Source organism: Argopecten irradians, chromosome 1 (assembly GCF_041381155.1).
Source record: "Argopecten irradians isolate NY chromosome 1, Ai_NY, whole genome shotgun sequence".
In the NCBI taxonomy this organism is placed as follows: domain Eukaryota; kingdom Metazoa; phylum Mollusca; class Bivalvia; order Pectinida; family Pectinidae; genus Argopecten; species Argopecten irradians.
In genome coordinates this window covers 56,894,824-56,966,912 of record NC_091134.1, presented here as the reverse complement: position 1 = coordinate 56,966,912, position 72,089 = coordinate 56,894,824, and the positions used below count along the sequence as shown (strand labels likewise).

Sequence of the window (72,089 nt, the reverse complement as noted above, 5' to 3'; positions counted from 1 at the left end):
GAGGTAAATCCTATGAATCACTACTAGTCATAGAGTTCTACATGGATTGTAACCAAGGGACTAGATATGATAATGGCTCTTTTTGGCCCCTAAATCTACCAAATTTTAAATTAAGTATTTAGAAATTAAGTTGCCGCGTTTGAAATATTGAATACACCCCTGATACAAGAGGCCCAGAGGGCCTGTATCGCTCACCTGGTTTGCAATGCCAAGTAATGTTCTGAATACAGGTTCATTGTTTCTTTTCTGAAGGAATTTTAATATTAACCTCTAAATCCCCTATTGGGCCCCACCCCTCCTGCCCCTGGGGTATCAGAGCCAAACTTTATACAAGTTCTGTTCCCCTTCCCCCAAGGATGTTTGTGGCCAAATTTGGTTACAATCCATGCAGAACTCTAGGACAAGTAGCGATTTATAGAATTTACCTCTATTTCCCCTATTGGGCCCCGCCCATCCTGCCCCTGAGGGACCAGAGCCAAAATTTATACAAGTTCTGTTCCTCTTCCCCCAAGGATGTTTGTGGCCAAATTTGGTTACATTCCATTCAGAACTCTATGACTAGTAGCGATTTAAATGATTTACCTCTATTTCCCCTATTGGGCCCCGCCCCTCCTGCCCCTGGGGGGTCAGAGCCAAAATTTATACAAGTTCTGTTCCCCTTTCCCCAAGGATGTTTGTGGCCAAATTTGGTTACAATCCATGTAGAACTCGAGGACAAGTAGCGATTTATAGAATTTACCTCTATTTCCCCTATTGGGCCCCGCCCCTCCTGCCCCCGAGGGACCAGAGCAAAACTTTATACAAGTTCTGTTCCCCTTCCTCCAAGGATGTTTGTGGCCAAATTTGGTTACAATCCATGTAGAACTCTATGACTAGTAGCGATTTAAAGGATTTACCTCTATTTCCCCTTTTGGGCCCCGCCCCTCCTGCCCCCGAGGGACCAGAGCCAAAATTTATACAAGTTCTGTTCCCATCCCCCCAAGGATGTTTGTGGCCAAATTTGGTTACATTCCATTCAGAACTCTATGACTAGTAGCGATTTAAAGGATTTACCTCTATTTCCCCTATTGGGCCCCGCCCCTCCTGCCCTCGAGGGACCAGAGCAAAACTTTATACAAGTTCTGTTCCCCTTCCTCCAAGGATGTTTGTGGCCAAATTTGGTTACAATCCATGTAGAACTCTATGACTAATAGCGATTTAAAGGATTTACCTCTATATCCCCATTGGGCCCCGCCCCTCCTGCCCCTGGGGGGTCAGAGCCAAAATTTATACAAGTTCTGTTCCCCCTCCCCCAAGGATGTTTCTGGCCAAATTTGGTTATAATCCATTCAGAACTCTATGACTAGTAGCGATTTAAAGGAAATGTTGACGGACAGACGGACGCCGACGGACGCCGACGGACGACGGACGACGGACGCCGCGCCATGACATAAGCTCACTGGCCCTTCGGGCCAGGTGAGCTAAAAAACTTAATGATGTTTTTGTTGACAGAAAGTATGTTTTTGCTATATAACCATGGTAACTTTGCATAAATTATGCAAATTTGAAAATTTTGTCAATTTTGGCATATATTTTGATAGTTTTTCTTTTAAAAGTAATAAAGCGCATTCTAGAACAAACTTTATATTTTAAGAGAATTAGCAGACTCGAAAAATACATCATTTTGAGAAATATAAAGTTTGTTCTAGATTGCGCTCTATGTTAACTAGATGAAAAACTGCATAAAAAATGCCAATTTTGATGAAATTTTCACATTTTGCATAATTTATGCATAATAAAATGGTTGCCATGGCAACTAGAACTGCTATATTACCTTTTAGCACTATCAAATATGTGCGGTATGTAGTTAATATTTGAAATGCAAGAATAACATTTTAAAATAACAGACTTTGAAAAATAGCGGATTTGGGGGCCATAGATGACCCTTACCATATCTAGTCCTTTGGCCACAAACATCCTTGGAGGAAGGGGAACAGAACTTGTTTGAATTTTAGCTCTGACATCCCGGGGGTAGGAGGGGCGGGGCCCAAAAGGGGAAATAGAGGTAAATCCTATAAATCGCTACTTGTCATAGAGTTCTGCATGGAATGTAACCAAATTTGGCCACAAACATCCTTGGAGGAAGGGGAATCACAGAACTTGTATAAAATTTTATGGCTCTGACCCCCCAGGGAGGGAGGTATAATTTTGGCTCGACCCCCCGGGGCAGGAGGGGCGGGGCCAATAGGGGAAATAGAGGTAAATCGTATGAATCGCTACTTGTCATTGAGTTCTGCATGGATTGTAACCAAATTTGGCCACAAACATCCTTGGACGAAGGGGAACAGAACTTGTATCAATTTTGGCTCTGACCCCCCGGGGGCAAGAGGGGCGGGGCCCAAAAGGGGAAATAGAGGTAAATCCTATGAATCGCTATTTGTCATAGAGTTCTGCATGGATTGTAACCAAATTTGACCACAAACATCCTTGGAGGAAGGGGAACAGAACTTGCATAAATTTTGGCTCTGACCCCCCAGGGGCAGGAGGGGCGGGGCCCAAAAGGGGAAATAGAGGTAAATCCTATGAATCGCTACTTGTCATAGAGTTCTGCATGGATTGTAACCAAATTTGGCCACAAACATCCTTGGAGGAAGGGGAACAGAACTTGTATAAATTTTGGCTCTGACCCCCCGGGGGCAGGAGGGGCGGGGCCCAAAAGGGGAAATAGAGGTAAATCCTATGAATCGCTACTTGTCATAGAGTTCTGCATGGATTGTAACCAAATTTGGCCACAAACATCCTTGGAGGAAGGGGAACAAAAGTTGTATAAATTTTGGCTCTGACCCCCGGAGGCAGGAGGGGCGGGGCCCAAAAGGGGAAATAGAGGTAAATTCTATGAATTGCTACTTGTCATAGAGTTCTGCATGGATTGAAACCAAATTTGGCCACAAACATCCTTGGAGGAAGGGGAACAGAACTTGTATAAATTTTGGCTCTGACCCCCTGGGGGCAGGAGGTGCAGGAACCAATAGGGGAAATAGAGGTAAATCCTATGAATCACTACTAGTCATAGAGTTCTACATGGATTGTAACCAAGGGACTAGATATGATAATGGCTCTTTTTGGCCCCTAAATCTACCAAATTTTAAATTAAGTATTTAGAAATTAAGTTGCCGCGTTTGAAATATTGAATACACCCCTGATACAAGAGGCCCAGAGGGCCTGTATCGCTCACCTGGTTTGCAATGCCAAGTAATGTTCTGAATACAGGTTCATTGTTTCTTTTCTGAAGGAATTTTAATATTAACCTCTAAATCCCCTATTGGGCCCCACCCCTCCTGCCCCTGGGGTATCAGAGCCAAAATTTATACAAGTTCTGTTCCCCTTCCCCCAAGGATGTTTGTGGCCAAATTTGGTTACAATCCATGCAGAACTCTAGGACAAGTAGCGATTTAAAGGATTTACCTCTATTTCCCCTATTGGGCCCCGCCCCTCCTGCCCCTGGGGGACCAGAGCCAAAATTTATACAAGTTCTGTTCCCCTTCCCCCAAGGATGTTTGTGGCCAAATTTGGTTACATTCCATTCAGAACTCTATGACTAGTAGCGATTTAAATGATTTACCTCTATTTCCCCTATTGGGCCCCGCCCCTCCTGCCCCCGGGGGATCAGAGCCAAAATTTATACAAGTTCTGTTCCCCTTCCCCCAAGGATGTTTGTGGCCAAATTTGGTTACAATCCATGTAGAACTCTAGGACAAGTAGCGATTTATAGAATTTACCTCTATTTCCCCTATTGGGCCCCGCCCCTCCTGCCCCCGAGGGACCAGAGCAAAACTTTATACAAGTTCTGTTCCCCTTCCTCCAAGGATGTTTGTGGCCAAATTTGGTTACAATCCATGTAGAACTCTATGACTAGTAGCGATTTAAAGGATTTACCTCTATTTCCCCTTTTGGGCCCCGCCCCTCCTGCCCCCGAGGGACCAGAGCCAAAATTTATACAAGTTCTGTTCCCATCCCCCCAAGGATGTTTGTGGCCAAATTTGGTTACATTCCATTCAGAACTCTATGACTAGTAGCGATTTAAAGGATTTACCTCTATTTCCCCTATTGGGCCCCGCCCCTCCTGCCCTCGAGGGACCAGAGCAAAACTTTATACAAGTTCTGTTCCCCTTCCTCCAAGGATGTTTGTGGCCAAATTTGGTTACAATCCATGTAGAACTCTATGACTAATAGCGATTTAAAGGATTTACCTCTATATCCCCATTGGGCCCCGCCCCTCCTGCCCCTGGGGGGTCAGAGCCAAAATTTATACAAGTTCTGTTCCCCCTCCCCCAAGGATGTTTCTGGCCAAATTTGGTTATAATCCATTCAGAACTCTATGACTAGTAGCGATTTAAAGGAAATGTTGACGGACAGACGGACGCCGACGGACGCCGACGGACGACGGACGACGGACGCCGCGCCATGACATAAGCTCACTGGCCCTTCGGGCCAGGTGAGCTAAAAAACTTAATGATGTTTTTGTTGACAGAAAGTATGTTTTTGCTATATAACCATGGTAACTTTGCATAAATTATGCAAATTTGAAAATTTTGTCAATTTTGGCATATATTTTGATAGTTTTTCTTTTAAAAGTAATAAAGCGCATTCTAGAACAAACTTTATATTTTAAGAGAATTAGCAGACTCGAAAAATACATCATTTTGAGAAATATAAAGTTTGTTCTAGATTGCGCTCTATGTTAACTAGATGAAAAACTGCATAAAAAATGCCAATTTTGATGAAATTTTCACATTTTGCATAATTTATGCATAATAAAATGGTTGCCATGGCAACTAGAACTGCTATATTACCTTTTAGCACTATCAAATATGTGCGGTATGTAGTTAATATTTGAAATGCAAGAATAACATTTTAAAATAACAGACTTTGAAAAATAGCGGATTTGGGGGCCATAGATGACCCTTACCATATCTAGTCCTTTGGCCACAAACATCCTTGGAGGAAGGGGAACAGAACTTGTTTGAATTTTAGCTCTGACATCCCGGGGGTAGGAGGGGCGGGGCCCAAAAGGGGAAATAGAGGTAAATCCTATAAATCGCTACTTGTCATAGAGTTCTGCATGGAATGTAACCAAATTTGGCCACAAACATCCTTGGAGGAAGGGGAACAGAACTTGTATAAATTTTGGCTCTGACCCCCCGGGGGCAGGAGGGGCGGGACCAATAGGGGAAATAGAGGTAAATCGTATGAATCGCTACTTGTCATTGAGTTCTGCATGGATTGTAACCAAATTTGGCCACAAACATCCTTGGACGAAGGGGAACAGAACTTGTATCAATTTTGGCTCTGACCCCCCGGGGGCAAGAGGGGCGGGGCCCAAAAGGGGAAATAGAGGTAAATCCTATGAATCGCTATTTGTCATAGAGTTCTGCATGGATTGTAACCAAATTTGACCACAAACATCCTTGGAGGAAGGGGAACAGAACTTGCATAAATTTTGGCTCTGACCCCCCAGGGGCAGGAGGGGCGGGGCCCAAAAGGGGAAATAGAGGTAAATCCTATGAATCGCTACTTGTCATAGAGTTCTGCATGGATTGTAACCAAATTTGGCCACAAACATCCTTGGAGGAAGGGGAACAAAAGTTGTATAAATTTTGGCTCTGACCCCCCGGGGGCAGGAGGGGCGGGGCCCAAAAGGGGAAATAGAGGTAAATCGTATGAATCGCTACTTGTCATAGAGTTCTGCATGGATTGTAACCAAATTTGGCCACAAACATCCTTGGACGAAGGGGAACAGAACTTGTATCAATTTTGGCTCTGACCCCCCGGGGCAAGAGGGGCGGGGCCCAAAAGGGGAAATAGAGGTAAATCCTATGAATCGCTATTTGTCATAGAGTTCTGCATGGATTGTAACCAAATTTGACCACAAACATCCTTGGAGGAAGGGGAACAGAACTTGCATAAATTTTGGCTCTGACCCCCCAGGGGCAGGAGGGGCGGGGCCCAAAAGGGGAAATAGAGGTAAATCCTATGAATCGCTACTTGTCATAGAGTTCTGCATGGATTGTAACCAAATTTGGCCACAAACATCCTTGGAGGAAGGGGAACAAAAGTTGTATAAATTTTGGCTCTGACCCCCCGGGGGCAGGAGGGGCGGGGCCCAAAAGGGGAAATAGAGGTAAATCCTATGAATCGCTACTTGTCATAGAGTTCTGCATGGATTGTAACCAAATTTGGCCACAAACATCCTTGGAGGAAGGGGAACAAAAGTTGTATAAATTTTGGCTCTGAACCCCGGAGGCAGGAGGGGCGGGGCCCAAAAGGGGAAATAGAGGTAAATTCTATGAATTGCTACTTGTCATAGAGTTCTGCATGGATTGAAACCAAATTTGGCCACAAACATCCTTGGAGGAAGGGGAACAGAACTTGTATAAAATTTTGGCTCTGACCCCCTGGGGGCAGGAGGTGCAGGAACCAATAGGGGAAATAGAGGTAAATCCTATGAATCACTACTAGTCATAGAGTTCTACATGGATTGTAACCAAGGGACTAGATATGATAATGGCTCTTTTTGGCCCCTAAATCTACCAAATTTTAAATTAAGTATTTAGAAATTAAGTTGCCGCGTTTGAAATATTGAATACACCCCTGATAAAAACTTAATGATGTTTTTGTTGACAGAAAGTATGTTTTTGCTATATAACCATGGTAACTTTGCATAAATTATGCAAATTTGAAAATTTTGTCAATTTTGGCATATATTTTGATAGTTTTTCTTTTAAAAGTAATAAAGCGCATTCTAGAACAAACTTTATATTTTAAGAGAATTAGCAGACTCGAAAAATACATCATTTTGAGAAATATAAAGTTTGTTCTAGATTGCGCTCTATGTTAACTAGATGAAAAACTGCATAAAAAATGCCAATTTTGATGAAATTTTCACATTTTGCATAATTTATGCATAATAAAATGGTTGCCATGGCAACTAGAACTGCTATATTACCTTTTAGCACTATCAAATATGTGCGGTATGTAGTTAATATTTGAAATGCAAGAATAACATTTTAAAATAACAGACTTTGAAAAATAGCGGATTTGGGGGCCATAGATTACCCTTACCATATCTAGTCCTTTGGCCACAAACATCCTTGGAGGAAGGGGAACAGAACTTGTTTGAATTTTAGCTCTGACATCCCGGGGGTAGGAGGGGCGGGGCCCAAACGGGGAAATAGAGGTAAATCCTATAAATCGCTACTTGTCATAGAGTTCTGCATGGAATGTAACCAAATTTGGCCACAAACATCCTTGGAGGAAGGGGAACAGAACTTGTATAAATTTTGGCTCTGACCCCCCGGGGGCAGGAGGGGCGGGACCAATAGGGGAAATAGAGGTAAATCGTATGAATCGCTACTTGTCATTGAGTTCTGCATGGATTGTAACCAAATTTGGCCACAAACATCCTTGGACGAAGGGGAACAGAACTTGTATAAATTTTGGCTCTGACCCCCCGGGGGCAGGAGGGGCGGGGCCCAAAAGGGGAAATAGAGGTAAATCCTATGAATCGCTACTTGTCATAGAGTTCTGCATGGATTGTAACCAAATTTGGCCACAAACATCCTTGGAGGAAGGGGAACAGAACTTGTATAAATTTTGGCTCTGACCCCCCGGGGGCAGGAGGGGCGGGGCCCAAAAGGGGAAATAGAGGTAAATCCTATGAATCGCTACTTGTCATAGAGTTCTGCATGGATTGTAACCAAATTTGGCCACAAACATCCTTGGAGGAAGGGGAACAAAAGTTGTATAAATTTTGGCTCTGACCCCCCGGGGGCAGGAGGGGCGGGGCCCAAAAGGGGAAATAGAGGTAAATCGTATGAATCGCTACTTGTCATAGAGTTCTGCATGGATTGTAACCAAATTTGGCCACAAACATCCTTGGACGAAGGGGAACAGAACTTGTATCAATTTTGGCTCTGACCCCCCGGGGGCAAGAGGGGCGGGGCCCAAAAGGGGAAATAGAGGTAAATCCTATGAATCGCTATTTGTCATAGAGTTCTGCATGGATTGTAACCAAATTTGACCACAAACATCCTTGGAGGAAGGGGAACAGAACTTGCATAAATTTTGGCTCTGACCCCCCAGGGGCAGGAGGGGCGGGGCCCAAAAGGGGAAATAGAGGTAAATCCTATGAATCGCTACTTGTCATAGAGTTCTGCATGGATTGTAACCAAATTTGGCCACAAACATCCTTGGAGGAAGGGGAACAAAAGTTGTATAAATTTTGGCTCTGACCCCCCGGGGGCAGGAGGGGCGGGGCCCAAAAGGGGAAATAGAGGTAAATCCTATGAATCGCTACTTGTCATAGAGTTCTGCATGGATTGTAACCAAATTTGGCCACAAACATCCTTGGAGGAAGGGGAACAAAAGTTGTATAAATTTTGGCTCTGACCCCCCGGAGGCAGGAGGGGCGGGGCCCAAAAGGGGAAATAGAGGTAAATTCTATGAATTGCTACTTGTCATAGAGTTCTGCATGGATTGAAACCAAATTTGGCCACAAACATCCTTGGAGGAAGGGGAACAGAACTTGTATAAATTTTGGCTCTGACCCCCTGGGGGCAGGAGGTGCAGGAACCAATAGGGGAAATAGAGGTAAATCCTATGAATCACTACTAGTCATAGAGTTCTACATGGATTGTAACCAAGGGACTAGATATGATAATGGCTCTTTTTGGCCCCTAAATCTACCAAATTTTAAATTAAGTATTTAGAAATTAAGTTGCCGCGTTTGAAATATTGAATACACCCCTGATAAAAACTTAATGATGTTTTTGTTGACAGAAAGTATGTTTTTGCTATATAACCATGGTAACTTTGCATAAATTATGCAAATTTGAAAATTTTGTCAATTTTGGCATATATTTTGATAGTTTTTCTTTTAAAAGTAATAAAGCGCATTCTAGAACAAACTTTATATTTTAAGAGAATTAGCAGACTCGAAAAATACATCATTTTGAGAAATATAAAGTTTGTTCTAGATTGCGCTCTATGTTAACTAGATGAAAAACTGCATAAAAAATGCCAATTTTGATGAAATTTTCACATTTTGCATAATTTATGCATAATAAAATGGTTGCCATGGCAACTAGAACTGCTATATTACCTTTTAGCACTATCAAATATGTGCGGTATGTAGTTAATATTTGAAATGCAAGAATAACATTTTAAAATAACAGACTTTGAAAAATAGCGGATTTGGGGGCTATAGATGACCCTTACCATATCTAGTCCTTTGGCCACAAACATCCTTGGAGGAAGGGGAACAGAACTTGTTTGAATTTTAGCTCTGACATCCCGGGGGTAGGAGGGGCGGGCCCAAAAGGGGAAATAGAGGTAAATCCTATAAATCGCTACTTGTCATAGAGTTCTGCATGGAATGTAACCAAATTTGGCCACAAACATCCTTGGACGAAGGGGAACAGAACTTGTATCAATTTTGGCTCTGACCCCTCGGGGGCAAGAGGGGCGGGGCCCAAAAGGGGAAATAGAGGTAAATCCTATGAATCGCTACTTGTCATAGAGTTCTGCATGGATTGTAACCAAATTTGGACACAAACATCCTTGGAGGAAGGGGAACAAAAGTTGTATAAATTTTGGCTCTGACCCCCGGAGGCAGGAGGGGCGGGGCCCAAAAGGGGAAATACAGGTAAATTCTATGAATTGCTACTTGTCATAGAGTTCTGCATGGATTGAAACCAAATTTGGCCACAAACATTCTTGGAGGAAGGGGAACAGAACTTGTATAAATTTTGGCTCTGACCCCCCGGGGGCAGGAGGGGCGGGGCCCAATAGGGGAAATAGAGGTAAATCCTATAAATCGCTACTTGTCCTAGAGTTCTGCTTGGAACGTAACCAAATTTGGCCACAAACATTCTTGGGGAAGGGGAATAGAACTTGTATAAATTTTGGCTCTGACCCCCTGGGGGAAGGAGGGGCGGGCCCAAAAGGGGAAATAGAGGTAAATCCTGTAAATCACTACTAGTCATAGAGTTCTGCATGGATTGTAACCAAATTTGGCCACAAACATCCTTGGGGGAAGGGGAATAGAACTTGTATAAATTTTGGCTCTAACCCCCTGGGGACAGGAGGGGTGGGGCCCGATAGGGGATTTAGAGGTAAATATTCAAATTCCTTCAGAAAAGAAACAATGAACCTGTATTCAGAACATTACTTGGCATTACAAACCAGGTGAGCGATACAGGCCCTCTGGGCTTCTTGTTTAAAAGTTACTAAAGACAAGAGATTTAGCGAGTGTCTTCTGTAATTCTTAAAAAATAAATTACAAGTGTAGAATAAATTTCATATCCAACACACGAGTCACGTGATGTGTTTCTTCCACAATTATATCTGCTTTAAGCTGATAGAAATACGACGAGGATAAGGTAACCTGTGTTTGCCGAGATATGCAAATAAGATGTAGTGATGTTTCATACAAGTCATATTTTGAGAAAGAATCCATTCATATTATAGTCTTCTAATTGGGAACAATTTTAGGAAGCCCGAGATACTCTGGCCCTGACACTAGACTCAGACATTATTACAGACAGATGTCTGGTTTAGGGCCAGAGCGTGCTGCTATATCACAACGTGAAATAAGCCGACACCGTTTGGTATGGGGCCAGGTCTTCTGCGATTCAGACTGACCACTGAGAAGCACCACTAACTTTAGTCTATTCAACAAATAAATAATTTATCTACCCAAATATAGCAATCCGTCGAGATTAAGGGTGATTTTCATGCTATGAGAAAATGGCGACGACGATGAGGGACATTTAAAGTTGTGGAAAAGAAACTACTATGTTGACACAATAGAATGTGCATACTTGACTAAATGGATGGCTATGAGTCAGAGTAGATAAATTATTCATTTGTTGAAAAGACCAAGGTAAGTGGCGATTCTCGATGGTAATATTTTGTAAGTAGTCTGAATCTGAGATGACCTGGCCCGATACCAAACGGTGTCAACTCATTCCACGTTTTGATATAGCAGTGCGCTCTGGCCCTAAATCAGACATCTATCCGACATAATGCCAGAGTATATCTCAGGCTAAATTTTAGGATGGAATATTTCTCATTGAAAGTATCATTAAATTTAATTTTACTTCAACAATATAACACTCATTGGCGGACTATATATGAAAGCATGCACGTTTACTTCCCTCAAAATAATCAAGCCTCTGTAATCAAGGTAAAGTCGTTAAATCAACCAAACTCATCAGTAAGATGAATTCCACGGAAGTGGATGTGTCGACTGCACAGCATCACAAAAAACAGTTATTTACAGTTGAAAATATTGTTAATAATTTAGGTGAAGTAATCAAGTTCCATATCTCTTGCAAATATTGATGGATTTTGGAAAGTATCAAACCCATCGAAGATCTCATTGATATAAAGCAATATACCGAATTTGGTTGAAATCGGACAATAAATACTACAGTTTTCACGTGGATGCCATGTTTCGACTATTTTAAGGTCCCGTAACTCTTGCAGATATTGGCAGATTTTGACCAGTATCGAATCCATCTGAGATCTCATTAATATAAAGCAACATACCAAATTTGGTTGAAATCGGACAATAAATATTTAAGTTATTGAGCGGAAACCATGGATTTTTCTGTTTTGATGATTTTAAAGTCCCGTAACTGGCAAATATTGACGGATTTTGACCATTATTGAACTCATTCAAGATCTCATTGATATAAAACAATTTATGAAATTTGGTTGAAATTGGACGATAAATATTTAAGTTATCGAGCGGAAACCATGGATTTTTCTGTTTTGACGAATTTAAAGTCCCGTAACTCTTGCAAATATTGACGGATTTTTACCATTATCGAATTCATCCGCGATCTCATTGATGTAAAGCTATATACAAAATTTGGTTGAAATTGGATAATAAATACTTCAATTATCGCACGGAAACCGTTTCCCGGACGGCGACACCGACGCCGACATAGTGATACCTAAGTGTCGCCCTTGCGTTGCAGGCGACAGAAAAACGAGATACACAGATTATTATGCCACAGGCCCACACATAGAAATGTCACGTTTTTGACACAATGACCACGCTTTCCAGCAACAGTTTTGACATCAAGTGGCAATCACAATAGCATGACATCAATCGATTATTTGACGACGTTGATAATATGATGACGTAGCACTGAGAAATAAGGTTCCTTAGTGTGTCTCCATGTCACTTCTTCCTCAGTCTGTCTCCATTTCACTGATTCCTCGGTCTGTCTCCATGTCACTTCTTCCTCAGTCCGTTTCCATGTCACTGGTTCCTCAGTCTGTCTCCATGTCACTTCTTCCTCAGTCTGTCTCCATTTCACTGATTCCTCAGTCTGTCTCCATGTCACTTTTTCCTCAGTCTGTTTCCATGTCACTGGTTCCTCAGTCTGTTTCCATGTCACTGGTTCCTCAGTCTGTCTCCATGTCACCTCTTCCTCAGTCTGTTTCCATGTCACTTTTTCCTCAGTCTGTTTCCATGTCACTGGTTCCTCAGTCTGTTTCCATGTCACTGGTTCCTCAGTCTGTCTCCATGTCACCTCTTCCTCAGTCTGTTTCCATGTCACTTGTTCCCTAGTCTGTCTCCATGTCACTTCTTCCTCAGTCTGTCTCCATTTCACTGATTCCTCAGTCTGTCTCCATGTCACTTTTTCCTCAGTCTGTTTCCATGTCACTGGTTCCTCAGTCTGTTTCCATGTCACTGTCACCTCTTCCTCAGTCTGTTTCCATGTCACTAGTTCCTCAGTCTGTCTCCATGTCACTGATTCCTCAGTCTGTTTCAATGTCACTGGTTCCTCAGTCTGTTTCCATGTCACTGATTCCTCAGTCTGTCTCCCATGTCACTGATTCCTCAGTCTGTCTCCATGTCACTTTCCCCTCAGTCTGTCTCCATGTCACTTCTTCCTCAGTCTGTCTCCATGTCACTGGTTCCTCAGTCTGTCTCCATGTCACTTTTTCCTCAGTCTGTTTCCATGTCACTGGTTCCCAGTCTGTCTCCATGTCACTGATTCCTCAGTCTGTTTCAATGTCACTGGTTCCTCAGTCTGTCTTCCATGTCACTGATTCCTCAGTCTGTCTCCATATCACTTCTTCTCTCAGTCTGTCTCCATGTCACTTCTTCCTCAGTCTGTCTCCATGTCACTGATTCCTCAGTCTGTCTCCATGTCACTTTTTCCTCAGTCTGTTTCCATGTCACTGGTTCCTCAGTCTGTCTCCATGTCACTGGTTCCCTAGTCTGTCTCCATGTCACTGGTTCCTCAGTCTGTCTCCATGTCACTGGTTCCCTAGTCTGTCTCCATGTCACTGGTTCCTCAGTCTGTCTCCATGTCACTGGTTCCTCAGTCTGTCTCCATGTCACTGGTTCCTCAGTCTGTCTCCATGTCACTGGTTCCCTAGTCTGTCTCCATGTCACTGGTTCCTCAGTCTGTCTCCATGTCACTGGTTCCTCAGTCTGTCTCCATGTCACTGGTTCCTCAGTCTGTCTCCATGTCACTGGTTCCTCAGTCTGTCTCCATGTCACTGGTTCCCTAGTCTGTCTCCATGTTACTGGTTCTCTAGTCTGTCTCCATGTCACTAGTTCCTCAGTCTATCTCCATGTCACTGGTTCCTCAGTCTGTCTCCATGTCACTGGTTCTCTCAGTCTGTCTCCATGTCACTGGTTCCTCAGTCTGTCTCCATGTCACTGGTTCCTCAGTCTGTCTCCATGTCACTGGTTCCCTAGTCTGTCTCCATGTCACTGGTTCCTCAGTCTGTCTCCATGTCACTGGTTCCTCTTGTCTGTTCTCCATGTCAGTTCCTCAGTCTGTCTCCATGTCACTGTTCATCTGTTGTTCCCTATGTCACTGTTCCTCAGTCTCTCATGTCACTGTTTCAGTTTTCCTGGTCTCTCCATGTACTGGTTCCTAGTCTGTCACTCTCCCATGTCTCCATGTACTGGTTCCTCAGTCTGTCTCCATGTCACTGTTCCTCAGTCTGTCTCCATGTCACTGTTCCCTAGTCTGTCTCCATGTACTGGTTCTCTAGTCTGTCTCCATGTCACTAGTTCCTCAGTCTATCTCCATGTCACTGGTTCCTCAGTCTATCTCCATGTCACTGGTTCCTCAGTCTGTCTCCATGTCACTGGTTCCCTAGTCTGTCTCCATGTCACTGGTTCCTCAGTCTGTCTCCATGTCACTGGTTCCTCAGTCTGTCTCCATGTCACTGGTTCCTCTAGTCTGTCTCCATGTCACTGGTTCCCTCAGTCTGTCTCCATGTCACTGGTTCCTCAGTCTGTCTCCATGTCACTGTTCCTCAGTCTGTCTCCATGTCACTGGTTCCTCAGTCTGTTTCCATGTAACTGATTCCTCAGTCTGTCTCCATGTTACTGGTTCTCTAGTCTGTCTCCATGTCACTAGTTCCTCAGTCTGTCTCCATGTCACTGGTTCCTCAGTCTGTCTCCATGTCACTGGTTCCCTAGTCTGTCTCCATGTCACTGGTTCTCTAGTCTGTCTCCATGTCACTAGTTCTCTAGTCCGTCTCCATGTCACTGGTTTTTCAGTATGTCTCCATGTCCCTAGTTCTAGTCTAGTCTCCATGTCTGGTTCATGTCTCCATGTCTGGTTCCTCGCTATGTCTGGTTCTCATCTTCTCCATGTCACTGGTTCCTCAGTCTGTCTCCATGTCACTGGTTCCTCAGTCTGTCTCCATGTCCTGGTTCCTCAGTTCCAGTCTGTCTCCATGTCACTGGTTCCAGTCTGTCTCCATGTCACTGTTCCCTGTCCTGTCTCCATGTTACTGGTTCCTCTAGTCTGTCTCCATGTCACTAGTTCCTCAGTCCGTCTCATGTCACTAGTTCCTCAGTCTGTCTCATGTCACTGGTTCCTCAGTCTGTCTCCATGTCGCTGGTTCCTCAGTCTGTCTCCATGTCACTGGTTCCCTAGTGTGTCTCCATGTCACTGGTTCCTCAGTCTGTTTCCATGTCACTGATTCCTCAGTCTGTCTCCATGTCACTGGTTCTCAGTCTGTCTCATGTCACTGGTTCCTCAGTATGTCTCCATGTCCCTGGTTCCCTCAGTCTGTCTCCATGTCACTTTCTGTTCTCACTGTTTCCGTTTCCATGTCACTATTCCTCAGTCTGTCACTCCATGTACTGGTTCTCAGTCTGTCTCATGTCACTGGTTCCTCAGTATGTCTCAGTCCCTGGTTCCTAGTCTGTCTCCATGTCACTGGTTTTCCGTCTCCAGTCTTGTCCTCAGTCTGTCATGTCACTGGTTCTCTAGTCCTGTTCTCTAGTCGACTCCATGTCACTAGTTCACCTCTCCACATCACTAGTTTTCCAGTCTGTCTCCATGTCACTGGTTCCCCAGTATGTCTCATTACCAGTGGTTCCCCAGTCTATCTCTATATCATGTCACTGTTTCTCTAGTCTGTCTCCATGTCACTGGTTCACCTCTCCATGTCAATGGTTCTGTAGATTGTCTCCATGTCACTAGTTCCTCAGTCTGTCTCCATTTCACTGGTTCCACAGTCTATCTCCATGTCACTGGTTCCTCAGTCTGTCTCCTTGTCCCTGGTTCCCTAGTCTGTCTCCATGTTACTGGTTCTCTAGTCCATCTCCATGTCACTGGTTCACCTCACCATGTCACTAGTTCTCCAGTCTGTCTCCATGTCACTGGTTCTCTAGTCCGTCTCCATGTCACTGGTTCACCTCACCATGTCACTAGTTCTCCAGTCTATTTCCATGTCACTGGTTCTCTAGTATGTCTCCATGTCACTAGTTCCTCAGTCTGTCTCCATGTCACTGGTTCTCCAGTCTGTCTCCATGTCACTGGTTCCTCAGTCTGTCTCTCTGTCACAGGTTCCTCAGTCTGTCTCCATGTCACTGGTTCACCTCTCCATGTCACTGGTTCACCTCACCACGTCACTAGTTCTCCAGTCTGTCTCCATGTCACTGGTTCCCCAGTATGTCTCATTACCAGTGGTTCCCCAGTCTATCTCTATATCATGTCACTGTTTCTCTAGTGTGTCTCCATGTCACTGGTTCACCTCTCCATGTCACTGGTTCTCTAGTATGTCTCTATGTCACTGGTTCCCTAGTCTATCTCCATATCATGTCATTGGTTCCACATTACACAAAATTTCAACACAAATGAGGACAGTATATATATTATTTATTTAAAATCTCAAATACATATTTTCAAAAGTGTGAAACCTTTAAATTTTATGATCAATATATAAATAACTTCTAGATCTAATGAGCACATGACACCAATATTCAAATGGAAAAGTCAAAGGTAATCAGGGACTACAAAAGGTAGGGTTGGTTGTAAGCAGATTCAAAATTCTATGCTATTCAAAATTTATTTCAGGAAGATAAATAATATACTGTTTTGAATTGTCAATATCATTATGTGTAAGTCCATCCAATTTTCCCAATATTTAATATTATTTTTAAGTAATTTAAGTATTTTTGGTACAGGAGTACGATCAGTTGGCCTGACAGTCTTTTCTACAGTGTTTTCCACTTGATTTCTATTTTTAATTCACATTTCAGTGTTGGTGTACTTGACATGGTACTCCCTTGGTGTCTAGCTGGACTGTGTGTAGGTGCGTTAAGCTGCGGCACCAGGCTTGTACACTCTCTTCTGTGACAGATTGATCTTATCTCCCATACTCAGAGCCATACCCTGAAAAATTAAAAAATTATCATTAGATATATTGGTCACAACAGTATGATTCCTCTTTGACTAGACAGTAGAGATCTCTGTATAACAAAAATATGTTCAATCTCCACATGAAATGTGAACAAGATCAGAAGGTAAAAATGGGTAAAAAGTGGAGACAAAACAAAACTGTTGAAAACTTTAAACAAGAGATCCCAGAGGGATCTTGGCGCCAACCAAAGAATGATCTATGTCTGACAATGGAAGGGGGGTCTTTTCCCTGCTTTTCAAACTTTTTCAAGCGTATTACATAAGAAATTTAAGACAGAACGCTACTTTACTTTCTGAGAAACAGTGGTGAAATCCAAGATGGCGGCCAGTTGGCCATCTTGTTGACCGATCAGACCCAAAGGTACTATGCACAACTAGGGCCAAGGGAAACCTATGCATGGAATTTGAGAGATATCCCTTCAGTAATTTCTGACAAATAGCGGTAACTATCAAAATCAAAGATGGCTGCCAGGTGGCCATCTTGTTGACCGATAAGTCCCAAAATGCAATATGCACAACTAGGGGCTAAGGGGAACCTTCATATGGAATTTGAGAGAGATTCCTTCAATACTTTCTGAGAAATAGTGGTAACAAACTTCAACTACCAAAATCCAAGATGGCGGCTGGTCGGCAATTTTGTTGACTGATAGGTCTAAAAATCCAATATGCACAACTATGGTCCTAGGGGAACCTATATATGAAATTTGAGAAAGATCCCTTCAGTACTTTCTGAGAAATAGCGGTAACAAACTTTAACTATCAAAATCCAAGATGGTTGCATGGCGGCCATCTTGTTTTTCCGATCAGCCTCAAAATCTATATGGCACAACTAGGGACCAATAGAATCCTAAATGTGAAGTTTGAACAAAATCCCTTCAAGAAATAGCGATAACAAACTTCAACTGCCAAAATCAAGCAGCCATCTTGTTTTTCCGATCAGCCTCAAAATCTGTATGGCCACAACAGATGGACGACAAACAACGGACCACAGACGCGGGGCGATTTGAATAGCCCACCATCTGATGATGGTGGGCTAAAAAGAGAAGTATTGACAGACTCATTATACTATTTTATCCCATAACTATGCATGTTTCACAAAGGAAAAATCATGTGATAAACTCTACAGTAGATGATTATTGTTTATCTTTAAACATCCCACAAACACCTGTGTCGCCTTTCAATGGTCATCACAAACCTTTCTAAATTCTGATTGGATGCATATGGCTTTCGGTTTTGGATTACTTTTCATAGTGCATTTTCATTAAAATTTCATTTGTAATTGGTACACGAAGTTAAACTGATTAAAGGTATAAAATGCATGGTATTGGCTCTCTATTTCATGGCTTAAAGACATACATATGATACAGCAGTTAGCTTCATTGAATGTAGAGAGAAACAACTGATTACTACGATATAAATAGAGAGTTCATGTTATGCGATAAACCGGTTCCCCAACACATGACTTACTTATCATGTTTATCTAAACTCTTATTAGTTAATTCTTAAATTTTGAAAAGACAAAAGCTTTTAAAATTTGAATACATGTATAATTAACAAGATTTTGATAAACATGATAAACAACAGTTACTTGTTGAAAAACCTATATATATAAAGAGAGAACATTGAGTTGACTCGCCTGGCTCTTGGCACGTATCCTGATGTGACCTTGTACTGGTGAGTCACTAGACAGGTGAGCAGGCTTCTCCACACTCAGGTTAGCCAGTACATCCTCACCAAAGATTGACTTAGCGTACAGATTGGCAGCCATGAATCCACACTCGCCAGATAGAGCCTATAAAGATAAGAAAATAAACTTTATAAACTGTCTCAGAGCATACTAATTAAAACTTTGAGTAAAATGGCAAATTAACAATAAACAACCACTGAATCAGATATGAACATATTTATCTTTACGAGGTATATGATGGAATTTGTCTTTTAAATTTGGTGTCGCTGGTAGCCGTCAAATACACTAAAACAAATGTAACAGAAAACGTGATTGTATTCTCTTGTGATTTGAAGCTTTTAGTAGTTATTTGTGGGTACCATATAACGTTTTGTTGTAAACCCATATACCAACAGTATTTATCAATCTTATATAAAACATGATATCTTAATCAACCTTCTTTGTAGTTATAGAAATGGCTTCATAGCAACCAAGATAAAAATTGAAGTTTACATACAACAAACTTTCCATGTCACACAAACAATTTTTTTACAATAACTCACCTTTTCTGGTGTAAGACATTTCATGTTGGTACATTTGATGACGTGTTGTAAGAATTCAGATAAATTGGAAATGTTGGTGTTGACAGCCACCTTGTTTTCCCATTCAAACTCTGCCCACATCTGACGGAACTCGCTGTCGTTACACATGGCAGGTACAATGTAGTCCATGATATCAATGTGGATGTCGTTGAGGACAACACAGTTACGGTCACTAGCAGCTCCAGTCACATCATACACTATAGCAAGATTTATTCATGAATGTAAAATCATAAAGCTCAACACTTTGATTACCATGGGAAAAAAAACCCAGAAATTCTTTATTCTTAATTTTAGAGATATCTCAAAGAGGAAAATTTAGTAGTTCAAGAAAATCTTCAAAAATGAATTCCATGCCCCAAAATTTTGCCTATCAATGTGTTCATTTGAACTCCCTTTATTGACATCTATTTTAAATCAGTTCAAAAATAATTGGGGGAAATTGATACTTCAAGATATTCTTATCTTCTGAATTTCTAAAACTTTGCATCAAAATGTAATGATTTCTTCAAATTTGATTCGTTTACAACTGCATGTGCCTAGTATAATTTGACAGGAACCAAGTATCAAACTCACCAATATTTCCAAAAATGATTCCATTTTCTGTTGATGCTACCTTAACATTGGCCTTAATGTTACAAAAGTCATGAGGAGCCATTGTTAGAGGCGATGGTTTCTCTACCAGCTTCAAGTCTCCTGCAACACATAAAACAGTATTTTTTTCAATATACTACATTTTCAAAGCACCCTGCTATAAATTGATGACAAACTTCAGCTCAATGGATCTACATTAAGAACACTTTAACATCAAATCTCAAGTATCTTATACATATACAGTACTAAATTAATATCCTTCACACCTTCTGCAATACCCAATACATCAATAATACACATCAGAATCTACAGGCCACCTTGATAGTGACTGTTGATACCTACCCAGAGTGGCCAGTTCCAGTGTCAGGTTCTGTAGGGTGTCTCCAGTTTGATTGACCACTAGTACGTCTAGTACAATGTCAAACTGGTTTACATTGACATAGGCCTCTGCATATACTGGGTCGGAAAAACCTGTTAACTGTGTAACCTGTAAAGAAATGTCTCTAATAAAATTTGTGCCTTTTCTTTGCATTTTCTTAGCAGTCATAAGTTTTATTTATTATATTTACCAATTTCCATGGGTAAATGTGATAAGTTAATAAGTAGAATAAAATAAAAGTTTTATTATACACTTTTGCAATTGACCCAAGCATCACTAAGAAGATCCTCAATATTCCAGAGGTACTATCACTGTCATTATATCCACCCCTGGACTACGTCCATTTCACTACGACATAGTTCAGGGGTGGATACAACGACGGTGATAATAACCCCTGAAATATTGAGGATGTACTAAGTAATGCGCTGGCAGCATTTAGACCAAATTAAGAGTACAACTACAGGTGTTAGTCATAGACATTAGGACAAATCTTTACCTTGATGATTTGGTGTTTTTTAACAATTTTCATTTGACTAAAGTTTACAAAAACCATCTCCTTATTGGCATATACTGGAAATAATGTTGCAATCAACACAAAATTTTAAAACCCAAAATAATATTTGTAATCAAGGATTTTGATCAAGAATGGAATAAAATGCATTTGTTTCTGACCAACACAGTTTTTTAAAGGCAATAACTAAACATTATATCCTTCTATGGTTTATGAATTGGACCCAAAGCAAAATATTTGATTCAACATATCTTGTAAGTGACAGCAAATTATGACAGGTAAAATGTTTTGTGATATTTTTTTTTTCTTCTATAAATTGACATATGGAGCCATTTGGAAAGAAAATTTTGTTTTTTGCTCACTTACTTTGTTCAGTTTGGAGGCACCAACAGGATCTGCGTCTTTTTTAGTGTTCATACCCAGGGCTTGGGAAAGGGTTAACTCAAACATATTCTACAACAAAAAGGCAATAACATAGCTCAAAGACAACTCAATATTACATATCATAACTCAAATATCTACACTACAAATATTGTCTAGCGATCATTATAAAGTTACAAATATTTGGGAACACACCAATAAAACCTGGATATTCAATTTATATCCAACCAGTAATACAGTAGTATATACAATAAAAGTATTGGTACTACTAAATGTGGAAAAAATATCAAAATTACACATTGACTTAAGAGAAATTTTAGTGCAAAATTATAGCTCCTAAAATGATATTTTTAAAGAAAAATGCTTATCTCAAAAACCATTCCCTAGACAAGTATAAAGGTTCAGCTCAAACAAAAGCTACACAAAGGGAGAGATAAAAATACTTGTGAGCAAATCATCTCTAATTGATGATGTTGTAAAAACTCTTAATAAAGGGGTGATAATTATTTGTAGGACAGATGGTATGTTTACCTCTGTGGCTCCCAGTTCACCCTTGTTAATGAGCTGTGAAAACGATATTGGATCATCTGCCTGTATCTTCACTGCTCTTCGCTCCGACACCTGTAATGTTAATTGAAAACTCAATATTGAGGTCATAATCAATGTATTCTATTATAGTATATGTATTTGATCCATTCAATCTTTATCTGATAACAGCTGAAAATGTCTTGACAACAAAATTTGAGTCTTTGATTTCTTGCATAAGGTTTGAAGCAAAGATTTGCAGTTTTTCCCAGATATGATTTCCCACAAAATTTCATGAGTTAAAAAGTTAAAATTGTAGAACTTTTCCTGAAATAATTTTCAACATGGAGTCTGCCCATAATATCTTTCTGACGGTATTATAATTTTACAATATATTTTATTCCAATAGACCACACTTGATTTATTAAGAACTTGAATGATAATGTGAAGTTAATGTCATTATTACATACTTTCTGCATTTCTTTTTCCTCATCCATCTTGGCAGCCAACATGAGTGACAGTGACTCACGGCAATCTTTGTTAAATATATCCTCCATGATTGGACTCCTCTCCGCCAGTACCCTCAGACAGGTTGCAATACGGTCGAAATCATCATCAGTAATAGGCTAAACAGGTAAAAAAACAACAACACTTAGTATTTTAAATACAATCAGGATGGTCTTTTTTTCAAACTAATTCACCTAATGCAGTAATTCAATTTCAATTATTACCCCTCATATTTCATTTGACTTATTTCATAAAGGTTTTCTTTCTTACCTTTGCAGGAAGTCCAGATTTTCCAAAATGAATGATGGATGCCATGACAAGCATAGCCTCAGCCAAGAATGCCTGTAATGGAAATGAAAAAAAAAAAAAACAAATAACATTGCATACCCAAATATTGACACCAAAAAATTCCAAAAAGTAATGAAAATATACACAAATAAATAACATATTGTCCTGTAATTAGATTTTTTGAGATATAGTGTTTGTTTATAAATCATAAAGAAGGTGTATGAAATTCCATGAAATATCTCCATTGATACAATTAATTCTATTTGGATTCCAAGGGTCATGAACATTTATTCTAAAAGATCAACACCAAATAAAGTTACTGTATAAAAACTACTTTTCTCTCTATGGCTGTATGAATTAATGAGCTTCACATACGTCTAAATTCTCAAAATCTAACTAAGTGATGGAATTGACTGGGGATTACTTACATTCTGACGTTTAATGTTATCTGTATTAGTGATATAACGCAGGGCCAACTTAGTGAGGGTGGTGGACAGTGATGCTCCAACAAAGAAGTCACCGTCCATCATATACTGTCGCATAGGCGGTCTGTAAGAAAGCATCTAGGTTAATTGTAATGATAATTTGAAATTATTTACAGCAGCTTACAATGATGCATTAGTCATACATGGTGATTATGGGCTACTAGTCAACATATTTACTAACTCCCTATGGTGGTGAAAAATTGCTTCTCAGGACTTTTGATTGGTTTCATATATCACATATATTACATTTGACATAATATATAATAGAATATCAATATCAAATGATACATGTTTATATAACAGATTCTCTTTGCACTTGTGTCAGTAATGATAATGCCTTAAAACAGCTCACCTGTCTTCTTTCTTGGAAACAGTGACAGTGCTGAATGCACTCTGTGTTGCATATGTGCCATCTGCTGTAACCAGTTTCTGGGCCCCTCCAGCGCCCTGCATCTCTGTATCATACACCAAAGTTATAGTAGTTAAAATGGCAGACATTAGTAAAACAATGTGAGATATGGCCTTCATAATGCACATCTTTCAATCACATTAATCATTTCACTATTTAGATATATAAAAATATGCAAACTACATAGTATGTTTTGTGTGCTATAGATCAAGTTATTTACCATCATCTTTTACTTCTCCTGCAGCTTTCTTGATTTCATCGTCCACAATAGGAATCTAAAAACAACCAGACAAATCTAATGTGTTAAAAAACAACAACAGACAAGCACAGTTATATAGATATTTTGTACTGTAGTAAAAATTTATCTGTTTTGGTATTAAAATTAATCTCTAATGTCCTAATATTTATCATGAGGAGTTCGACAACAATGGTGATAATCACAAAAAATACATTTTTGGAAACATGCAATATTGTATTATTACCTCTGTGGAGGAACATATTAAACCTCTTGTCAAAAAACATCCATGTATGTAGATAGAATTCAGTTTAAAATGTTTGTTAGAATACAGGTTATACAATAACCAGAATCATAGATCTGTCAATGCATGATGTGAACTGTATTAACCATGTGAAAACAATCTGATCTGTCTCAAACCTTGTACTGTCTTAAAGTATCAAAGGCTGAACTTGTGTAGTATTTTCTATAAGCTACTCGTATGAGTAGTCCTATACCAAAGTGTGTAGATCAGTTACTGACCTCTCCAATGGACTGGCGGATCAGATTCATGACACTCTGTATATCCTCATTGGTAGTACAATATTCACCGAGAATCCATAGGGCTGCTCTGTGTACTCTGTAAAAATAACAAACATGTTCAACATTCTACTGTACTATAATAATCATTACACTTCCATTACAATTTAAACTCAAATATGTGAAAAAATTAAATGTTTTAAAGACAAATTGACCTTATTTACATATATGCCCCCTCTCCTTCTTTTTGCAAAAGATCACACAATTTAACTTGAATTTTCAACAAACCAATGACAAGTTTCAAACTATTTTCCCTTCCCTATTTCTATGTCTTACAGAAATCTATATCTAATTAGTACTAGTCCATCATTCAAAACATTCTATTTCACGGTCGTCCTAATGAGTCACTCATTCAATGCTTTATTTTATATTAAAGAGCTGTAAAGCTTACTTGATGGCTTTAATTGAGGGGAAAATCTCGAGAAGTTTTGCAACAATGAGGCTTCTGAGCTCCTCAAACCTCTGTATAGCTTCTCTGACAAAGACAAGTACGTCAAGGGCAGCAAGCTCATTCTGGTCACCCAGGAACTCTATCAGCTGTTGGCAAGAGACAATTACAGAGGATAAGATTACAGAACATATACTTTCAACAAATAGGAATCAATGAGTTAATAAAAAAGCATTTAAACGCTTTGTATATTTCTTCAAATACTTTTTACAGGAAGAAGATTTTAAATTTTCAATAACAGCATCTATCAGGCAATGATACCCTCTTTGGTATCTCTTTTAGTATTAAAGCAATAAAACATGAAAAGTATGGAAGATGCTGTCCTTGCCTCGTTCCATCCTGGAGTTATCATCTCTGCAATACAATCTCTTGATAAGTCAAATCTTGATTTGCTCTCTTGACCAGTAAACAATGGAGCTGACACCTTAGATAAGATTCTTGTTAAAACTTACCACAGGAATAATAGTACTGGCAATATCTGGAAACTTGATGCAGCACTGATGGAGAGTTCGTACAAGTAGCTGGCGATATTTTCCTGTATCTTCATGCTCCACATTGTTGGTCTTCACAACCTCCTTTCTCAGTACTAGCACCATCTGTGACAAAGGTAACACAAGCTGATTATTATAGTTATATACCAAGAATTTCATTAGGAGCAATTTTTGATTTTGTTCATTTGTAGTAAATAACTAGATTAAAAAAACAATGCAAATTATTACCACATCACTCTTTTCTTTAGGAGATAGGAAATATCTGAAAGAATTATGTTGTTGATGATTGAAGTATAAAGAATTAAAGCATTACGAGACTAGAAAATAAATCCTAACATACAAACCTCTTCCATATTCCTTGACGTAACCAACTCTAGAGCCAAGGATAAGGTTTTCTTCCTGACTTCATGGTCCGGTGAACTCAGTACCCGCAGTATGTCCATAACCAGATCCTTAATAATGTAACAATAAATTAGCATCAAATATTTTGCGAGATTGATTTTGCTGTATTCATTCGGCATTGATGGAACCCAGTGTATTTTAGAATTTCAGTAAGCAGATTCAATTAACCTACTTCCAAGGCAAACATTGACATATTCGCAACATTGCTGGCATGTATATGTTGTACTTAATTAATGTTGTAGGATAAAAGTATACATGGTCAGTGTCTTTAAATGTAAGCTGTATTTTTGGCTCAGGTCAGAAAGCAAAAAGTGACAAGCCTTCCACTTTTGTCTTTTAACCCTTGCCAAAATACAGCTTATATTTTTAGAAAAATGTCCATGTATTCTCTGTATATAGTTTTGTACTGATATTTCAAAGGAAACACTGGTTTTAAGTCATAATATTGTTCTTTAAAGTGAAATGTAACAATTTCAACAAAGTATCATTTCTGGATAAGATTATCAAACATAACGTAGTGACTGAGTACACATTTACCTGTAAGACCTTTTCATGTACAGGAACCTCCTTGAGGGCGATGAGACGGTCCAGAACAATTAGTTTGACGTTATTGTCACTTTCCTTCACAATAAGCTCTATATAACAACTGGCAGCAGCCTGTTAATCAGAATTAAGAGTGAAAGGCACAACTTAATTAGTTCTAATACATGTTCTTTAAAATAGATGTTGATAGCAATGGAGGGCAGAGTTTCAATTACTTATGACATCAATGCAGATATTAGTGTAGTCTTTGGAGACCTAATATTTTTGCATACTACCCATAGCATTCACCTTTTGTTGTTGTTTTTTTTGTTTTTTTTTTTTTTCACCTTTTGAATAAAGGAAATAAATCAGGTGCTAAATATTGTCTTATAAATACCTGTTCAGGCCAGTCTAGCTTTATATTTGTTAAATCTCATTACATGCAAGGATTTAGTTGGGGGAAAAAAATGAGTATGGTTTTTACACAAGTTATTGACTGAATACAATAAATTTGTTAAGTATCTAAACAACTTTTGAGTTTGAAAGCAATACCATCAGTCGGTCTGTTATCCTACCTTGATGGCTGTAGGAGCATTTGATAGTGTGACCAGGGTCCCGGCAGCTTCATAGCGGACGGCTGGACTGGAGGAGTTCAGCAGATTGTAGATACACCGGATGAAACGTGCCCTTTCTGAGGGATTAGCATGGCACACCTACATACACAAGATGAACATGTTTTGAAATCAACTAAGGCATGGTATTATAACTATAACAAGATATTTTTAAATTGTTCTATATTACAATGTACATGAAATTGAAGTAACTATAATGTCAAGCGTTTTATGCAACAAGTATCAAATATTTTTAATATAATTAACCAAATTAAACAAAAATCTTTTAACATTGGTTGCAAAGACCACCAATGAAGTGACTTCAATATTTTGAATACCATCAAACAATAATGTAAAGGTAAAAAAAGTGATGGATTTAATATCATTTGAACCAAAACATCTGATTCAATTTGGTTTGATACATTAACATGTAGATTACACACGCACACTACCTGTCAGATACCTACTTTATAGATTAATTCAACAATGACGAGCTGCAGGATGTCTCCAAAAGATGTCACTTGGTCTATACAACTACTTAGGTAGTTTAATGCTCGCTCCTGGAACAGGCAATTCAATTAAAATTAACTTAGAACTTCTACTCTATAATGGATATGTGAAATTTAAAGTCACATGTTTGCCCTCGGCATCAGACAGAAAATAAGTGCATTAGATAAAAATGATAAAAAATAGCACACCATCCGATGTATATTTGAGAGTATTCATAAGTAAGAACCCATAGACTCTATTTACGAACGAAGGATGAATTCAATTAATTTGTTTTAGTTTAATTTTATTGCTTCATATCTTACATTTCAGGATGGAAAAGTGAATGAAAATGAGTACATAGAAACAGAACAAACCTGGTCAGCATGAATGAGCATCATGAAAGCATTCCTCTTACAGGACATATCCTGTTCAGTTTCTAAGAACTTAGCAATCAGCTCTGGAGCATCAGGAATGAGAACATCATGGTTCCTACAAAAGACAAAGTTCATTTTACATACCTAAATAAGACCAATACCCTGATGATAGATACAGCTATGAAATGACTTAACATATTTACATTGAGAAATTCATCTTCAACAGGTAACATGAAAGACTAGGAATAATGAGTTATCAGCTTATGACAGATTTAGATGATTAACATACCTGAAGATTGTGTAGATGGCCAGGACTGCATTTCTGCGCACATAAGAGTGGCGATGTTCCAGACATTGTCTGATAGCAGGCATCAAGGGTTCAATAAGTTCTGGTTCCTTTAGCTTACACAGAAAACGGAGTGTGGATCCTCGGATAAACTCATTAGGGTGTTGTAGGTCCTATCCAAATTAATCACAAACTATCACACACTGATTTACGTGAATGAAAGAACACTTTTCAAACATGTATAAAAAAAAAACTCCAGAAAGTTGTGAAATAAATATAATTAATTAGTTATGTCTTTATTCTGAATATTCTGGTAAAATCTTTTCTTACACAAATGTCTGGAGAAAACTATAAATATTCTGTTAGTATATAAGTGCTGTAATTTGTCTGGAGAAAAATATAAATATTCTGTTAGTATATATGTGCTGTAATTTCCCTACTCACGACACTTTTTATTCAACACCAAAAATTACCAATATTTTGAGAATTCCAAATACTTTTAAATATGCATAGCTATTAGGTTTTAATGTTACAAATACAAATAAAAGGTGAAGTACATGTACAGCCAAAAATCATAATATTTACATCTACAGTACAATGAAATAAGTACAGTGGACCCTCGATAATCCGGACACCTTCGTTCCAAGTCTAAACCGTCCGGATTACGAGTTTTCCGGACTGCCGAATTCCGTGCTCTTAGTCAATTAAATTATCACGTACGAGTTACTCCCCTTGACCTTGTAATCGATGACAGGCTTTTATGTAATATACGTGTATTATAATCAATACTTCGTTTGTTATGTTTTATAGGTATTTATATATCATTACGTTAAGAATAATAAATAAACGTATTTCTTTTTCAAAATACGAAACCTAAAGCCATAGTTAATTATATGCTATGTATGCATATAGCTACGTATCCAACTCTTGATCTGTCGTATGGCAAATTGCCTAACCAAAGATCAATGTCATCTACGTTCTTAAAAAAACTATGATAACAATAGTTGTGAACACTTTAGGAACTCATATAATTGTTATTTTGGATAATGTGTGTTTTAATGACAATCTCTACAAGTCTTTGCTTTCTGAATTACAGACGTATGTAACAACCACGCGCCCGTTCACGTCTAACTTCGTGCACAATGTCACACACTTTATGGCATGTGCCGGGCGCCGTAGCCTTTATATCTTATACCACAGGCGATGAATTCGAATAGATTTACATACATTTAAAATTCTTATTAATTTTGTAAGTATTATCTCACTTTATTGTATCTGATACTCATATCGATATATTCTGCATGCGAAACATGTAAGGTATCTACAGCATACGTACCCGTACCCAAGCTCAAACTTCATGTTTAAAAAGCGTGTGGCTAAAAATACATATTGCGTATCTCAATCAACACTGAAGTTTGATCTCCTATAGAAAACCAATGAACCGTTACATGACTGCATGTACCCGTGTGAAAGGTGTTCAGGTAAACGCCCGTGGCTATGACCTGGCAGCCGTCGTTATGACAACACACTCAGTGTCAAATGATAGTGTGTATTGTACACATGACTGAGATGGCCTTGGATTTTCTCGGCACGTGGCGACAACAAATTGTCCGGATTATTGCGGGAATTTATTAACGAAAATTACGTTCCGTCCCAAAATGGAGTTCCGGATTCGGAATACGAATTTCCGGACTAGTGAGTATAAATAACGTTACGGAAATCCGTTCCCTGACATTTCCGTCCGGATTGTGAGTTTTCCGGACTATCGGCGTCCGGATTATCGCGGGTCCACTGTACATACGGTTAGACCATGAAGCCAAGTTGTGGTCTACAATTTCATTTCACATTTTTACAGTGTTATTAGTAATTGTTCACTGATTTCTGCACGTATGTTTATATCTAAGCATATATAAGGCATAAAAAAAAAAAAAATTTACAGTGTATAAAACTATAAATTATCATTAGTAATTTTAAAATATTCATTAGGCATCATACATATTTCTAAGTCTGTTTGAATGATTTTCACTGCTTAATTCATCAAACATTGCTGGTTTTCAATAAATTACAAAAAAATTAATTACATGTCAAAATTTTGACCAGCTATGGCACATATAACTTTGAAGTTATTTTTCCTCATCTTTCCATTTAGTGAAAATAACCCCTTTCACACCCTCTACAAAATAAAAACTGCTAAAAATAATGTTCTAACCTTTCTGTAGGCATCGCAGACCAGGATCATCTCGTGTAACATCTTGCCATCAGCTGTATACTTGGGTACTACCTCCCAGAAGATGAGAAGTAGCTTCTTTATCATGTGGTCCTGTGACGGCATCACAAACCTAATGATGGTCATTAACAAGGAAGGCATCTTCTCTCCATTTAGTATCATTTGGATGGTCTTCTTCAGGGCATCTGTTTTTGTCCTTGTATCTCCTTTTTCTGAAACAATAAATCGAAAGTTGTAAGACATCCATAACATTAAAGTAAAGAAATTGCCTTACGTATATTATTACTTTCTCTAAGCCCTTTCAATACAAATAATTTACATGAAGTTTGATTGCTGTACAATGTAATCATCTTTACATGGTTTACTTTTTAAAAAGGAAACCAAAAAAAATAATTTTGTATTCATCAGTATTCACCATAAGGTCAACAATACAAGTATTAAAAAAGAAAAAAAATTAAGCTATGGAAAGCCTGATTTTACCCAAATCTGTGCGTAGCTGCATTTCTGTTGGAGGTTCCGCATCTGACGGGAGATTTATCAGCGTATAACATGGCTGGTCTGACATTTTGGCTAGCCTGATCTGAAATCTAAAGAAAAAAGATGTTTTTTTTTCAACTGATTATTTTATAAAATATTCTGTACCGGTATATGTGTATCAGAATTGGACTGGGTCAATCATCTATGTTCAGGTATACTCCATCTTTGCATATTACAGAGTTAGCTCCCTTGTGGGTAGGTATCGATTGTTAGGTCATTATTTTATGAGCGCAATTCACATCATTTTCACCAAAAATGTATGATGTTCCGCTTGCAAACACAATCAATACCTACCCGCAAGTGCAGATAACTCTGTAATATGGAAATGCAGAATAGCTCAATCAGAAGAGCATCCAGCTAGCTAGTGTTTGGTTATAATCTAGGTCTTGCTGTTTATTTTCTCCTCTCTTGTTGCATCTGTAGACAGTGTGTTGTGAGATGGACCAGGGATGTCAAGCATCCAGAAGACACCTGACCTGACACTACTGGAAGTGATGTTAGGGCTTCCGCTTCAGCCCCAGTTCTAGAGCTAGCCCCGACCTAAACGGATGTGTGATGTTTACCACCCCGATATACTGGTGCTGTTTGGAGCTATTTCACAAAGCCTGAATGGCGTCTATGCTTGGTGTCTAGGCCGCAACGCAGAGTAAGTGAGCTACTCATTCAAGTGGACTGTGTGTGTGATACTGTAGGATTACAATATTGACGACAATGATGGGATGTCCAGGGTTCGACATTAACGGTTGCATGATAGCTCAGGGCAAGTCGAACACTGGTCCGGGCAATTGAACTCTGACTTCTATTTGCCCAATCGGGCAACCTAGATTTTCACTCGAACGCACCCGAAAATTTGCAATCGAACGCACCCAAAAAATGCCGGTTTTGACAGGTGAGACGTCTGGCCGAGAACACAGGTACCAAACTAACTGAGATGCGGACGCAAAACGCCAACCAGACATGACAATTTGATCATGCATGGCAAGTACCAATTAATTAACACCTCAGGCCCAATATCGCTGGTCCTGTTAGTGGATATTTTTGGCACATGGCCCTATTTCACCTTGGTATGGTTGGCGTGTTGTGTACTGCGGTGAGCGACAGCGCTAGTGTTGAGGTTTCATCTGCTATTTGATCGGTCAATTATCGTTAGTAAATAAAATTTTTGTTTGAATCCATACTAAGTGTTTATTATGTTTCATTTTTCAAACCTCTTTGACAATATACAGAATGTATTTGCCGTTATTTCTGCGTTGATCTTGGCTACCTTTGTGATGTATTTTTAAAGACAGATTAATTACCTTTCGATTTAAAAACGATTTTTTAAAACAACATGCAGACAGTATATAAATTATATATTAAAAATAAATGATAAATTCAGTATGTTTTCCTACTGAAAATTGACCTAATGAATCTTTTGAGTCTATACCAGTATTTATTTTTTTAATGGAATGAAAATGAATACTTAATTAGATTGATAAGATTGGCTAAAAATGATATTACAAGGAAATATTTTGTAAATTTAAGTAGGAGCACACCACCTAAAAAAGCAACATGTTAGAAATGTGTCACTGGTTTAAATTTACTTAAAGATTTAAATGACATACAGTAATTTTAAATACATGATTTTTTATGAAATTATTTAATTTGAAATATTTAGATGATACGTAATTTTAAAGGTTGCCATAATTTAAAACATTTTTTTCCCAATTGAATGGTATAATTGAATTAAATCATACAGGAATGCGCTATTGCAAGATTTCGCATTTATTTTGGGACTCACTGATTTTATCTGGGACTCACCATTTTCAAAAGTGATGAGTCCAGGACTGACAAGAAAAGAATTCTACATAAATTTCTGAAAACTTACTAACCTTGTAACATGTAATATCATGCAGAATAAATATTTCATCAATCCTTGCTGATACATCGCTGTGTTATTTTATTTAAATCCAATATAGAGACGTGGAAAATAACGTCCCGTCGAAATGCTTTCTTTGTAGTAGTCTACTTTACGACAACAGGCATGTTTCCTGCTCAAATAAGGTCAGGGCAACTTGCCCTATAGCCTAGGGCAAGTAAGTTTAAAAGTTAATGTTGAACCCTGATGTCTAATCTGTGCTCCTGCTCTCTGGAACATGGGTACCGGCCGAGGGTATTGGGAGAAGTAGTGGTATATATATTCTGTGACCCTAACGGTCACCCTACCAAAGTCGAGATCTGCCAGGCCAAGGGAGCCTACCTGAATGGCCCTTGGAATCACTTTTTTCTGAGGCTGACCAAGCAGTCAGAGATCATAGGGACCTAGCAGTGACTTTCCCCGGTCTCCAGTATAGGTGGGAATGAAAACCACATGAGCTATAACCCCCTATCCAGTCCAACAAGATTATGAGGTTGCACTAGCTGCGATGACGTAGCTCTGAACCATGGACGGAATATTTCTGACAGATGGTCGTCGGGAATGGAGTGGAGGCAGGGTATTTGTTCCAAGGTTGCACCTCCCAGACCATTTGACAGGGGTAGGATTGAGCATGCACCAAAGTAGCTGCTGTTGTAGCGGAAAAGATATCACCTTCTGAAAGTCAGTCAGAAGGTGATATCTTTTCCGCTACAACAGTAGCTAGCACCAAAGGCAAAATAAATTATTTCATATTATTTTTCGTGTTTATTAATTAGACATAGGCCTATATATACACAATTAAACACTATGGTGAGTATCGTTAATGTTCCGTCGGCGGTGGAGCATCTTTAGTAAAGCAGATAAACGCCAACAGCTCACTGCTGGGGCCATGGCTTTATCTCAAAACATGCTATTTTTTCAGAAGGCCTAACGTTTTAGAACAATTATGATGTTTTTATTGAAATTAAGCTATCCCTTAATACACAACTTAAACGAGTCAACTCAATAATGCCAATGTATCAGGATGGTGTTACGTGTGAAATAGTGATGCAGACAGGCAGATGCAAGTTGTTTTGGCTGTCGATCGAGGAGGGGAAATGAATTGATATGACGCCAGTTGGCAAACATTGGTGAGCAAATTATTCATTGATTGACCGAACTGTCACTAACTCGTGTAAATAAAATGGTTACTGGACAATATCAAAACAATACAAAAACGAAAAAATACAATTTGCAATAAGAATAACTTTACCTGTTCGCCGGTGTCAGATTTTAATGGACGTGGCGAAGTCTCGCGTATTCTCGTATTAAAGGGAGGTGACTCATGAACAAAATTAGCTAGTTTATGGTAACACTACTCAGTACCAATTTCGGATCATCATAAAAAAGTAGGAAAATTCAATGAAAATGGATGCTGTCAATGAATTTTTGTATTTGGTGGATGGACTGATGAATAACTAACAGTCATGTGATTTTTTTTCTTCAGAAAATAAGAGATTTGAAAAATTATAAGAAAATTGGGATATTTATTTACTAATAAAACAGTAGCTAACATCATGTTTCTCGATGCGGTTATTTTTTGTGCAATGCAATATTTCTTCGTTACTTCTACAACTACTCCCTCAAAAAAACATTTTAGTTATTTAAAAATAAGTTAATTTAGTTTTTTTTTTTTTTGTAATTAGGTAAGTGTCCATATCTAAATCCATATGTAACTAATTAACAAACTAACCTATTACATACTAACTACAATCTGTGATGTAACTATAAGTAAGAACATCTGGATTAAATTGTAATTAAAAGGCCAAATAGATCAATGTGATGCATATTACTGCATTTTGGTTAATTAGTATATTAGTACAATGTAGCTAGAAATGGAATAAATGATCAGGTGAATCAAATAAGTAAGGAGCCCTTAATAAGTGATTATAAGGTCAAATAGATCATTGTGATGCATAATAATTGATTTTGAACCATTTATGATGTTAATTAGCACCTGGAAATCGAATAAGTAATCACGGAATCGAATAAGTATTCCGGGAATCGAATAAGTAACTGTCCCTTAATTAGTAATTAAAAGGCCAAATAGGTCATTATGATGCATAATTTAATTCATTTTGAACCATTTATGATGTTAATTAGTAGCTAGAGATCGAATATGTAATCAGGGAATCGAATAAGTAATGGTTTGTTTATTGAAAGTTTCAAGTTTTTATTTACTTTGAGTCTGCAGACTCATCAATGGAATAATCAAAGAACTAGGAGAGAAATTGATATAAGCTTTTACCTTCATTTCCCATCCTACATGTAGCTGTATATGTGGTGTCTGTGAATGTATATCTTCATTATTTATTTGAATAATATATGATTTAAAGGCCCACTACCTTTCCGGAGCAAAATATATAGATTTCTTAAAAACATTAATAATCTCAGAAAATATATACCGATGGTATGAGACGAACCGCGTTATAAAATTAACATTTTATTTATTTTAATTAAATTGTTTAGGGGGTGATAATAAGTGTAGTATTAACGTTAAGTTAATAACTTTTGCAACTCTACAAAATTATCAATCTCGTTTTACATTCCCATTTTAAAATCAAAAACCGTTTCGGATAGGTAGTGGACCTTAAAACTAACTGTAAAAGGGGTGGGTCGGTGTGGTTTTTACACAGTGTTAAATAGGGTCTCTGTCACTCAGCTGACGGAGCATGCTGATTTCCACGTCGGAGGCCCGGGTTCGATTCCTGGTCGGGGCATTCGACAGGAATGTGTATTTTCCCTGTTCTGCTAGTAGGAACAAGGAATCAACTTCACGGAAGTACTACTAATTGATAGTTAAATTAATAATTCACCATCCTCGATACTCCATAGGTTACTATCACTGTCGTTATATCCACCCCTGGGCTATCTGATTGTGAAACTGAAGGCGGCAGAAAGCACAGGTAAATTGATCCTTGATGTACGCGTACATCAAAAGAATCGGATAACGATGCACTGTGGTTGACTGTGTTACTTTGAAGTTGGGCGTCACTGTCTCTGTAATCTTCGAAGGAAGTCTCTGTACAGACCTATGATTGGTTTAAACAGCCTTCAGTTTTAATATGAGATAGTGCAGAGTAGCCCGAGATACTTTTGCCCTGACACCAGACTTAGACATTATGACAGATAGATGTCTGGTACCAGACATTTATCTGTCATAATGTCCAAGGCTGGTGTGAGGGCCAGAGTATAACGACAGTCAGAATAAACCTCTGGAGTATCGAGGATGTATTCACGAACTCAGACAGTTGTTCTATAAGATTTTTTTTCGAGTGCTGTGGGAAGATCATTTTTGTGTTACCTCTGCTGCCTGCTATTAGACATTTCCATTAATTCAGCGGGTGTAAGAATGAGCTGTGAATGTGAACTCTAATAGCAGGGGTCATCTCAAACTTAATTTTAAATCACATGATGTATCCGTCGTCACAAAACAATACATAATTACAATGATTAATGTTCCTGGTGCAGGAGGAGCGGGGACCGACAGAGAAAAACAGTGGTAAACTCTTTATTTCGCTACAAACAGTGAAACTATAAATTTCTGAATAGATTGTAGCCAATTTTGGCCAGAAATTTATTAGACGAAAGGAAACAGACTTTGTATAAATCTTGGCTCTGTCCCCATGGGATAGGGGTGGGACCAAATAGGAAAATTAGAGGTAAATCTTTAAATTCATCATTGAGAACATAAACGATGAACATGTATTTAGAAAATTACTCACAAAAACCAGGTAAGTGGTACAGGTGCTACGGGACTCTTTTGTCTACAAATCATCAATTACAAATTAAACACATAATAGCCAATACAAAATAATGTATAGATAGTCGGGAGATGCAATATAGGATACATTAAACATTAATAAAAACAAATTACGTAGATTTAAGTGATCGGAACCCCTGGAGTATCGAGGATGACGTAAAATTAACCATTTCTGTATTTCGTGTTTTCGTAGCGAAAACGAAAAGACGAAAGTGATGCACGATAATTAGCGACTTTAATTCTTGTCTTTTCGACTTCAAAAATCAAAATGAAAATTAACACATCTTAATTGTCTTAATCTTAATCTAAATTAAGATTTGTTAATTTTCATCTTTTCGGGGCGAAAAGACGAAAAAATAGGTTTGTTAAGGTAAGACGAAATATAATGGTATAAATCAGCCACCGTATATCTCGCCAACGATTATCGACAACAAGTCCGGACATTACACCTTATAGTGATAAAGTGATATTTTATCTTTACATCACGTGACGAGAGTCATACATTTATAGACCTACCCGTACAAAATGGTGACTAGATATCAGACCGGAAGACATCTTGCTGAAATTTTAAAATGCCACTCACGATTGGAGCTAGTCTGTGAACGCGATAGGTTTGTATTTATCATTTTATTATTTCTGATTAATTGATATAATTTAACAGACTAAAATGTTTGAAAAAGTCCAATCTTACGTCATTGTTACCTGTCACGTATATTGAAATGATGATCGTTTCAGACAGTCGTATAAAAATCAAGAACTTATTTATATCTTTTGTTTTAGCGTGTTTTTTATCCCAAAAATGACAAAGATGTTTATATAAATATATAAAGTTGTTTGCAGTTAAAGGTCGATGGAATGTGTTGGTAACTCGACTAAATACTTGAATGGGCGTTCCCGCTTATCTTATGCACCTTCATCTTGTATTATATTTAATGCGTTTACCGGCACAACGAATGTGAAACATGAATTGGTTTGTTTATAGTTCAACTAAATGAAAAGCATAAATAAGGACAGTTAATTTCCTCCATAATCCCCTATTTACATGCCTTTTACCTTCAGAACTTCTATACCATTGATAGCGGTATTTTTATTGAATGATATATTAGTCTGACCATGCCATCATAATTCACCAAAATGACAAACATTAGTATTAAATCACAAGTTTAGAATCTATTTCATTTACTTAACACCCATCAGTCATGTGTTTTATTTTACTTAACACCCATCAGTCATGTGTTTTATTTTACTTTACACCCATCAGTCATGTGTTTTATTTTACTTAACACCCATCAGTCATGTGTTTTATTTTACTTTACACCCATCAGTCATGTATTTTATTTTACTTTACACCCATCAGTCATGTGTTTTATTTTACTTTACACCCATCAGTCATGTGTTTTATTTTACTTTACACCCATCAGTCATGTGTTTTATTTTACTTTACACCCATCAGTCATGTATTTTATTTTACTTTACACCCATCAGTCATGTGTTTTGTTTTACTTTACACCCATCAGTCATGTGTTTTATTTTACTTAACATCCAACAGTCATGTGTTTTATTTTACTTAACAGCCATCAGTCATGTGTTTTATTTTACTTTACACCCATCAGTCATGTGTTTTATTTTACTTTACACCCATCAGTCATGTGTTTTATTTTACTTTACACCTATCAGTCATGTGGTTTTTTACACCCATCAGTCATGTGTTTTATTTACACCCATCAGTTATGTGTTTTATTTACACCCATCAGTCATGTGTTTTATTTACACCCATCAGTCATATGTTTTATTTACACCTATCAGTCATGTGTTTTATTTACACCCATCAGTCATGTGTTTTATTTACACCCATCAGACATGTGTTTTATTTACACCAATCAGTCACGTGTTTTATTTACACTCATCAGTCACGTGTTTTATCTACACCCATCAGTCATGTGTTTTATTTACACCCATCAGTCATGTGTTTTATTTACACTCATAAGTTATGTGTTTTATTTACACCCATCAGTCACGTGTTTTATTAACACCCATCAGTCATGTGTTTTATTTACACCCATCAGTCACGTGTTTTATTAACACCCATCAGTCATGTGTTATATTTACACCTATCAGTCATGTGTTTTATTTACACCCATCAGTCATGTGTTTTATTTACACCCATCAGTCATGTGTTTTATTTTACTTTACACCCATCAGTCATGTCTTTTATTTACACCCATCAGTCATGTGTTTTATTTTACTTTACACCCATCAGTCATGTGTTTTATTTAACTTTACACCCATCAGTCATGTGTTTTATTTTACTTTACACCCATCAGTCATGTCTTTTATTTACACCCATCAGTAATTTGTTTTATTTACACCCATCAGTCACGTGTTTTATTTTACTTTACACCCATCAGTCATGTCTTTTATTTACACCCATCAGTCATGTGTTTTATTTTACTTTACACCCATCAGTCATGTGTTTTATTTACACCCATCAGTCATGTGTTTTATTTACACCCATCGGTCATGTGTTTTATTAACACCCATCAGTCATGCGTTTTATTTTACTTTACACCCATCAGTCATGTGTTTTATTTACACCCATCAGTCATGTGTTTTATTGTATCTTTTGAAATTTGGAATTTACTTTCTAGATATAGTCGAGGCTAATTTTCAATTCAAATTGATATGCTGGATAGAGTTTTGTTGCCGTTGTTTTGCTTGATACTTATAAAGTATGACAATATACAGTTCAGTTCAGTTCTTTATTACTTTACAGACACACAACAAACTCGCAGCGTACACGTATGCAGTGTAGAGAGATATCTCACATTACGATATATTTACATTCGTCACATTTATTTTTTAACTTTCATATTATATTTTTATCCAGTATTAACATATACCATTAATATGTTATTGTCACTCAACACGTTTTAACACTCTCATATTACATTTATACATTACTTACGGAAAAACATTCATTAACCATCGCACATTACATTGATACGTTACATTGTATTGACTATATATTATAATACATTAGACGTTACTAGCACATTACATTAATATTATTTCATGTTATCTCATTCTTACATCACATTACTTATACATGATCTTGTTCGCATAATATTACATTTACGTTACTCAAATCACATTAATAGTATTTTCACATATAAATGTAACATTACATTCTATAATATTAACACATTAATTTAATCATTCAAATAAAACCTTCAATCACGGCATTGATAGTACATGTATGTTAGTATTAATACGGTATGCCATTATTCATGCTGATATAGTCGAGGCTAATTTTCAATTCAAATTGATATGCGGGTAGAGTTTTGTTGCCGTTGTTTTGCTTGATACTTATAAAGTATGACAATATACAAATATCGACCTGTTTTCAGGTGGATATGGTGATTTATCAACTCGAGAAAGTGATATTACACGAGGCCGAAGGCCGAGGGTTATATCACTTTCGAGAGTTGATAAATCACCGTATCCACTTGAAAACAGGTCGATATCTGTTTTATTATATGGCATTTACAAAATGTAAACCATTTCACTACATGTATATGTACATGCATTTCCTCTTCATGATATTGAGCAACTCCTTTCCCCGATACTCAATAGTTCTGTTGAATAATTTCGAAGAGAAAAAATGAAGGCAGATAATATCAATAAAATAGTGACAACACCACGTAATACATTTTACTTATTTTTTGAAAAATCTTACATAAATATACACACGAATATTGGCAGGGTCACATTGGAATCAATCCAATGTGACCCTGCCAATATTTGTGTGTATATTTTTGTCAGATTTCAGAAATATAAAGGGATTTTTCATATGCTTAATGAATATATTTCCTAACATCCGTAACGAAAATAAGAGATACAAAAGTTTCACATGTCGTTATTCGAATTCTGATAGAGATGTGTGTGTGTGTGTGTGTGTAAAAATTTCAGAGATTTTTCTATACATGTTCTTCTTCCAAAACAATCTATACCATTGATATTTTGAACGACTTTATTTTTTCATCGTTTTTGTATTAAAGTGGGATCATTTTTTTGGAATGGCTGATTATTCTCGTTGGCTTCATACTTTTTGTGTTTTGATTTAGAAAGAAAAATCTGTTGTTCAATCTGTCTTGTTATTTGTTTAATCTCGTCATCTACTAAAACCATTGGTAATGATACAACGATACTTTTATCATCTCATTCGGAAACTGTTTATTGATGTGATCTTTTTTTTAAGATTTGCGGTACTGTTTTGACGGATATTTGTGTAGCGACTCTAAATTTATAGATATATAAAGATTATTTTAATAATAAGAAAGCATTAGTGAAGATATATCAGGGTTTTGGCACAACCGTGATTATTCTCAAATAATAAGAAACCGCTAAACCTGTTTGTCGTAAAACTAAGATAATGCTGAGTAAATGATTACATAGATTTTGATAATTTATTTTATCTTTACATGAAAGAAGCAACTTCATCATGTCAATTGCATTTTGAAATGTTAAAGTAACCAACAGGCAGTAATGATAGTAATTCTAATAGTTATGATTGTAATTTGAATGATAGTTTAATTTGAATAGTTAAACATGTAATAGTATTGAATAGTAACTTTAAATTAATGATTGTGGTCCCGACACACCTTTGAGTTTGGGATGGGGTCATTATTTAGATCTTATTAAGGCATCGACAGAAAGATACTTTTAACAACACATTAATAGACTACAGACATAGTGTCTGTATTTAAGTATGATTCTGTCGTCTGTGGGACATCAAAACTAGATTATGATATTGTGTCGTAAAATCACTAAAATGTTCAAACGAGTGATACAACATACCAAGTTTTTTTCATTCTATAATATTCTTTTTTTCCTTTCTTTTCTTTTTCTCCAGTCTTTCCCAAATTTCTGCTTGTCGTTAACTGGAAATGGCTTCCAAGTACCACTCAAACGATGAAACCACGAACTTCGCCAGAGTTTGTCGTCTGGTGTTGGATGTATGCAGTGACGTTCTCAGAGCAGTTCTAGACACTCACATTCCACCTCCTGGACTTACAGCCATCCTTCAGAGTCAACGAGACCACATTCGCCAAAACCTTGAACGTCATCAACTAGAAATTCTGTTTCCACCTGGCGGACGGTTTTCCGGTACCCTAAATGATTTAGACTTTAGCCTGCTTTACAGGCTTGTTCGTAACATCAAAGGTATCAACATACCGCCACCTACAAAGGGCTGGGGCAGGAAACCCGACACCATAGACCGGTCACTGGGAGCCAATATAGAGAGACTGAGATTTCATAGAAATAAGACCTATGGACACTTGCCGTGCGCATCTCTGTCCGATATCGAGTTCCGTCACATATGGGATACAATCCGTGAATGTATAGAGGAGATAGAACAAGGCACACTGACGGGAGATACATACGTGAAAGCAGTTGACAACCTGCTGATTGTGAGTATGGACCCACATACAGAGAAGGTGTATATAGAGAGAATGAGGAAACAAGAGGACGAATTTAAGGCCATATTAAAGGATATAGATAGTAAGTTATTACTAAAATATATTCTTAATTTTGTACGTGTTGGAGATAAATTGGCAATGAATCACTCACATTAAATAACATCTTACGACTGGCATCAAATATCAGTTTGCTACAAACAAATTCCATACAATATTACCTGCCTTTGAATATTGTCTTTGCATATGTAATCATATCACCAGCGAACATTCTAATTGTAACTTATTTTCAATTTCTTAAGCTAAACAGGATACACTAATAGACAAACAGGAAGCCATGGCGACAGATATCACTGACGTCATCACCAGACAGGATACCATGGCGACAGATATCACTGACGTCATCACCAGACAGGAAACCATGTCGACAAATATCACTGATGTCTCAGCCAGACAGGAAACCATGTCGACAAATATCACTGACGTCATCACCAGACAGGAAACCATGGCGACAAATATCATTGACGTCATAACCAGACAGGAAACCATGACGACAAATATCACTGATGTCTCAGCCAGACAGGAAACCATGGCGACAAATATCACTGATGTCTCTGCCAAACAGGAAACCATGGCGACAGATATCACTGACATCTCTGCCAGACAGGATACCATGGCGACAGATATCACTGATGTCTCTGCCAGACAGGAAACCATGGCGACAAATATCACTGATGTCTCTGCCAAACAGGAAACCATGGCGACAGATATCACTGACATCTCTGCCAGACAGGATACCATGGCGACAAATATCACTGATGTCTCAGCCAGACAGGAAACCATGGCGACAGATATCACTGACATCTCTGCCAGACAGGATACCATGGCGACAAATATCACTGATGTCTCTGCCAAACAGGAAACCATGGCGACAGATATCACTGACATCTCTGCCAGACAGGATACCATGGCGACAAATATCACTGATGTCTCTGCCAAACAGGAAACCATGGCGACAGATATCACTGACATCTCTGCCAGACAGGAAACCATGACGACAAATATCACTGATGTCTCAGCCAGACAGGAAACCATGGCGACAAATATCACTGATGTCTCTGCCAAACAGGAAACCATGGCGACAGATATCACTGACATCTCTGCCAGACAGGATACCATGGCGACAGATATCACTGATGTCTCTGCCAGACAAGAAACCATGGAAGCTAGACAGACGATTATAGAAAGAAACATGAATGACAAAGAAGGTATTACATAACCGATAAACTCTTCAAATGTTTGAAATTGAAATACAAATACGTTTCTAACATCAGTAAAGTTTAGACTGATATATCGGAAATGTTCAATGTTTTGAAAGTAACTCATTGACTCAAAAAGCAAGATTTGTGACTATTATGCATTTTCCCACCAAACAATCGCTTAATAAGCATATTCAAAGCTATCCTGGAATTTGATCTTTCAATAATAATAGAGATAATTTGGATATTTACAGTGGAAAGCCAATTCTACTGACGATTTTCATTTTCTGATATAGTATATATCCTATGTACTGGGCCTAAACCAACATGACTGAAATTTCGTTGAAATAATTCTAGAATTACACCATCATCACAAAGTATACACATTTGATTAATAACAGTTTATCTAATACGTTTGAACTTATTTCCACAGATATCCACAAAGATCTCATTCCGATGATAGGTAGGTATTATGATATTATTATTTATAACATCTCTATCGATACTCACCCACTGGGTTATATCAATAATAAGACTTTATTGAAATGTTCTGAGACTATATGGAAGGTACGAAATTTTAATTTTAAACCTAATTTAACTGAAATGTTGTAGTCCTTGTTAAACATTAAGAACAAAAGCCATTCAATTCTAACAGGGATTGACAATGAAATTTTGTAACGAGTTCTTACTATTATTTCGGTAACGCTATGGTCGATTAAAAGCTTTTCCCTGTACATGTATAAGGTTTATAAAGCCACGAAAAGATCTTTCTCAAATGTGACTACATCCATTGTTTTCTAGTTGCCGCGAGTGGGGAAAATAAACACCGGTTGTCATCATTTTCTAAAAGCTCTGTTCTAATTACTCTTTTGCTATATCGACTGCTGGAATTTCATGTCGGCTGTTGAATCTTTACATTCCTGTTTTAAATTACGATCAGGCTACATTTGCTATATGTGGAATATACACAGCTACGTCACCCCTAAGAAAGAAGGTTCTGCTAACTATCACGGGTTTTTCTGGTTCCATTTTTGATTATCGCCCCTTGTCTTTTTCCTCTTATTTCCGCTGTTTTTTCCTAGTCATACGTTCTACATGGATAACGACATATAGATAATATCTTATCACATTATCCACTGCTGTTAAAGGATTATCATTATTTTCCAGATCAAAACTTAAATGTATTCAAATTTCAATAGTTCTAACTGTTTAAGATATGCTACAGAATTACACACTGTAAAAGACAATTTGTCGCTCATTATAATTGAAGGTCAAAGGTCTTGATGTCGTGTGACATATTTTCTATTAAAAGCTAGAGCAAATGGTCATTTTTTTCGGAAAAAGATACATTTTTGAAATAGCATAATCATTTAATATAACTATAAGGTGACCATGTAAGGCGCTAATATCCTAGATATGGTCTGTTGTCTTGTTTTAAAATCCGGTATTATCTTGATCCAATCATTTCACTATATATGCCATTTTTCATTCAGAGACAACAAAACATAGGATCAAGCAAGAAAAGGAAAAGAAAAAATTTCTGAAGACGAAAGCTTTCCGTGATGCAAAAGACAAGCTCCAAAAGAACAGAGTTTTAGTGATCAAGGGGAACACAGGAGACGGTAAAACTGCTACTGCCATTCAACTCTTGGCCTGGCTGATGGATGAGCAGCACGGTAGACAACCCATTCAGGTTCACAATATTCACAAATTAGATTTACTCACTCCTAACGCTAACCTTATTGCTTGTATTGATGATATTTTTGGTGAGAAATATGCAAATAGTATGGATGTACAAGAGTGGAACAAACGAATCTCGCATATAGAAACATTGTTTTGTGATAGCCAATCCCAGGGCAATTTCCTTATCATTACAATTCGTAACGAGGTATTTAATGCATTGAAGAAATCTTCTTTGCAAGTAGTGTTTACCGAAGATAACATAATTGATATGAGCTCTAACACGTACAAAATGTTTGAAGAAAAACAAAAACTTTTAGAATTGTACACGCCAAACAATTTTACATGGGAAGAGAACGAAATAAATGCCATATTAGCTTTTGCACCAAACATTGGCTTCCCACAATGTTGTCAACTTTTCCGTAATTCACTGGAATTACAGAAAAGTCGCGTAGACTTTTTTGAAAAACCAGTTCAATTTTTGGTAGAAGCATTATCAAAACTGCCGGAATGTTCTGCTATCTTATTTCTCTTCCTTAATGGAGGAAGGCTAATGGTGAGCGATCTGGACCCAAACGCTGATCGAGTAAACGAATCTTTGTTAGAGGAAGCATTCGAAATCAATTTACTTAATGATGAAGATGCTACAGTCAATTGTCACTCTCTGACCTTTAAGAAAAAGATAGGTTTCGTGAAAAAAAGTCTGGACACATTATCAGGATTTTTAGTCAAGAAGACCGGTTTTGATATTGGTAATGAAGTGTACGTATTTGATCATGATTCGATATATGTTACAGTAGGTCTTCTCTATGGAAATACAACACCAGTTGGTTACATACAGAAATGTCCTATGGATGCTCTCGTTTATATTACAACGTCGACAAACTCTACTGACAAAGTTGTCATATCGTCTAATGATTATGGACATATGTGTGAACGATTGCTCAAAGAGATTGAAAGTGAGACGTATGGCAGCATAATCGGTAGATTAGACGTATGGAAAGATTGTATGTTTTTGGAAGCTTTCATTAGGTTCAGTAAGAGAAATGTTGATAGACATAGGTTTTTGAAGAGGGTATTCCAACATGGTGTTCCAGAAGTTGCTTTTCATCTGCTTAGCGAGGGAGTTGAACCTGCCATTGATGCAAATTGGTGGTCTCTGATTACAAGGGGTCGATTGTATGATAAGGGAGAAGTTGATGTGCTTCAGAAAGTATTTAGATACATCAATGACGAGATCAAGCTGAACCTGTTAAGTAAGTCATGTACTAGTGGTTCCGAAGACTGTGCGCTATATCTGCTGAGCATGGAGGTCAAACCTGACAAGAAAACACCATTTAAGGCTGTCCGGAGAAATTGTTCAAAAGTCCTTAGAGAACTAAAAGGAGTATTAAATGATGAAATAAGACATAAATTACTATTTGAAGCATGCGGAAATCATTCACTCGAATGCGCACTATATTTGTTGGGCGAGGGAGTTAAACCAGACAAGGATACACCATTGTGGAAATTGGTCACATGGTGTTATGGTCTCTCTGGAGAAAATGTGGATGGAATCAAGGAAATGGTTGCATACTTGACTGATGATATTAAGTCTTCATTGTTGAATGAACTATGTTCTGAAGGATTCGAAGAGTGCGCTCTACATCTTTTGAGCGAAGGCATCAAGCCTGACGTAACTACATCTGTTTGCGCCGTGAAGGGAAATTGTTTGAATGTGCTTACAAAAGTGATCAAAAGTGCAAATGAACAAACAAAATGCTCCTTGCTAAATGAAGCTTTTTCATGCTGTGCTGCAAAATGTGCTTTATATCTTCTTCATGAGGGGTTCAAACCTGACATTGACACGAATTGGTGGTCTTTGTTTTCTGTATGTATAAGGTCTGACATTTTGGACGAACTTAAGGAAATTGAACTGTTCATGGATGATGACATTAAACTTGAATTGCTTAACACTGCATGTCGCAATGGTTCAGAAAAATGTGTTTTATATCTTTTGTCTGAGGGAGTCAAGCCAGACGTAGACACACCGTGGGGATCTTACTTAAGCACTATTACAATTCGCGGTGAGAGAAATGTGGATGCATTGAGGAAAATTGATGGATACTTGAATGGTGAAATGAAACTGGAATTGTTTCTTTATGCATGCGAATACGGTTTCGTAGAATCCGCTTTGTATCTTTTACACTCAGGAGTCAAGCCAAACATCAAAACAGATTGGTGGTCATTGATCACAAGAGGTGATGAACGGCAAGGGAAAGGAGACTTGAATGTGTTGAAGGAAGTGTTTGTGTACTTAAACAATGAGACAAAACTTTATTTGTTAAATAATGCATGTCGTTCTGGTTCATTGGAATGTGCTCTATATTTCCTGAGTAAGGGGGTTAAACCTGACAAACAGACGCCCTCTATGGCAGCAATGGGAGGTAAGGTTGATTTACTCAAACGTTTGGATATAAGTGATGACATCAGGAAAGATGTTTTAGATAATGCATGTTCAGCTGGTTCGGAGGAATGTGTTTTATATCTTCTATCTGAGGGAGCCGTGCCTGACAGTAAAACACCTCTGTGGTCACTGATGAGAAGAGGTAATGGGGGCACCGATAATGTTACATTACTTGAGAAAATTGTTGGCTACTTGAATAGTGAGATGAAAGTTAATTTATTAAAACAAACATTTGTTTCTGGTTCAGTAGAATGTGCTTTATATCTTCTGCGTCAGGGAGTGGAACCTGACAGAAACACTGATTGGTGGTCATTGATTAGCAGGGGTAACAAGGGAGGTAAGGGAGATATCGATATTCTTCAAAAAGTTCTGAAATTCGTAAAAACTGAGACTAAAACAGTTTTATTGAATATAGCGTGTGATACAGGGTCAGAAGAATGTGCGCTGTATTTGCTTTCTGAAGATGTGAAACCTGACAATTGCTCTCTATTTTCCGCAACCAAAGCAAACAGTGTGAATATCCTTAAAACGGTATTGAAAGATGTAACGTATGACATCAAACTTGATGTATTACTAACCGCATGCCAATATGGTTCAAAAGAGTGCGTGTTATATCTGCTATCGGAGGGAATCAATCTTAATCGAGACGCACCGGTTTCTTCCTTGATTGAGCAGGTTACATCCAATGATCGTTTAGATGTACTGAAGAGAATATATCCATACATGAATGAGACGATGAAGCTTAGTTTACTGAATAGTGCTTGTGATATAGGATCAGAAGAATGTGTGTTATATCTCCTGTCTGAAGGTGTAAAGCCTGATAAAAACACACCAAAGTTGGCTGCCAAGAAGGGATTTTTGAAAGTTTTCAAAACAGTAACAAAGGGTCTGAAAAGGGACATCAAAACAGCTTTGTTAAACGAAACATGTTCTTCTGGTGCTCTGGATTGTGTTTTATATCTATTGTCCGAGGGAGTCAAACCTGACGAGAAAACAGACTGGTTCCCATTGATTCAAAGTAGGTTCTACGCAGAACACGTTAATGTAGTTAAGAAAGTTTGGATTTATTTGAATGATGCCATAAAACAGGAATTGTTGAATGAAGCATGTCGTTCTGGTTTCACAGAATGTGCTTTACATCTTCTGTCCGAGGGAGGCAAACCCAACCAGAACATAGATTGGTGGACATTGATTAAATTAAAGGATTCATGGCGTTTCAAGGGAGATACTGATATACTTATGGAAGTTTTCATATACATCGATGATGAAATTAAGCCTGCTATGTTAAATAAAGCTTGTAGCTATGGTTTATTAGAACATGCTTTGTTTCTATTGAATCGAGGAGTTAAACCTGATAAGGACACAGATTGGTGGTCATTGATCAGATCAAGTAATTTATGGGGTTCCAAAGGAAATGTGGAAAAACTAAATCGAGTTGTTACATTCTTGAACGAGAAGACAAAACTTGCCTTGTTAAATACATTGTGTGCATCTGGATCACAGGAATGTGCGTTATATTTATTGCGTCATGGTATCAAACCTGACCAGAGCACCGATTGGTTACCGTTGATTGCAGATGCTTTTGAAGATGGTTGGAGTAGTGTGGGTGTAATGAAGAAATTGATAGGGTACATGGATGATGAGATGAAAGAACACCTGTTGAATAAACTATGCAAACCTAGATTTGAAAAATGTGCTCACTACCTTTTAAGAAAAGGAGTCAAACCTAACAAGGACACAAATTGGTGGTCTTTGGCTGCCACGCCATATGGTAACGCTGACGTTGATGTTCTAAAGAGATTTGCTGTCTATTTGAATGAAGAGATGAAGTTACGCTTGTTAAACCTAGCATGTCAAAATCACTCAAAAGAATGTGTTTTATATCTTCTGTCTGAGGGGGTAAAACCGGATAAAGACAGATTGTGGTCATTTATCTATATTAGCATGGCGAATGTAGACGCTCTTCAACAATTAGTACAATACTTAAGTGTTGAGATGAAATTGAATTTGCTTCACATGACTTGCTCTTGGGGTTTGGAAGACTGTGCATTATATCTTCTGGACTCCGGTGTCCAGCCTGACACGTCCACTGTGACTAGTGTTGTACAGGGAAGATGTGTGAATGTGCTTAGAAACATAATAGATTGTCTGTCCGTGGAAATGAAAATTGACGCTTTTAACGAAGCTTGTCGTGTTGGTTCAGAGGGATGTGCTCTGGTTCTCCTTTCGGACGGAGTCGAGCCTAACCAGGATACCGCGTTTGATGTAGTGGAAGGAGGGAGTGTCACTCTTCTTAAAATGTTCATAAATGATTTGAATGAAGATACGAAAGTAAAGTTATTACATAAAGCATGTGTTCATTCACCAGACTGTGCATTACATCTTCTGTATGAAAGTGTCTTGCACGACAAGGACATCGATTTGTGGCCGTTGTTAAGGAAATGTGATCAGTGGTTTGCTAAGGTTTCCATTGATGTACTCAGGAAAGTCGTTTTATATTCTAACGATGAGATGAAAAATCACCTGTTCATTACTGCATGCAAGATGAATTTAGAAAACAATGCTATATATCTCTTGAGTGAGGGAGCCAAACCTGATAAGGACACCCCATGGTGGCGATTGATTACAAAGGGTCACAGTGACGATGAGGAAGATGCTGATATTTTGAAGAAGGTTTACACCTACTTACACGAAGAGAACAAACTCGACCTGTTAAATGCGGCATGTTGTTATGGTGCAGAGAAATGTGTTTTGTTACTTTTGGGTGAAGGAGTAAAGCCTAAAGTGTCCACTCCATTGTGGCAATTGTTTGCAAGAAATCATAGTAATGAAGAGAATGTGGATCTCCTCAAGAGGATATCTTACCTCATAGATGATGAGACTAAAACCTACCTGTTATATTCAGTATGCTATCATGGTTTAGAGAAATGTACATTGTATCTTCTTAGTGAAGGGGTCAAACCTGCCAAAAATACGCCTTGGTGGTCATTGATTGATAAATGTGGGTACAAGAAGGGTAAGAAAGGTGTAGAAGTGCTTGATAAAATTGCTGGATACTTGAATGATGAGATGAAAAAGGAGTTATTGAACGCAGCATGTCGATATAGGTGGTGGGATTGTGCTGAATATCTACTGTGTGGGGGAGTATTGCCTGATAAGAACACAGATTTGTGGACATTGATTCAAAGATGTCAATGGTATGAGAAGGGTGATGTAAATATTCTTAAGAAAATTCAATTAAGATCATTGAGCGAAGAGACGAAGCTTTATTTGTTGAATAAAGCATGTTCTTCCCATTCCACCGAATGTGCAATATATCTTCTACGTGAAGGAGTACAACCCGATAAGGACACAAATTTGTGGTTTCTGATTGCAGGTGATTTTTGGCATTGTAAGGGAGATGTGGACGTACTTAAGGAGTTTGGTATGTGCTTGAGTGATGAGACAAAACTGGACTTGTTAAAGAAAGCGTGTGATTCTGGTTCAGAGGATTGTGCTTTATATCTAATGTGTGAGGGAGCCAAACCAGACAGCCCCACGGATTTGTGGGCATTGATAACAGGAGGGGATATGTATTGTAAGGGAGATGTTGATGTACTGAAAAGGATGGCTCTGCACCTGAGTGACGAGATAAAACGTGACTTGTTAAAGAAAGCGTGTGATTCTGGTTCAGAGGATTGTGCATTATATCTTCAGGCTTGTATTACTGTAGATTAAGATTCCGGTATCATTGTACATAGCTTCAGCTGTCGCCCATTGTAAATAGAACATATATAATTACGTGTATTAATTTAGTATGCTATCATTTACTTTAATGGTCATATCATTATCGATAGAGCATAAAAATGTTCATCCTTTGGACAATAATTGATATCTTATCGTGTATATATCCCTAATTAGCACACAAATACATATAAAATTATTTGTTTTGCTTTTGATGTCTACCTCATTTCAAGTAAAAATATTCTTTCTGGGTGATTGAGGTCAAGTCTAACTGCTACACACGACACCATTATAATCGGGTCAGATATTGAATGACAGGTACCTTGGTCTGCTGGGAAAAAACCCGTTGAGGTGCATACATACGTTAGGAATAAGAGTAATTTTATGAAGAATTTACTTATTTGTTTTTGTTTAATGCATATCTATCTTATATATATTTTATAAACCCTCCATTGTTATTGCATTAGCTATATAGTGATATTTATTTAAGCATGTGTGGCGCGCGTTACAATTAGCTGTGTCGGCAGACATTGCTTATGACAGTACCATAAAGACATAAGTGTGAAGTGAGGAATTGGAGACAAAGTGAAATAAGTATTCTCTTGATTTGGTATAAACCTGTCACAATGCATTTGCTTAAATCTCCTTAATGAAAAGCATTTGTGTTCAATTACATTCTATTCAATTATCATTCATTCCATACATATTATGTTTCATTTTTCAAAAGAGATTTACCGTTATTCCTATCATGTTACATATCATTTATGCATTGGAAAATGAAATGTAAGATTTAAATATGTATATCGTGTAATTACTTTATATATCTTTGTTATAATTATTAACACATTATTTTACTGTTTGGTGAATGTTACAATGAAAAATGTGATATTGATATTTTTTGCATGAAAATATTCTACATATTTTATGTATATGTGATGTACTCAATTTGACTTTGCAACAAAAGCATTTTCTTTTGTTATTACCCAAGGTGTTTTCATTACAATAGTTAGTGTTATTTTGGATGTTTTGTTCTATCACAATGCGTCGTGTTATTCGACTCTGAGGCCATTGTATCAATGTGTTGGGTGTTAGATAGGTATATTGATAAATCACTAGTGAAATGACACCTTCCGGTCTTTTGGTTGGTCGAGATTTTAAACTTTGACCCTAACTAATTTTTTCATTGTCACGTCACAAATTGTTAAACATCGAATGACGTCATGTTGCTGTACTCCGCTCGCTGCTTGCAGAACAAACCGCTGTTGAAAGCGGATGTGTGTCGACGCCGGAATCTTCATGTTTTCCCATTCGTAGCATAAACTATCGACTCAAAATTCATAATCGTCTTTGCCTTTTTGCACATGATGATATTGCTACACCTTAATTATGTCGGCAAATAACACCATCTTATTTGTGCCTTCCTGTAAGTGATTTGATTGCGGTAGAAACAGGTCACACAACTTGGGGTTGTTGCATATGGAATGTATTTCACATTCGTAAGTATGTTTTGAAAGTTACAAAAGACATTCGCTAAACTTCGTGTCTTTTGTAACTTTAAAAAAAAATTTCACTCGTGTGAAATAAATTTCATATCCAGCAATCACTTGTTGTGTAACCTCTATTTATCCAAAAGCACATGTACTTTAACTTCTAATACCGTTAATTTGTATTTTCAAAACATAAATATCGTTTGCATAGTTTTAATTTTCTTTTTAATGCATTGTTGAATGAGTGTTATAATCATACACAAATGAAAAAAAAAATCACATAAACGTCAAATAAAGTGTTTTTGTTTGGTTCGAGAAATCATGGAAAGAAGAAAAAACACCTTGAAATATACATTTTCTCGTGTCAAAGATAAGATTTCTATTCGAAATATATCTTATAGCTGTGATCATTCACCGAGAAACAACTTTTATTTGATTTACAGCAAATAACGTTATCAATAGATGTTTTGGGGAAAATATGTTATTATTCATTATTCCTTACAAAATGTCTTAGTTTTTTTTTTAATTTTCAACACTCTTTTCAAAATGGTTAGATAAGCTTACTCGAGTTTATATAATCATGATAAGTAACTTTAACTCTATCGTTTACCCCAACACATATTGCGTCATATCTTTCTACCATATATTATTGTACCTAAATAGAGGTCTAATATCCTGATGCTTTTACTTTAGATAAGAAACAATCTAAATATAAATGCACAAATTGCATTATGAAAAGTAGTCCGAATTCGAAAGCCATGTGCAACCAATCAGAATCATGAGTGATTTAATATGATCAATTAGAAGGTGCAGGGTGTGTGTAACAAAATGGGCTGATAATTAGTGAAATGTAAGGGAAACTAAAGTAATTCACCTGATGAGCTGTACCACTAGCCAGCGATCTGACAGCCTGTAGATGATAGCAGTGATTGGGGTGGTCAGTGTGAGGCCAGGCTGTTAGATGGGGGAGAGCGAACATGATAACACACCGATATGGAAGGGGTGTGGTGGATATTGAATTTATATAATTGATAAAGTGTATTTTAGGCCACACGTGCCTTTTTAATATATGTACAAAGGGGCGGGACGGAGTAGGTGTTAGGTTGTTAGATATACTGGAAATTTGGGGAGTTGAAAGAGAGAATCCATTATGTAGGCCACAAGGCAACATCCCCTGGACGAGGATATACGAAATACCATGTGTATGTGTTGTGTCACAGTGTGATAATCCACTGCTGCGGACTTTATGTTGTGAATTTCCATTGTAAAACATTCATAGTTATGGGGTAACGTATTTTTATATCTCCATACATACCCAAAATGGTGCTTAACATGAACACTGGTTTTGAATTTCATCTTATCATACCGAAAGTATGTATAGGATTCCACATCAGATATGCATATCAAACCTCCTTACGTAAGAATTGGTAAGAAACGAACATAGAACCATTGATATATATGCATCATTTTAAAAGAGGGGAGGTAATCCCTTACCACCTAACACTAACTTTTATCGTATTTTAAATCTAGTAACACTTCAATACATTTATAAGGAATTTTCGTTTTATTTTTTTTTTTAATTTATTTATTATGATATTTAAGGTGTATGATTGTGATAAGATTTTCTTGTATCAAATGTAATTTGATAAGTGTGTATACTGTTCTTTTATTTCATATTAACTGAAGACATGCCATAAAGTTATGTGTTCATTTTCACCTGATGCACGTGAATGTTGTTAATGGACTGGCATTATGTATTATATATTAAATGTTTGTTCCGCTATGTGAATATCAGTACTGTATAACCTGAAATATTCGTGTGTACCTTTTTCTTGGAGATTTGATTTTATGGGTAGAAATATTAGCAAAAGTGACAACCCAAAACAGAATTTTATGTATTTATATTTTTTACCTGACAACCACCCCGAAAACGACGAGCTTTTCTGCATAACGAATAGTGAATATGTTGTACAGACACAATGAAATGAACCAGAATATAAATAATCAATTCACTTGTTCTGTGTAAGTGAATCGTAATTTCTGTTATTCTAATATATGATAAATTAATTTTATACCATTATGTTTCTAATGCTAGGAATATAATTCAGAATACTATATATTATGTGAAGTATTTTATAGTTTGAGGCACATCAGATACCACTTCTTAATTGTTTATTTTAATCTTTTAATGCTATTCACGACATTTATTTGGCTGAATCTTTAGTTGAACTCTGCAAGCTAGTGTTAGCTTTAAGTGATGCCTCTTGATTGTCTTTTCTGGTTGTAGACGTTGTTGTCCCTAAGTGGAATTATCTGGTACTGTCCGATATGTTACCTTTAAATTGTCAGTCCAATATTTAATCTGTACCTGTCCAATAATTCGATCTTATTGTACAGTCATTGGTAAGTTTTAGACTGCCAAAGGTGATAAATTTGACAGCGGTAGGTGAGGCATGTGGTTTCTGTTGGATACTGCAGTCGAAACACAATGGATTTTTATCACAGTTGTGTTTTAGATTTTTTTTAGAAACCGAGAGAAAATGCATGTCAATACATTTACTTCAACATTATTTGTTTTAGGGCTAGCCGTCAGCCTAATCTTGCAAAGTCGCAATTTCTTTTTCCTTTCAAAATTGATAAAGGAGATATCAACACCTTTTGTCCATGATTTAAAAAGAAAACGCTTTCAAAAAGATTATGTATTGCCAAAACGAAATAATTCACAAATCTATCATCAAGTAGATCTATATTTAAGTAAAACTTGATATTTTATTTTCCTCCATCCTAAGATATCAATACAGCATTTATGTGTCCGAGTAGGAAACGATACAATGAATATGCATAGATATATTACTTTTTTATTTAGAATGTACAGAAGCTAATAAAATGCTTCGCTTAAAGTATGCTTACTAGACTATATATGATTCATTTCATTATCCTTAGTTTCGTATTCATGTACGTAAATTAAAAGACCATTTTAATCAATGTTATATGGGTTCAGGCAGAGTTGTGGTATTTTATTGTTTAACTATTTGTGAAGTATATTTTTTTGTTACATTATATTTATAAACATTGTACGGAAGGGTATACTTCCTGTGAGATGTCAATGCCCAACGCAGTAGTTTTCTTTCAGAAGAAAAAGAGATTTGGATAATATTATCATTATTATTTAACTAAGTCTTATCATATTGACTTGTTGCATCTTTTTATCAATTAAATGTTTGCAAATTAAAATTAAGCAAAATCCCGAGAGAACAAAAAATTGAAAACAGCTGGTAAATTTTCCATATTGTATCGTCCACCTCTATCTCTTGTTTCAATCTTTTTTAAGCATAATAATCAATTGTTCTATCAGTAAATAAAATTTAATCATTAAAAAAGGTGAACTAACCGTAGGTAATAACTATAAGTTAACAATATCTGAACGTAAATTGAATTAATCACACACCTTCTCAAAATGAACTATTTGTATGTTCATTTTGAAAGTTCACATTTGAAAGAAAAAAGGATCCTCCTGCACATTTTTCGTATTTCATTTAAAAACATTTTCCGCTGCGCGGTGCATTTCCTAAAACGTTCAAGTACGTAATGTTCAAACCTTAATAATGAAAATTCAATACACATGAAAAAAGACTAAAAATGCCCATCAAGGGATTGTACTATTTCAAAAAATGTATCTTAAAAGATTAATCTGTTAATATGTATTAGCAAGACAAGTAATTCATAATCATTTTGAGTTACACAACAAGTTACCGATGTTGTGAAGTCGGCATGTTCAGATCGAGCAGGGTTTAAAATCATCAATATACATCGTAAAACTCGTTTGCAAAATATTGAGGACCCCCATTACGTTTCATCTTCCTACGCCACTGTAATCGGATGCAAATGTCAGGTATATTATATCCACTGTCCTGTAGTGGAATCTGTATTTTTCTTATATTTAGTGTTTTATCTATTAAAGAAAACCCACTGGCCTATTCTATATACCTGCTCCAATAGGTATTTATTACATTTTTATACTATGTATGATTAAATAATGATTATCTAAGGTTTCCTTCAATTTGAATTTTCCTTATTTGGATATACTAAAGTAAAGACAAGTATAAATTTAGACCAAAAGATATTTTTTTCTCAAAGATGTTGCACCATGAGTAAGAATATAGCAACCATGGAGAATTACTGAATCTCATAGGTGGATGACCATCGGCTTACATGTAATAGCCAATATGGACTTTCTAGGTCTGGATCCTTGGTTGAAGGTATTTTCTTCATGGCTGTTGTGTTCAAACTTCTTGATTATTACCATTGATGCAAAACAAAAATTGTATCTCCTTTATATATTGGTATTGACATTACTTCTAAGTTATCTTCTATGTAAATTTTCTTTATTTTGAAACAAACATTGACTTTTATATCGTAATATATCTTAGTTATTCACGTCATTTGTATATATGTACATTTTATTACCTTAAGATAACTTACATAGCCATTGCCTGTTGTTCAATCCAATTTCAAATTATTTTGAAATAAAATTCTGCTGAAATAAATAAATAATATTTTAGCATGTTTATAATATATTTATATATATATATAATGGATAATAGATTTATATACATAGGCTTACTTGTCATGAATATGCTTATATGTCATATGGTGGCATATGTTATAGATAAAGATTATAATTCTTATGATTGTGTTATCTATATTTATATATGTACAATGTGTATTTGATTATATGTTTTATGTGTATGGTATACTTTGGTCCCCAGCTAAGACCAAAGATTGTGATATATAGATGTATACACATATGATGGATTACGTAACGTCGTTTTTTGTTTAATAAAACCGACCATTTTAAATTTCAATTATGGTGTTTATTATTTTTATAGTATAACAAACTCGCATTAGTTAAAAAAATATTTTCCAAATTATATCACTCTCCAACTGCCTAGTTATTGTAGGGACAACGTTAAAATCGTGGATTAAAGTTGTCCATGAAATCTATATATAATGGCCAGGAAATTTTGATTTTGTCAGTTAGGATATTGACTGTATTTATGACAGATAAAGCTTTTAATTGTATTCTGCTGGTAATTTTCACACTGATCGCTGCTTACGTGCTATTGTTATTATATGTATGATATCAATACAATCTATATGATTTAGATTCGCAAAAAAGTGAAAAGTATAGGAATTTACCCTTGATGTGGATTAGGGGGGGGGACTAAGGGAAGTAACTCTTATGATATTACGTGAGTTATTTTTCCAGAGCGCTACAGTGTCGTTGATGTTATGAGATGACCGATAAAGTCAAACTGTCAATCCATGATGATGTACCGAAATAAAAAAATTCTGAGATATGGAACATTCAGTTTGGCGGGTGATTAATGACGTCACACTTTATTAACAGGGAATTTGCTTCGGCTCATTGCACTTCGATATCATTAAAATAATATGAATTATTTAGACGCAAAACTGTAAAAATATTTTTACTAAGATTATGATAGGATAACATTAATAATCAAACACACGGGACATATTACTTGCTTGAATATTATTATAATAATCTAAACATCATTAAAAGTTATCGTTAATGAAGATTTAAAATTGAAATCTCCAAATAAAGCACGGTACTGCCTTACTACCAAAACCTCGGTTCGAGAGTAAAGTAACCATACCAAACTTGACCTAGTGATCGTTTACAAATGGAGAATTGCACCACAATAAACAAGCCCCTTTAGTATCATTATCTAGAATAAAAGCTTGATTGTATCGAGACATGGTATCCACGAGGACTTCTGTTACCTAATGGGGCCAGATTAGGCTTAAGTATATGATCTCCGATACGATACTGTTTCACAGCCAGAATAAATCAGGGCTTTAACTTAGCTTTTGTAATGCAATCAGATGAAATGGAGACTGAAACCGCATCATCTCATAATCTTTATTACTCCGTCGTTGATAGAGATATCACGGACACCCTATTGCTGTGTCTATTTTACTGAACCGTGCATAGTACATACTTCCTATATGTCGTCCTGCTGAAGCATTGTCTAACATGTGTGTACATATATGTATTTAAAGATGTTCCACCGCTGACAAAAAGTATTTTTTCACTATTTAAAACAGGAGTAGACGATTTAGTATTTTTCTTCAGTTACAAAAGTTCCTTAGTTTACACCATTACCACCATTGAAAAGTTTGAGCTTCTAGTTTTACTTCAAGCTTAAAATATGAAAAAATAATTAATTGCATCCGGAAAAAAATCCGTGGCACTATATCCTATATGAAATGAAATACGCATGCACCAAAGGCAAAATAAATCATTTTATATTATTTTTGTGTTTATTAGACATACATGTACATCTACACGATTTACCATCAATTATTGTTCAAATGATGAATATCATTTATGTTTGTCGTCGGTGGAGCATCTTTAAAGGTAAACTAATGTCACCCGAGCAACAATTGATTACATAACCGACTATAGGTTCTTACAATTAAGTGATTTTGATATCAACAACATAAAACTAGAAAGTACAAACACAACGAACATTCTATGATACCGTATTGCTTTATTACCTACAGAAATAAATAAATCGTCAAACTTCACTTTGAAGTTTAAACGTTTTTATTGTATATCAGAGAGAATTAAACAAAATGAGTTGTCTACCCCTCCACGAAACCAGTGTTCAAAATTATTGTACAACTTTTGATATTTTTTATCTGTATGGCCACGGCGACACAGTTCACAAAAGGTCTCAGTAGAATTAATCGTGTCCTTAGCAAAATAATGTTTTCGCCACTTAAAATAGGTTCCAGGTGTACTTTTAGTGTTCGACATTATATGCAAAAAGTTTCCTAAGTTTTCCACCGAATCAAAATCATTTGATGAAATATAAGATCCAGGGGGAAGGTAGTGATCTAATATTGCACCGTTTCGAACAATAGGAATGGCATCAAATAGACTCTCGTATATTTTGAAGCTCTTTTCTGTGATGTAGTCTCTACATATGGAATTTTCGAACGAGAGATAGTATCTATAAATAGATTGTAATTTCTTCACACATGTAGGCCATTTTTCTCTACATGTCTGATCACCACACTTTCCGAACATATCCACACTTATGGTTTTGTTCAACTCTGCCGCATACTCGTAACGCATGCTATGACTTATGCAATTTGATACAAACCATACAACATCTTTCGTCTTTTCACTCCAAGTTTTAGTAAAATTAAGCAAATTAAATTCTTTGTCTATAATTTCCCGTTTTTCAATGACACCATATGGGCTATATATGTCAGAATCTCGTCTGTAGGATATTGTCCAATTAAAACGGTTCTTCCAGGATGCGTAAGATTTTCCGTGAAGTGTCGGAGGTTCCATGCTGTGATAAACCCAGATCTGGTTCCTTGGTTTTTGCGGAGCTACATCAGGCAAATCTCTCCATAAAACTATTAGATTATCTGTATCATCTGTCAAAGTATCGCTCTCAGTAAAATAACAGCTATACTGACAGTCCTTGAAGACTTCGGAACTGATATAGTGGGGTCTTCTTATGTAATGAATTCGACGGTAGATAGTGTGTTCAACTTTTGGACTTGGACTTGGTACATAGTTTAGCAGAGGCTGGATGGTGGCGATATACGACTCAAGATAATGCAGACGGAAAAGAAGTCCACCGATTACCAACAGGAACAAACAAGCTACAACCGATGTCTTTCTGAAATAAAAAAGGAATATGATATATTAGTACATTACGTGACAGAAGACTTGCTTTGATTGGCTACACACATTGGTACTATTTTCAATAGTGCCTTGGCAAGCCAATCTCTCCCACATTATTGTGGTCCCCACATTCACCTCTGTAAACGGTCCAGCGAAATTTCAAGATTCTTAAAAACGTATTTCGGACTCATACTAAATTCTTTAATATATATTGTAAGTTTCCTTTTGTGCCATTTTGCCTGTGAACGACTGTCAGTTCTTACATAATATAATTTGACCATTCAATGGCAAACCAAACAATAAAGGATTATTTTGCGGATACATCAGATTTTCTTGTAAGTAAATAGTCACGATTTGCATACCACGTCCGCCGTTTCAAAAACAATCACTTTGATGTCATACATAAAGGTGGCGCTATGTATTTAACAATCGTCATAACGTCATAATATGTGACCCGAGGTCAACAGACGGCCAGTTCGTGAGCCGTTGACTGAGGTGAAATTGTGGGGACCGCAATGCACACTGGGAGAGATTGTTGACAAGCGGGCACTATTGAAGTGGCGCGAAATTGAACGTGAATGTATTGTGACGTCACGACTAAGATGTCAAGATGACTGTTGTGTGCGGCGATGGAAGCAAACGTTGCTTTTCTACAGAAGACAGTTCATTCATGTTCTAATATTGATATACTTTTAATCTTTATGAAGCTAAATCCCGTTTTATAGAAACACAGATTTCTGAAACAATTCATATGTTGTACTTTTAATGTAACAACGTGGTGTGGAAATGGAGATAGCCTTGCGAGGTGTCGCTTGACGTGCTTTGTTACGATGACATGAAAACGGGTCTCATGTGAGGGTGATGTACTAAACACATTATGGCCTGGTTGAGAGGGCACTATTGCATCACAACATCCTTGCATCACAACATCCTTCAACAATACAATGAGGCAATAGCGCCCTCTCAACCAGGCCATAATAGATAGATAGAAGGACGCATATACGTAATGTAGTATGCAGATATTGATTCAAATATCTAAATCCGCCCGGTAATTATATTACGAAATAGTATAATAGAACAAACAATCAATAATTCTGTGTGTATATAAATATTTTACCTTTATTTGTTCCGTCCTACAGAAATAGCATACTTACCCTGCTTTACGACTTAGGCATGACCGTGTTTCAATTCGCCAGCCTCTCAGGGACATTGCTAAAGAAGACAGAATGTCAGTTATGATATAGACCTAAGTATCATAATTTAGTTCTGATATGCTGTTCAAACTCTTATTATAAAGATTAGATAATGCGTATAGGAGATTAATATAACCGAGTGTTCATTCGATATGAGCAAAAGGTTCTAGAAATGTTTGCGAGCTTTGGCAAGACAAGTTTCATAACATGTAATATTATAAATGTACCCTGTATATCTAGAATAATTTTATAGCATAACATCAACCTACATTATGAAGAAATTTAAAGCCAATGCGGGTAAAAAACACCAAGCATAGACAGCCATTTTGAAATCACACCTTTGAACTCTGCCATATCATCACTGTTACCTTGATGTCATACCGCTATATTATGACGAATCAATTGAGTTCGTAACAAGAACAGTAGAAATGGCAAGAGATAATGTTACACCCGTGACAAAAGTTATAAATGACCGAAGTCATTGGATAACCAGAATATTTATGGGAATCCCTTGGCCATCGCTGTAATTCACAAGTGCATAATTGATCTGGTTGTGACGTCACAAAAGGTAGGTATATTTACTACGTATTTCTAAAGATGGATACAACCGATTCATGCACAAGATGTATTATATTCACTGAGATTAAAGGGAAATCAAAGCATGTCTGATACTTACAAATACAAAATGTTATTGAGAAGTATCACATGCAAAACACAATTCCATATTGTTTTTATACGTCTATGTTACCATCCTAAAATTGGTAGATTTGGATTTGACAAGATATAACATTGCTATGTCACTACACTAGGTAAACTAATGTCATAAAAGAACGGAGCAGAAGCAGTTAAGTTAGTGTCTAGACAAAGTTTTTTTGTAAGAATCAACCGTCAACCTATTACCAATGAAACTGATATCAAAGTAAATAAATAAATGAAAGTATTTTTGATAAAAAGATAAAAAAAAAATCATTCGACTAGAAATTTAGAAAAAATAGAAATAGTCAACTTTGTACAAACATGGAGGACAAACGTAGACGGGGAAATTAGTAAAGAAGATCTGAGTAAGATTATAATTGTCGAGCTGCCTAATTGAAAGCGTGTATGCCAAGCTATTGAAAAAGTGGTTCGACGAGTTAACTCCAAAAGTGTACGCATCGACCTTGAATCATTTAAAGTAGTGTAAGATATGATCCTATTTAACATTATTCCAAATGGCTGATGTTTTTAAAACCTTCCTAATAAAAATCAGGAGTAGGCGAATTAGTATTTTCTTCAGTCATAAAAGTTACTTATTTTACACCGTTACCATCATTGTAAAATCTGTGCTTCATATTGTACTTCGATATAAGCACATTAAAAATAATTAATTGCGTCCCGAAAAAAATCCATTGCACTATGCGCTATATAGAACGAGGTGCTGATTAAGCATGTACCAAATGCAAAATAAATTATTTGATATGTATTTTTGTGTTAATTACACACGTATACACATGATTAAACATAAGACATTGCTCAAATGTTGGGTATCGTATATGTTGTCGGCGATGGAGCATCTTTAAAAATCATCATAATCTTATCATGTAAAAATAACTTATATCGCCTTGATAAATTGGCGAAAGGAAAAATTAGGAATTAATCATTATAAAAATTGAAATAATTAAAACATAATATCATATTTCCGATATTAATTATATGATTTGTAACATATTATATATCTTGCTTTCCCTTTACCCTAGGTCTGAAACCTCAACTATGACAAAAGCTATTGCCATAAAATAGAGAGATGATTTAACAGGAAACGTATACCAATTTAAAGAAAAACTTACATGTCCTTTGACGGGAAATACAGAAAAAGTTTTTCATCATTGGACGTCATCCATGTTATGGTAATTTATAGACAATAGCTTGCCCTTTCAATCATTCCATCCCAGTCATATGGGATCTATGTGTAATATAAAACAAGTCTGATCTAGGAAGACCACTCACCGCTGATACCTTGTAACAATTTAAGTTGTGAATATTCATAGATATTTCCGTTAAATATTGATATAGCCATTAAATGACAAGGGCTTAAGATTTTCCTTAACGCTGTTATCTTTCAAATATATTTACTATAACGCTAGGTAAATAGGTCCGGTGTTGTTGCGATGTTAACATTATCGCAATGTCAATGTGATGTCATTAACACTGAGATGCCATGTTGCGTGTAACGTGTCTTGTTCTGAGTTATATGGTTCGTGAGGGTTTTTATATTTCAATCTAATTTACAGACTGCATGTGTCATACACACACTATAAATGTTATTTCCGTATTAAGTAATAATAGATTCTGTGTAAAATCTATTCCAAGTCTTAAGTTTCACAATTCCTCCTTCAGAACAACAATTGCCAGTTTCTTGTCTTAGGTCGATGTTTTTTCTCTAGGAACTCAATGTCCCTCTGTCACTGAATCCTGAGAGTTATTACGTAGAGGGTCATATTAAAAGAAATGAAAAATTGATACAGAGAGAAATTGGTTCGGCATATATCCAAATATTGCTATGTTTATTTCAATTATGTAACAACAAATGTAAGTTGCCCCGATATAATGGTTAATATTAGTTAATTCCCATAATTCATAGATAAGTATACGTATTTGTAGGGAAACGATAGGTTACACACACTCGATAAATGCGCGATGCCATAAATAAAAGCGGCGTCACGACGCTATTTTTTCAGTCTTTGAATTTCTAACTCTAACATTGTGTAATTTATAAAAGAGATAAATAAATTTATGAGTACAGATCAGAACAATCCAATTTTACAATTAAAAAATTTCAAATACTACCAGAAACAGAAATGTTAAGTTTTATTGTATACACAGACTAAGATGGATTGGGTGATATCCAAGTGACTGGTAAGATGAGTGTGATGAGTATGAGCAAATATGACCGAAATGTAAACACTTAATGATTAGGGTTTATATTTGTTAAACTCTTGTTCAAATTTACTTAAAGTGTCAATCTGAGCATATGTTTGGCGTTAATTTGTCTCAATATATTATATAATCTGTTGAACAACTTCCAAAATATATAGATGTTTTAAGCCCATCTTTTACACCCCAGTATGCCGTTCTGCTCTCACTTCTCCTACTGAGATGTTAATACTTACCTGTCAATATTGTTAGCTAACTGTTTTGTAAAACATTTCTGAATTACTCGCAATATGAGTTAAAGCATTTTGGTAACTGAAATATGAACAAAAATGTAAATTCATCTCATATTCTCGAGGTTTTTATTTTGTTAAGGGAGGGAGAGGGAGAAAGTGTGTATTTTGTTGAGGGAGGGAGAGGGAGAATGTGTGTATTTTGTTAAGGGAAGGAGAGGGAGAAAGTGTGTATTTTGTTAAGGGAGGGAGAGGGAGAATGTGTGTATTTTGTTAAGGGAGGGAGAGGGAGAAAGTGTGTATTTTGTTAAGGGAGGGAGAAGGAGAATGTGTGTATTTTGTTAAGGGAGGGAGAGGGAGAAAGTGTGTATTTTGGTAAGGTAGGGAGAGGGAGAAAGTGTGTATTGTGTTAAGGGAGGGAGAGGGAGAAAGTGTGTATTTTGGTAAGGGAGGGAGAGGGATAAAGTGTGTATTTTGGTAAGGGAGGGAGAGGGAGAAAGTGTGTATTTTGTTAAGGGAGGGAGAGGGAGAAAGTGTGTATTTTGTTAAGGGAGGGAGAGGGAGAATGTGTGTATTTTGATACGGGAGGGAGAGGGAGAATGTGTGTATTTTGTTAAGGGATGGAGAGGGAGAAAGTGTGTATTTTGTTAAGGAAGGGAGAGGGAGAATGTGTGTATTTTGTTAAGGGAGGGAGAGGGAGAATGTGTGTATTTTGTTAAGGGAGGGAGAGGGAGAATGTGTGTATTTTTTTAAGGGAGGGAGAGGGAGAATGTGTGTTTTGTTAAGGGAGGAGAGGGAGAAAGTGTGTATTTTGATAAGGGAGGGAGAGGGAGAAAGTGTGTAATTTTTTAAGGGAGGGAGAAGGAGAATGTGTGTATTTTGTTAAGGGAGGGAGAGGGAGAATGTGTGTATTTTGTTAAGGGAGGGAGAGGGAGAATGTGTGTATTTTGTTAAGGGAGGGAGAGGGAGAATGTGTGTATTTTGTTAAGGGAGGGAGAGGGAAAAAGTGTGTATTTTGTTAAGGAGGGAAAGAGAGAATGTGTGTATTTTGTTAAGGGAGGGAGAGGGAGAATGTGTGTATTTTGTTAAGGGAGGGAGAGGGAGAAAGTGTGTAATTTTTTAAGGGAGGGAGAGGGAGAATGTGTGTATTTTGTTAAGGGAGGGAGAGGGAGAAAGTGTGTATTTTGTTAAGGGAGGGAGAGGGAGAATGTGTGTATTTTGTTAAGGGAGGGAGAGGGAGAATGTGTGTATTTTGGTAAGGGAGGGAGAGGGAGAAAGTGTGTATTTTTTTAAGGGAGGGAGAGGGAGAATGTGTGTATTTTGTTAAGGGAGGGAGAGGAAGAATGTGTGTATTTTGTTAAGGGAGGGAGATGGAGAATGTGTGTATTTTGTTAAGGGAGGGAGAGGGAGAAAGTGTGTATTTTGTTAAGGGAGGGAGAGGGAGAAAGTGTGTATTTTTAAGGAGGGAGAGGGAGAATGTGTGTATTTTGTTAAGGGAGGGAGAGGGAGAATGTTGTGTGTATTTTTTAAGGGAGGAGGGAGAGGGAGAATGTGTGTATTTTGTTAAGGGAGGGAGAGGGAGAATGTGTGTATTTTTTTAAGGGAAGAAGAGGGAGAAAGTGTGTATTTTGTTAAGGAAGGGAGAGGGAGAAAGTGTGTATTTTGTTAAGGGAGGGAGGGGGAGAATGTGTGTATTTTGTTAAGGGAGGGAGAGGGAGAATGTGTGTATTTTGTTAAGGGAGGGAGAGGGAGAAAGTGTGTATTTTGTTAAGGAAGGGAGAGGGAGAAAGTGTGTATTTTGTTAAGGGAGGGAGGGGGAGAATGTGTGTATTTTGTTAAGGGAGGAAGAGGGATAATGTGTGTATTTTGTTAAGGGAGGGAGAGGGAGAAAGTGTGTATTTTGTTATGGGAGGGAGAGGGAGAAAGTGTGTATTTTGTTAAGTGATGGAGAGGGAGAATGTGTGTATTTTGTTAAGGGAGGGAGAGGGAGAAAGTGTATATTTTGTTAAGGGAGGGAGAATGTGTGTATTTTGTTAAGGGAGAGAGAATGTGTGTATTTTGTTAAGGGAGGGAGAGGGAGAAAGTGTGTATTTTGTTAAGGGAGGGAGAGGGAGAAAGTGTGTATTTTGTTAAGGGAGGGAGAGGGAGAATGTGTGTATTTTGTTAAGGGAGGGAGAGGGAGAAAGTGTGTATTCCATTTTCTGTCTCCGAGCCGACTTTCCATTCAAAAATGACAACAGCAGCTGATGATATTATCATAAATATATATATATATATATATATATATATATATATATATATATATATAACCCAATTATCACTCCAAATTAAGTACGTCATTACCACATTATTCATTGAATAAAAGAGAATACATGTATTTACCAGTATTGCATTGTACATATCGTGAAACGACAGTTTCATATAAGAATCAACCCGTTGTTTCTATAATGTTTTCTTCATTCATATGATAAATGTTTTATGGCGTAAATTATTAGAGTAAACGGGCATCTATATAGTCTTATTATTCAACGACAATTTACAGAGTTTCACTACCAAACGGTTTGTATTGTGTGATAGTCAAATGTCCGTTGGTGACTAAGATTACTGACAACAGTAAAAGTTAATGAAGTGTAATGTTGTAATTGGACTATTCGTTCCACCATACCGAGACTTTTTTTTATTGTAGAACAATTGCTACTATTGTGGATGGACTAAGCTGGGGGCGTAAGTTACCTTTATATTCACAAAGTGAAATGACCGTGATGATATTGCTTTGGATGTTTCTTTGTGACCTATAACTGACAAAGGTCAGTCCGTGGGCCTGTCACGCATTTCTCATTTAAATTTCACCACTAAACGACTTCGGTGCTTCAAATCGATGGTCGTGTTTGTGTGTGCATTTCAGAATTTTGATCGATATTGAGCTTAACTTATTATGTGTTTCTTGGTAATCTATCTGGTATGTAATACTTCAATGGACACTGTTTTGTAGACAATTTTGCTTTAAACATGGTTTTTTTCAAAGTATATTATCTTGTCAAAATAAAATTGCTGAGTGAATTTGCGACCCGCATTTTGTTCCTATTCTCACAGCAAACGTTGTTGAATATCTTTTGATCATGTATAATGAGAAGATATTCAGTATAATTAGCAGTGAGGATAGGTCCGAAATGAGGGCCGCAAATTCACTCAGCAATTTTACTTTGACAGGATAATTTACTTTAAAAAATAATGCGTCTTTCGTCATCGTTTGTTATTAAGCAAAGTTTTGTGTGTTGTTCTGCTAACTTGATAGTATGCTCCATTGGAAAGGCACCATAGTAAAACATATAAAATAAATAAATGATGATGCGTAGTTTCTGATAAAACATTTAACAATGTTAAATCTGAACATGATGTTAATTGTAATGATATTGTCATAAAATGTGCGAAACCCCGGTTTTATAGTAGATGTTAGAGCTATACGATTCTTTGCGGATGTCCTTGATACAGTATGGGGATGATATATCCAGGTGCCCTGAAAGTGCCCTGTAACACCTACCAAATGTAAAACAAAGTATACTATGGTATAGTTAATGTGTATACTTTTAAGATATTTGAATGTTTAAGGTAACTACATAATAATGGAAAGACACACAATTTAGCAATATTAACTGATTCAAATGGGAAACAAATTACAGATTAAAGTGTAAAATTAAGAAATTTAAGTGTAGAGTATGAAGGTAATACATTTTATAATAATAATAGAAAATGTGCCACTTACATGCTTCCATAGATTGTGTACCTATCAAATTTAAAGCTCAGAACGGAACATAGTCCTCAAGAATATGTTTATGGCACAAAAGGCCCGAATCTAAATTTAAATCTACTGATATGGTGAACACACAAATATGCTAAGCAATTACGTGATTAAAATACTGCTTAAAACGCCGGCGCCAACATTGATACGTGTAGTTTTATGGAAGAAAACGATTCTATGTCATTCAAACCGATTTATGGCTAAATAGTTTTTTTCAAAATAAAGAATGTCCTTCAATAGCACTCAGAAATGTCTTAACAGCAATGACAAAAAACAACATCGAGTGGGGCAGAAACTATAGATATTCTACGAGATATCCTTTAAACAAATGAGCACGCAAGTAATAAATGATGTATTTAAATCTCTGTGATTTGTTTTGTTTTTTAGTTAGGATGAATACGGGTCGCTATATTCTGTATTCAACTATTACTGCCAATGCTACACGTTCTACACGACAACAAGTATCCATGCATCATATAAACTGTCCTGTAGCATGGTCTCAAAGTATCGAGAAATATTGATTCAATGTTGTACTGTTATCACTTGTCGAATTTCAAAGCGTTTATGAATGTAACAAATATTGTAAAAACAAGTTTGGGAGGGAATGATGTATATAAGAATGGAATAAAAACAAAACATTGTCTCTCTGAACTGAAATTGCTCGAACCTCTTTATTTGAAACGGGACAATACTAAGCATGATTAAAGAAGCATTTAATGTCGATGGACGGTAAGACAGATGTCATATTAAGATAAAAATTTGTGTCATTATGCTACATAAATGTCCTGTAATCAACAAGTCGTACATGGAAAATCAAAAATATAATATATGAAGTTTTGCTTTTATTGTGATTTGATACCAACACAATTTTAAACCCACTGATGCTAATGAACAGATAACAAAATAAAACCTGATATATGCATCCTTCTTCATTGAAGATTTTTGTATCATGTGGGGTTTTTACCTTCCTTGCATTTTTCAATAATTACTATCCCTGATGCATACAGGAAAGGCGAGACATATATAGTACCTATAAAAGGAAGCAATTTTATATTATTTGCCTTTCATGTTAACAGAAAATGAAAGTATAGCCCGTGGGGATACCGATACAATATACCTCAATTAACGCCTTGGAAGGGAGGGATTTGGCAAATTATCAAGATATTGAGGCGTAAAGAACACAAAAATGCAAAGCGAGATGAAATGGGCGACGGTCACCCTAGCAATACCGACAGTACCAATATATCGTGATCGGCCCAACCCCACTCTCAAACACCCTCCTCCAAATTCTAAATAGTACAGATACAGGTTAACCGATGTGTAGTACTGCCTATAGACCAAAATGGTTTGTTTTTATGAATACATCAATAGCGACGAGAATACCTGTCAATGCAAGCTCATTTTCACCTCAATACTACGAAATGTCGTAGTTACTATCATTTCCCTTAGAAATCTACATTTTTGGGAAGAAGCCCATGAACAAAACAAAATGTGTTACTTACCTTGACAATAGTCCTACTGGTATACGTCCACACACTTGTAAACACGACACAGCTTTAAACAATGAAGTTAGTGTTTAGACCAATCAGAGACTTCCATATTTATCTTGTGATCACGTGAATTAGGTTTTCAAAATGTTTGTTAAGCTTTAAAAATATAAATAAATTAAATCCTCAGACATTGAGACACATACATTACAATCAAAATTCACTATTCTCTTTTAAAGTTTCTTACTAATTTTATTTTGTTGCAGTTATCAATAGCACAGCTAAGTGAAATAAAACTGTGATATCTAGATCTACACGATTAAAGCTGACACGTTTGAACAACCCACTACCACCAACAGGCAGGAGTATACCGGATCAATGAATAATTGCAGAAAAGGAGAAATTCATCCCCATGGCCAGGCTATTGAAAACAAAAACAAAACAAAAAACTACCAAATAATGTTGAATGTAATATTCCCCTCTCTGGTTTGGTTTAAAAACACTTAAGTATATGTAATAACTACCAAGTTTGAACATACCACATTTATCTCTTTTTAGAAGCATGGCTAAAACTGCGTAAATAATTTGAACAATGAAATAGCGCTTATGCATTGAGCTGTGTACATGACATAGATAGCAGAATATGGAAATCAGTGAATAACAATAACACAGGATCGTGTGAATCCGGCAACAACAAAATAATTAAAAAAATCGAATGAATCAGGCAACAGAAAGGAAACACGTATACTGAACACGGAGAAACAAAATAAATAAAATAAATAAAAAAATGAATTAATACATAAACAGAAGCCTTGTGAATCAGTCAGTATGATGAATAAGACACGTGGACTTGAAAATAAATCAGTAGAAAGACAAAACACAAGAACGTATTTAAATCAGCGAGTAGGAAACAGATACAAGTGCAAGCTGTAAACAGGACAATAGCGTTCCTGATATTTCTTTAGACTAAAATATAACAAATACAATATCATTCAGATACAGTATTATGACGAAAAGATTTGCTGCTGTCGAGACGGGCCGAATGACAGTCTTAGCACTAGCACTAGATCAGGGTCTTCTATACAAAAAGTCACACCTCGGGCTTGGTGCTGCTAGGTTGGGCCTCACAAAAAAGCTCACAGGCCATGGAAACATAGAAAGCTGTTAATGATATCAGGACTCATTTCCTCACAAACTTTTCATTCCTTACCTTTGAATCCTCTATAGGAAGCCATTACAGATTTTTATGGAAGGTTCCTTAAATTAAGATGTTTCCTTAACTTCTGTAATGCTTGATGGTATATAGAAATGCCGATCACCTTACCTGGGAATATTCAAGAAACTTGGCCCATATTATATGCATTTTAAAATCGACATTGCTGCTTGATGGTATATAGAAATGCCGATCACCTTACCTGGGACAAAGTGAGTATTGAAGGCGAAACACTCGGATTCCCTTTGTTACCCTTCTTCCATTCTTTAAAATAATTTCGTCTTCCAAATATCCTCGTTGGTCTCTTTGAGGAAGGGTTTGAGTTTCCGCACCGGATGAGACACAGAAATAATAGCCATGGGATATAACCCATTTTACCTCATAGGGCAACGCTAATGTCAAGGCCATAACCAAGACATTTGAGACGTTAAGTAGAAAAGAGTCAACTAGAAAGAAGCGACAAGATTCCAAACTTTCTAAAAGTACAATCTTACAAGCACATATCCATAAGGTACAATTCTACAGGTATATTTCTACAGAAACAATTCTATAGGTAAAATTGTACAGGTACATTACTACCGGTACACTCATACATATAATGAATGAGTACAATCATACAATGAGAATGCAAATCCATATAATGGAAAGAATAACCATACAATGAAAAAGTATAGCCATACAATGGAAAAGAATAACTATAAAATGGAAAAGTATAACCATATAATGGAAAAGTATAACCATAAATGAAAACGTATAGCCATACAATGGAAAAGTATAACTATAAAATGGAAAAGTATAACCATATAATGGAAACGTATAACCATGCAATGAAAAAGTATAGCCATACAATGGAAAGTATAACCATATAATGGAAAAGAATAACTATAAAATGGAAAAGTATAACCATATAACGAAAAAGTATAACCATATAAAGTCTTTATGGAATAAAATAATGGCGTTTGTGAATGACGTAAAGTAGAATCATAAGTTTTTTGCACCTTTTTTATTTTAGAAACAACACATTTTATCATAATCTTTTTGAAATACATATCATTTATCAGTCATCTCATTCTTTCATCACCAATTTCAATCTCCCTGGTTTGTGCTACAAGAATCATAAGTTGGTAAAAGAGAATTAAATAACAATGGAATCCAGTCAAATAAAGATGAAATCAAATAATATAACGATAAATGAAAATAATATAATGATAACACCAAATAAAACAATGATGGATGTAAATCAAATATATATGTCACCATATCAAATAATGGTGAAATCGATTGATATAATGATAAAAGAAAACAATACCATGACAAAAAAATAAAATAATGGTAGAAGCAAATAATATATTGATCAAATCAAATCAAGTATTGATAAAATGGTACCATATATTGATTAGATCAGATGGTTAAAGGAATAAAACCATACTATATAACTTAAACCCAAATTCATGTACATGTAGTACATGTATA

General features: G+C 36.7%; 5 protein-coding genes across 5 annotated transcripts; 1 reads left to right on the top strand and 4 right to left on the bottom strand.

The window, feature by feature from the left end:
* Window positions 1-12,161: 12,161 nt before the first annotated feature.
* Window positions 12,162-13,044, bottom strand: LOC138335054 (probable serine/threonine-protein kinase kinX). Its single transcript, XM_069283996.1, has 2 exons — window positions 12,916-13,044; window positions 12,162-12,818 (listed from the first exon to the last, which is right to left on the bottom strand). Exons 1-2 carry the CDS (start codon window positions 13,042-13,044, stop codon window positions 12,162-12,164), a joined length of 786 nt encoding a protein of 261 aa, XP_069140097.1.
* Window positions 13,045-13,111: 67 nt separating this feature from the next.
* On the bottom strand, window positions 13,112-13,832 carry LOC138334967 (uncharacterized). The gene is made up of 2 exons (XM_069283883.1): window positions 13,701-13,832; window positions 13,112-13,603 (listed from the first exon to the last, which is right to left on the bottom strand). Exons 1-2 carry the CDS (start codon window positions 13,830-13,832, stop codon window positions 13,112-13,114), a joined length of 624 nt encoding a protein of 207 aa, XP_069139984.1.
* Window positions 13,833-16,176: 2,344 nt separating this feature from the next.
* LOC138334769 (coatomer subunit beta-like) lies at window positions 16,177-33,491 on the bottom strand. Its single transcript, XM_069283490.1, has 24 exons — window positions 33,431-33,491; window positions 30,225-30,331; window positions 29,727-29,956; window positions 27,521-27,690; window positions 27,232-27,346; window positions 26,836-26,928; window positions 26,333-26,470; window positions 25,773-25,892; window positions 25,178-25,285; window positions 24,795-24,938; window positions 24,286-24,431; window positions 23,838-23,934; window positions 23,301-23,355; window positions 23,024-23,126; window positions 22,615-22,735; window positions 22,169-22,240; window positions 21,862-22,017; window positions 21,398-21,487; window positions 20,852-20,938; window positions 19,938-20,082; window positions 19,578-19,697; window positions 18,966-19,201; window positions 18,373-18,528; window positions 16,177-16,709 (listed from the first exon to the last, which is right to left on the bottom strand). Exons 2-24 carry the CDS (start codon window positions 30,307-30,309, stop codon window positions 16,635-16,637), a joined length of 2,862 nt encoding a protein of 953 aa, XP_069139591.1. The 5' UTR covers window positions 30,310-30,331; window positions 33,431-33,491; the 3' UTR covers window positions 16,177-16,634.
* A 3,009-nt stretch (window positions 33,492-36,500) lies between these two features.
* On the top strand, window positions 36,501-56,917 carry LOC138334762 (uncharacterized). The gene is made up of 5 exons (XM_069283477.1): window positions 36,501-36,591; window positions 40,893-41,542; window positions 41,760-42,725; window positions 43,150-43,179; window positions 44,210-56,917. Exons 2-5 carry the CDS (start codon window positions 40,927-40,929, stop codon window positions 50,557-50,559), a joined length of 7,962 nt encoding a protein of 2,653 aa, XP_069139578.1. The 5' UTR covers window positions 36,501-36,591; window positions 40,893-40,926; the 3' UTR covers window positions 50,560-56,917.
* Window positions 56,918-58,613: 1,696 nt separating this feature from the next.
* Window positions 58,614-70,834, bottom strand: LOC138334754 (alpha-(1,3)-fucosyltransferase fut-1-like). The gene is made up of 4 exons (XM_069283467.1): window positions 70,819-70,834; window positions 69,419-69,470; window positions 60,936-60,993; window positions 58,614-59,776 (listed from the first exon to the last, which is right to left on the bottom strand). Exons 3-4 carry the CDS (start codon window positions 60,989-60,991, stop codon window positions 58,684-58,686), a joined length of 1,149 nt encoding a protein of 382 aa, XP_069139568.1. The 5' UTR covers window positions 60,992-60,993; window positions 69,419-69,470; window positions 70,819-70,834; the 3' UTR covers window positions 58,614-58,683.
* Window positions 70,835-72,089: the final 1,255 nt, after the last annotated feature.

Coding starts and splice junctions, on each gene's coding strand:
- LOC138334967 (XM_069283883.1), bottom strand. CDS start 13,832: ATGGAGAACAGACAAGAGGAACCAGTGACATGGAGACAGACTGAGGAA. Junction 13,604..13,700: donor GGAGACAGACTGAGGAACCA/GTGACATGGAGA, acceptor ACATGGAGACAG/ACTAGAGAACCAGTAACATG.
- LOC138334762 (XM_069283477.1), top strand. CDS start 40,927: ATGGCTTCCAAGTACCACTCAAACGATGAAACCACGAACTTCGCCAGA. Junction 42,726..43,149: donor AAACATGAATGACAAAGAAG/GTATTACATAAC, acceptor TTATTTCCACAG/ATATCCACAAAGATCTCATT. Junction 43,180..44,209: donor AGATCTCATTCCGATGATAG/GTAGGTATTATG, acceptor TTTTTCATTCAG/AGACAACAAAACATAGGATC.
- LOC138335054 (XM_069283996.1), bottom strand. CDS start 13,044: ATGGAGACAGACTGGGAACCAGTGACATGGAAACAGACTGAGGAAAAA. Junction 12,819..12,915: donor GGAGACAGACTGAGGGGAAA/GTGACATGGAGA, acceptor ACATTGAAACAG/ACTGAGGAATCAGTGACATG.
- LOC138334769 (XM_069283490.1), bottom strand. CDS start 30,309: ATGTCAGACCAGCCATGTTATACGCTGATAAATCTCCCGTCAGATGCG. Junction 24,939..25,177: donor CGTCAAGGAATATGGAAGAG/GTTTGTATGTTA, acceptor CCTTTGTCACAG/ATGGTGCTAGTACTGAGAAA. Junction 18,529..18,965: donor AATGTCTTACACCAGAAAAG/GTGAGTTATTGT, acceptor TTATCTTTATAG/GCTCTATCTGGCGAGTGTGG.
- LOC138334754 (XM_069283467.1), bottom strand. CDS start 60,991: ATGTCCCTGAGAGGCTGGCGAATTGAAACACGGTCATGCCTAAGTCGT. Junction 59,777..60,935: donor TGCCTAAGTCGTAAAGCAGG/GTAAGTATGCTA, acceptor TTTTTATTTCAG/AAAGACATCGGTTGTAGCTT.